This window comes from Saccostrea echinata, unplaced genomic scaffold (assembly GCF_033153115.1).
Source record: "Saccostrea echinata isolate AGI-Se365-2 ecotype Australia unplaced genomic scaffold, CSIRO_AGI_Sech_v1 ptg000023l, whole genome shotgun sequence".
NCBI lineage: Eukaryota > Metazoa > Mollusca > Bivalvia > Ostreida > Ostreidae > Saccostrea > Saccostrea echinata.
In genome coordinates, this window is record NW_026889772.1 from 3,759,122 (window position 1) to 3,831,210 (window position 72,089).

The 72,089-nt window shown below is 32.9% G+C and overlaps 1 protein-coding gene across 1 annotated transcript; it reads left to right on the top strand.

The window, feature by feature from the left end:
- Positions 1-28,888: 28,888 nt before the first annotated feature.
- On the top strand, positions 28,889-31,939 carry LOC133191613 (alpha-1,3-mannosyl-glycoprotein 4-beta-N-acetylglucosaminyltransferase A-like). Its single transcript, XM_061327360.1, has 4 exons — positions 28,889-29,045; positions 29,988-30,070; positions 30,761-30,887; positions 31,254-31,939. The coding sequence occupies exons 1-4, from the start codon at positions 28,889-28,891 to the stop codon at positions 31,937-31,939; spliced, it is 1,053 nt and encodes a 350-aa protein (XP_061183344.1).
- Positions 31,940-72,089: the final 40,150 nt, after the last annotated feature.

Sequence of the window (72,089 nt, forward strand, 5' to 3'; positions counted from 1 at the left end):
ATGACAGGGTAAGTATATTTACGAGTTCCATTTTTATTGAAAAAGCAGCTGTCCCTGATGTCAAAAAGCCTAGACTTCATTATTTCGTGGGGAATGGTTGTATAAAGTGTTGAGAAGTCGTATGTTTTGATGCTATTGATTTTAGTAAATTTTTTTGATTTCAGATTTTCCAAAAGCTCTTTCTGGATTTTAAGTATCCACATCTGATTTACACCACTTCTCAAATATACTGTTGTACAGTACTCCTGAAGTTTCTCCTTCATTACAGTATATATTTTAGTGAGGAGTAAAGAAAGAGGCTTTGTAGAGCATTTACTGGAACCCGCTATGTATCTTTGTTTGTAAGGATTTTTATGAAGTTTAGGAATGTAGTAAAGGTATGGTAATTCAAATTCATTTTGATTGTTTGGAATATTCAAAATATTTAAAACGGACATTTGATTTTGAAGAATATCCTCCTTAGAAAGGGAACTATGGGTGTAAGTTGGATTTCCAATCGTAAAATTAAATCCTAGTTTCTCTAAAATGCAATTCAAATAATGAGCCTTACAAAGACTATGTTGTTACCAGCTTTGTCAGCTGGGACCAGTACGTACTGATCGTATAATCTATCTAATTCCATTTTCACTTCTGAATTCTTAAAGACAGAAAGATAAATAGTTTTCATACAGCCCATCAATCGCTTAATGTGAGATTTCAACATCCATCTGATGCTCTTAACCATTCTGACAAAGTGTCAAGGTCTTCTTTTTCGTGTTTGGTCCATCGCCTGGCGTAATCTTCCACAGAATTCATAATATTTATAAAATTATGACGCCACTTGAAAGAACAGGGTTCCCTAAATATTGGCCCTTTTAAAATAAGGGATTTAAGGTCCTCATTATTAACTATGTTTACATCACCAGTAATGACGTGTCCAACAGGACTATAATTGTAGGATGAAGAAGAACATGAACACGTCAGAGGAATATGAATCAGATGTTCGATATCTAGGCATTGTAGAGATTTTTTGTAATTAAAAAGATTGGAAGCAATAGTCGATGTATATTTATAAGAAATACAAGGTGTTGACTTCAACTTGAAATTTGGTGGAATACAAGACTGGACCATTTTGTGATTAAGAATATTACTAATATTAACTGCATCGATTCCTTTTTTTGGAAATTGAAGTTTAAGGAACAAACGGGCCGTTTGAGCAGTAATATCTTCCGTAAAACGTGGTGTTTTAAAAAGCCTATGATTTGCAATATCCATAATCACAGATCCAAGCCTGTATTTTGGTGTCGAAGAATCCAAACATGATTTCCTTGAACTTTACAAATACATGTAAATCATATAGAACCTTCAAAGAAACAGAGTAAAGAGTAAGGAAGACTGATTCTCTTGAATGCTAAGCTTGCCGACTCATTTGTTTGTTCATGCTTGCTGACTTAATGCAATTACATGTTTGTTATGCTGATTTAATTGAGTCTATTCGATATAGATTATATTGGTAGGAATTGATGCAAAGATAAATTCCAGTTTTTGCGATTTCAGCATATAGAAAATCTAAAGACGTAAAAGGATTTAGTACCGATTTTTATTGTAGATATATTTTCATAGTGTTACATGTGAAAATGCATACAAACATATCAATCTTGATACCGTCTACGAACTCTGTGAAGCTTTGTAGCAAACTGTTTTTAAAATTTTGATAAAATAGGATTTAAAGGTGCATTTGCAATAAAAAAAAAAAGTAGATTAGAAAGTACTATATTCGGTAATGAACAATAATTGCCCCAAAAATCAAACTTTGATGGAAAAGTCTGAAATAATCTTTAGACTTCAAAGCATTCAACAGCTATGACGCCATATGTTAGATAAGACCTCAAGATGATGACGTAAATTAAAAAATTACTTGATTTTAAGAGAGAAAAAAGTGTATTTTAAGTCCATATTTTGATTGAAAGTCATCAAGCGCAGGTTTGTTCCTTCTGGGTTTTTTGTTTGGTTTAGTTTAGTTTAGTTTTGTTTTTTTAAAATGTTTTTGTTTTGTTGTTGTTTTTTGATGTAATGCGAAGAATTAAAATATCCATGAAATATGTGAATACTGTTTTGGAGCAGGCTTGCTCTCTGTTAATTCTATAGTCAAAACTGAACAAAATTAATCCATTTTGTCTACTTTCTTAAAAGTAACGGAAAATCCAAATAGTTTGTAACGTCACAAAACAAGAACTGGCAATAATCTTATTCCGAACTGCAATATTTGTGTTATTTCAGATTTTTCATACAATATATACAATTGTGTACATTTTTAGAGATTCTCAAAATTTGGCTTTATCGGGGCAAAAATATGCTTTTACCGTATGTACTTCTTTAATTATATTGAAGACTGTTAAAAAATTGTAAAACAGGAAAAAATAGATCAACCTATAATTGTCTAAGCCTTGGTAAAAAAAATAGAGCTTTTATTTCTGTACTATTCATTTCTAGATTAGATACACTGATGTTAAGTGATGCTTTTACGATCTCCACTTGCCCCGAACGCTGCTTCATTCCTTTGCTGAAGGCGAAAGCCAAGTGATAGTCAAAGTCTATGTTTTCGTACAAGTCGGTCAATTTGGCAGCATACTGTTATCGATGTAATGGACTGTTTATACTGAGAGTTTAATTTGAACCAGTTCACACGGAGAATGTTAAGGAAATTAGTGTTATTCGAGTTAATGTATCAAATTGATTCGCGTTGAACGCCAATCGAAGCTATAGCTAATTCGAATTAGATTTTGACTTTTAATAGCAAAAATTAAGCCCTATGCCATATGCCGATGGTGATATACCAAGTTAAGTAATTATAAGTATGTCAGTATAGATAGCTATATCATATTGTAGTTAACCATAGTTTACAATTGTATAAACTTTAATACTATAGTTAACTATAATTTTTTTTTGCTAGGTTTATTCCAAAAATTAAGGTAGCTCATTGCCCGGACAGCCTTAAGCAGTCTCTATATCTTTGTTAGAATTTGATAGAAAATAATTTCAGGCATCCATGCCTGCTGTTTTATCCAATTCATGCAATAAATAATGTTTTAAAAACAGAATATGTGTGTAGAACACATAAAAATTAAATGATTTCAAATAAATATATTTCCATGTCTACATTTGGGTTAAAGTGCCCGCAGTTTTGAGATCGTATGATTTTATCGATTTTTTTTTTAAATTGAAATAATGGATGTTTTCACTCAAGTATCATTTTCAATTTTTAATTCTCCCTGTAACTCTTGGCGTATATTAGCAGCCTACAACATGGAGACCCTTTTATTGATCTTTTAGGGAATTTTAACTTCTTGATTTAACTTGATATTTCATTTCAGTATTTTTTTAAGCATTTGAAACAGAAGAAAAACAGAATTTTCCCATACTGCTTGAGAATGTTACTAGGCAATTAAGAGCTTAAACCATGGAAACGAGCTATAAACAAAAGCATCTTTTCCTATAATTTGAAATGTAAACAAAATTCAATTCAAAACAACTTTGAATTAAAAACAAATCACCTTAAAACAATGATTTCTGTTTCATGTTTATATATATTTAATCTATGATCAAAAACGGCAATGTTTTATATACCAGATATTGTTTTCCCTTTCAAACCTTGTGACAATTATATCTTGTGCGCTGCTTTGCGAATATGTAATTTCGGAATTTGTAGAGAGCTTGGTAATCATTTCCTGTAAGGTCATGTGTTTCACAGAATTGATAAAGGAGCTGTTAGGACCTGAGAAATGTAAAATGTGTAACTAATGTCCAGGAAGTACTGATTTGAACATATTTCGATAACTGGAGTCTTATGTTTGCAGATGAGTGGGACTGTATGCGTATTACTGGGCATTCTTTTCCTGCAACAGAGGTCATGTTTGCCTCTGAATGTCGATAATATGGTAATGAGATTCAACTAATTGTTTTTACATGCCATTTCCCTGGAGGAGGTCTGAATCTTTATTCAACAGTTAATTTCTAAAATTGTGAAATTTTCATATCCTTTTTCTTTCATATTCAATACTATCAATGTCAATATCTCTAATCAAAGAAAAAAAAATACGATTTACAGTGTATGGTTGCAAAACCTAGAAAACATCAGAAGAGACAATGACGTAGAATGGATTATTGAATTATTGCAATGCTACTAGGAATTGTTTGTTGTCAGGGGTAACTGGTGTAACCTACATTGTGAAGAAAAATCCATAGAAGAATTTTATACAATTAATTGAAAAATTTAATGCGTGTTTATGAATGCAAAATCCAGTTAAAATTCAAATATGTACCGCTTACATAACAAATATTAAATTGACTTGATTTCCCTGGTCTTCTCCGGGGGAATTTTATTCAAATTTAAAGAATATATGATTTATTTGACAACTTATTGACATAAAAAATCTTTTAAAAAATCTGTCGTCTTGATGTGTCCATTTTCTTCTTAACCAGTTAGAAAATACCCCTCTTCTTAAATTGACCAATTAGAAATAAGATCTTTTTCTAACAGTAAATAGTTTTTTAGTCACATATCATTCTGAAACCTGAATTAAAAGAAGGTAAACGTCTTCTTCTAAATTAACTGAGGTTTAATAAAACGAAGCCCGCTTTACCTTTCAATTTTTGCCTACTTTGATATATTTGTGATAAGATGAGTGATGAGTCATTTTTCTCGGAACTTTCCGATAATAAAACACACGCCCACACACAAATAGCGGGTGCTCCGGTTTCAAGGAATCATGGAATCCATTTAACTACCCGTAATTAAAGGAAAGTAACACACAAGTATTGTCAATTTAAATCGGGGAGCGGGGATTAAAGTGATCCCACGATTCTTGTCCTTATTTGCAGAATTTTCTTATACTTAATTTAATTGATAAAGAAATGATTGTAAAATATCACATTGAAATTAATTGTTTACATATGACGTAATACTGAAAGAAAATCTCAAGTTGGGTAGGTAGGTAAGTAAGTATATTTTTTTCTGACAGCTGCTTTGAAATTACATTCTGAAATTTAATGGAATAATACCTTTACAAATAAGAAAAGTACACAAGAAAGCCATCTGTAAACAGAATATCATACAAATGCCGTTTATAAGCAAACTTTAAGGTAAATTAATTCACAACTATTATTCAAATTGGTTTTGTGAAATATCTCACAGTGTGTAGTAAACATTGATTGAAATCCAATATCTAAAAAGACAAGATTCTCGGATATGCAAAGACCGGACATCCTAGTATATTTTTCAAACCTACTATCAGCTTTCAAATTTTGTCAACCTAGCAATTGTCATAGGAATTGAATGCAAAGAAACAACCAATCTTCAAGGGCCTAATTAAAGAAAAATACACTGGACATCTAAGAAAGCTGTATCATGATTTCAAAACAATTTAGAAAGAGTAGGTAAACAATATTTAATTGAACCAAACCATATCAAAAAATAAAAAAAAAATATACACAATGTCAGAGTCACGAAGTTTAACCGATGAATAAAAGGCATGAAGAAAGGATTCTGAATTCTATTCATCAGGATGAAATACGAAGATATATTTACAACAACTTCCCATATAGTAATCAAAGAAATATAGATGAACTGTTTATTAGATCAAAACGCAAATTAAATTGAAAATACCGTGAAATTGATTGCTGTGTTCACAAGGTGGGCTCCTCGTTTGCTCATACTGCGTAAATTAATTTTAAAACACAGGTTTGTAATTACCATCGAAACATTCTTTATTAGTCATGGTATATTTTATTAGAGAAATGTTGCAAGAGTGTATGATTCTAATAAGCTAAGGGCATAAGGTTGATATGTCGCCGTTGTTTAAAATTAACCTGAACTAACCCTCTGTGACCACATGTTGTGGTGGGTGCCATATTGTTTCCAACAAATTGAAAATCACAGTAAAACAAAATCGGTCGTTCTGATAAAAACGGATTTTGATGAAATTGTATTTTTAAAAAGTTGATAAACATTTTTAAAAAATCGAATAATCCTATTAAAAAACTTTTCAGTCGGCGCTATTTAATTGGGCCGGTCGCGTTAGGAGAAACAAAGGTACTTTTTATTTTGGTTTAAAGCGAGAATTTTTCTTTAATTTTTTTCCTTTTTTCTTTAAATTTGTTGTTTGTTAATAATTTTTTTTCCTAAAAAGTTTTTATTTCAGATTCCTTTTTATTCTCTTAGGCAACAGGCACTTTTATCTGTAATAAAAATTTTACCCCATAGTGTATTATTACACTAAAGAATAAAAGTTTAATTACAGAAATAAGAGTTATAATGTTTTCGTATCTTTTTGCAAAGACAAATTAATCGTTGAAAGTATAAATCAATTCGATGCTTAATAAAATATTATCATATCTATATTCATTATAAATGACCATTGAGGGAAGGTAGCTATTTAAATTAAAGAACTTGATTCCATAGATAAATTAGATGGATTCCATGGTTCCTTTGAAACCAGAGCACCTGCTATTTATGTGTGGGCGTGTGTTTTATTATCGTAAAGTTCCGAGAAAAATGACTCATCATTTACTGTATGTGTACTTAAAAAAGCGGGATTCATATTTTAGCGGCTTTGGCGCAGACAGCGATGCGCTAATTCATGGTTACCATTAATAAATGAATACGGTATGATGTTTTCCATTACTTGTTTCGATCTGCCATTTTATCAGGCTTCGAACATCGAACCCAATTTAGTCTCATCTATTTCACCAGGCAATAGGCATATTTTAATCTATGTAAATATTAGGGATGTCAACGAATAGTCGACTATTCGACCATCAGTCGAATGGACCGACGATCGAATAACGAAACGACATTCGAATAAATAAATTCAATAAAAGAGTGATAAAGAGTTGGAATTCTCATCCTAAAATTGAGAAACCGTCTTCCCTCAGACACAGTCGATAAGATAATTTTCCTCATTAAAAACTGCTGACTTTACATGTAGAAAGTACAGTGATTAGAAACGCTTCACTTCCGCGTGAATTATTGTCAATTAATGTGTTGTTTTCGTAATAAAATTATCTCGCCATACTGCGCTTTCTTTGTAAAACTATTAATTGGACTTGATCTCATACCATGTACCCATTATAGCCGTGACATGTTTGGACACTACGATCATTATTATAAAATTAATATTCTTTTACATATTTTAAGGACATTTTGATAATTGGTACAAAAAATATATTCAAATATTTAACATTATCAAGGTCACCGTATGTGCCCCCCCCCCCCCATCATTTTAATAAGCTTTAAAAAAATATATCACACAGTCATTTTTATGCTTCCTAAAAAACCGACTTTACAGACCAATTTATGAACATGATTGACGGTGAAATCCTACATTTTGGAGAAATTAACGGTCTATGTTAAGTAAATATAAACACGCTATCCACATTTTAAGTCCATGTGAACATCTGTGTGTAACATTTTATGTAACTTTTTAATCAATTTAAAAAACAAGGGGATTTGGGATTAAATATGTGATGTACCAGTGAAGTTTGAAATAAAATTTTAGTTTCCGAAAAAGTTTCGAATATATTCGACTGTCGTTCGAATAATGCAATCGAATATTCGACTAAAGAAAATAAATATTTTGACATCCCTAGTAAATATATATATCTATCTTTAATGTGGGTTTTTTTTTTAAAATTCACTTTCAATTTAATTTAATTTTAATATAAAATGGGTATTGGCATTTGTCACTTGAACCATTCAGTTCTACCGTGTCGACCGCATACTCTATATGTGAACCGCGACAATGTATATACAATGTATATACGTCATAGTAAACGGTAATTAAATGCTCATTAATAAAAGTACGACAGCACAATAGATACCTTAAGTCTCATTATCAGCCAGGTAGACACGATAATTGAATAGCAATTAAATAATACGAGAAAAATTAGAAAAAGTCGTTAATGGTAACCTAACAACCTAACAACCTAACAACAACAACAAAGCTTTATGATAAACGTGGTGACTTCAACTTCCCTTACTTATATAGCAATATACCCTTATCACCTGCATGTGGGGTTTATATCTCTTAGTTGATTCGATATGCAAGAGCATACTCTACGTATGATCAATTTCTAAAACGAAGCAAGCTGTTGACAAACAAGTTGATAAAACAAGGATATCAAAAGTTTAAAGTCATCATTTCGTATGTTTTACGGTCGATACAACGACCTTGTCAGCACATACAACCTATCATTGAGTCAAATGCTGACTGACTTTTTCATACTAATTGTTAGGCCATTATTCATACACTGAACTGTCGACGGATTTTTCCCTTTTTTTTCTTTTTCAGATCATGACAAGGAGCAAACGGCGGGTGTGACTGGTCGGTAGGGGATGCTCACTCCTCCATGGCACCTGATCCCACCTCTAAATTTTAGGTCCGTGTTTGCTCTGCTCCATAAATTTGTATCGTTTCATTGCACTTTCGAGATTAAATGCTGTTCGTTATTTTCATATTTCTTCCATTAATTATTGTATTTTTGTTTGATAGAAATTTCTTCACATAGAGTATCTATTAGGGATTTTGAACATTCTCGGAATGTCAGACACCTGACATCGCACTACGGACAGCGGACTTGCAAACAAAAGACAACGTACGGGGAGCGTATAAAATACGTTTTAACATTTACCTGAGAATTTTCTTTCGTTATCTCTAACATCTATTTAAACGAATAAATTTAAAAAGTTAAATAGGTCAGAAATGTAGAGATTGGTAGAGATTAAAATTAGTTCGTTCTTGGCACATTTTACAAACCATTAAACTACCACATTAATTGATCATAATTAAATAATTAATTATGTGTAACTTTTAATTACAAATTCTTTATTAAAATACATCGATGCAGTAATGTTTATACGTTTATATTAAAAAGTCTGTCTTTCAAAATCAAAGAAACAAGAAACTTCATGAACCCCCAGCAAGGCTTCAAATTCAAAATTTCCCTGTACCCAGTGGAAACCTCAAGCAGGTGGGCTCAGATTCCACATAGGTATTCTGACTAAATTACATCACACTTTGTCCGGCTATTCCAACGAGAATGTAATTGTTTAGTTTTTTATTTTTTATGGGTAACATGTTTACAATTAAAGTTTTAAAATCAGAAGTTATATGTCAAAGCTCAGTGTTTTTAGTTTCTCTCCCTTTTAAAATATCTAGATCTGCGCTTGATATGTGGAGTACGAAATAAGCTGCATGTGATGTTATTCACGTTCAAGACACTGATAATATGTTATTGTCCAAGGCTATTTATTTCCCGAGAAAGTTCTTTTTTCTTTAAATTAAATGTTGTATGTCCACCAACAATTCCTTAAGCAAAATTTATCATATATCTTTTACAGTGACGCCATAGCTTACTTTGACAGATTTTATCTTATTTAAAGATCATGCGCTCATAAAGGTATCTATATCAAGATGCAAGTCCTTTACATTTTCTTAGTTCTTGGTGATTCCTGCTTTCTATTTGTTGTTAGGAAAATGGTGCCACTGGAATTAAAGAATCATACTTTCGAAAAGGGGCAAATAACTATTTTAGGAAAAGTTGAGGAGATCCCCCTCAATACCATGTGCATGTGTACACTTTTATAATAAAGAGTAGTGTTGATCATACAAATCAAAACGAAATGTAATTATCGTCGAGTACAATTAATCAAGACTACAAAATTTATTTATATTATTCACTTTTTGACACGTTCCCTTACGTGAAAAGTCCGCTGTATGAAGTCAACTGCCGGGTGTCTGAGATTCCGAAATTGTTCATTTGCAATGATATGGCTAATTTCAGGGGTCGCATCAAGTTTAATTTACGGAGAGAAAAAGAACGTTGCTCGTGAGAGGGCTTTCTTTGAAATAAATTGTATTTAACATTCCGCTCTTTCCATAAACAGAATTGTAAATTCTCTGCACGAATATTTGATTAATATATCAATGTAATTTTTCATGCTAAATCATGATTTCGATATGTAGAATAACCTAGATTGTGTATGTGGAGAAGTTAATTAAATTGTGGCTTTCTTTCTTACATAAAATATATTTTAAAGGATATACAGCTTTTGACTGACCTATTGAATTTAATTATATATAACTAAATTAATTATGAATTCAAAGATTGACAAGTTGTGACTCTTCCACAAAATAAAACTAGTCTGTCTGACCAGATTCTTTTGACAAAAGTACATGCATATAGAGATCTGAATGTCCATCACAACAGGCCGGAATATGGTATTTGATTGTTAAGAAAACCAACACAAATACCCGCCCTTTCATTAAGCATTTCTTTTTTTACACTTGGACGATCAATGAACTGTGAATATGAATGGGCTAGACTGACCCAACGGTGCTTGTTTTTTGCGTCTTTATGAATAAAAACAAACCATGTCTCACCCCTGGAATTTCCAAATTTACTTTAAGTATTTTAAGCCCTGTTCACAGATTTGGATTTTTTTTTAGATCGCTCATGGTTTGTTATCTTCACCTTTCTCATAAGATATAAAATATGATTACTCACAAGAAGACATTTACATTTCTTGTAGTATGTTAAGTTTCTATTATGAGTGAAACCAGTCTTGACAATGTTATGAGAAAAGGACGAAAAGACATTTACTATGACATTCGTTTTCTTATCATAATAGCTCATCCTTTTTTCAAAGCAATATTTTTGAAATTTTTAAAATGTTAAGAAAGAGGATGTATAATATGAGACAATTATTATTATTATTACTGTGGTTTCATCAATATTCGTTGAGCACCAATTTTCGAGGATTTCGTTGTTGGGCAGATCCACGAACTTAAATGTTCATTGATTTACGAAATATATTATTCATTTATATAGGCAATGCTTTTGTCCACGAAATTACGTATCCTCGAAAACATCTGTTTTACAAAATACACGAAAATTGATGCCAACGAAAATTGATGAAACCACAGTATTTTGTTTTTTGTTTTTTAAATTGTTTTTTTTTTTTCATGTTGTTTTCTTGCCCTAGATGATTTATTTACTTTCGACATTCACCTGAATAAATGGTATTTTTTTAATAATTGCTTGCATTTTTTGTTTTTACCTGAGTGAATAAAAATAGTCAGTTTCAGTCACCCTGGGCAGATCTGTAACCGTGACAAGGGATCATAAATAAATGATCTTTGCTGTTCTAAAGTATGCTGTCCAAAGAAAAGATTAACGTTGACACCAAAGAATTTTTCACTCTCACTTATTAATTCAGATACTTTAATTATATTTCGTTTCGTGTTCCATCTCGTTTAATGAAAAGATACTTAGCCTTAAGCAAATTCACATTTTTGAAGCAATACCAAAATCACGTTTTACTGAGGAAAATGCAGCTAAAACAATCTGTTTTTTCCTTAAACTTCAATATGCCAACAAAGGAATTAAGGGGGTTAATATAAGTAATATTCTTAATCACAAAAGGGCCTAGTCTTGTATTCCACCATATTTCAAGTTAAAGACTACACCTTGTATTTCCTACAAATATACATCGACTATAGCTTCTAAACTTTTTAATTACAAGAAAACTTTACAGGGTCGGGATATCGAATATCTGAAACATAATCCTCCACCGTGTTCATGTTCTTCTTCACCCTATAACTATAGTCCTGCTGGACACGTAATTACTGGTGACGCAAATATAGTTAATAATGAGGACCTTAGATCACTTATTTTAAAAGGTCCTAAATATAGGGAACCCCGATTCTTCAACTGGCGTCGGAATTTCATAAATAGAGGACTACGCCAGGCGATGGGCCAGACATGAAAAAGAAGACCTTGACACTTTGTCAGAATGGATTAAATGTATCAGATGTATGTTAAAATCGCGCATAAAGAGATTGAGGGGCAATATGAGAACCATCTATCTTTCTGTATTCAATAATCCAGAGGTGAAAAAAAGAATTAGATAGATTACTTGATCAGTACGTACTGGTCACTGCTGACAAAGCAGGTAACAACATTGTTTTTGTTTGTAAGGCTCATTATATTAAATGTATTTTAGAGGAACTTGGATTTAATTCTACAAGTGGTAATCCAACTTATACTCAAATTCTTCAAAATCATATGTCTGTTTTGAATATTTTTAATATTCCAAACAACCAAAATGAATTTGAATTACCAAATTTATATTAGATTCCGAAACTTCATAAAAATCCTTACAAACAAAAATACATAGCGGGTTCCAGTAAATGTTCAACCAAGCCTCTATCTTTACTCCTCACTAAGATATTAACAGTAGTGAAGGAGAAACTTCAAGAGTACTGTGCAACAATATATTCGAGAAGTGGTGTAAGTCAGATGTGGATACTTAAAAATTCCAAGGAACTTTTGGAAAATTTGAAATCACAAGATTTTACCAAAATCAACAGCTTAAAAACTTACGACTTTTCAACTTTATGCACAACCATTCCCCACGATAAATTAAAGTCCAGGCTTTTTGATATCATTGACAGCTGCTTTTTCAATAAAAATGGAACTCGTAAATATACTTACCTTGTCATTGGTCATCTGCAAAATTATTTTGTTAAAAACATTCTGATTGTACACACAAGTACTCTGAAGTTGACATTAAAAGGATGCTTGAGTTTCTGACTGACAATATCTATGTTGTTTTTGGAGGCCAGGTCTTCCAACAATCTATTGGAATTCCCATGGATACCAATTGCGCCTCGTTATTAGCAGACCTTTTTTTCTATTCATATGAAGCAGAATTTGTCCAAAACCTTGTACATGAAAAGAAGAAAAGACTTGCTGTGGCCTTCAACTCGACATTTAGATATATCGACGACGTATTGTCAATTAACAATGGTTATTTTCATTCTTATGTCGATACGATATGATAAACGTGATATTTTTAACTTTTCAATCGTCAACTTCCCCTACTTATGCAGCAATATACCTTCGTCACCTGCATATGGGGTATATATCTCTCAGTTGATTCGATACGCAAGAGCATGCTATACGTATGTACAATTTCGAAACGAGGTAAATTATTGACAAACAAGTTGATGAAACAAGAATATCAGCTGTCTTGTTCAAAGTCATCATTTCGTAAGTTCTATGGTCGATACAATGACCTTGTCAGCAAATACAATTTATCATTGAGTCAAATGCTGACTGACGCTTTTCATACTAATTGTTAGGCCATTATTTACACACTGAATTCTCGACGGATTTTTCCGTTATTTCCCGATCATGACAATGAGCACACGGCGGGTGTGACCGGTCGGCAGGGGATGCTCACTCCTCCATGGCACCTGATCCCACCTCTGATGTTTGGAGGTCCGTGTTTGCTCTGCTCCTATTTTGTTTTGTTTGATGGACTTTTGAGCCTGAATACTGTCCGTTATCTTCATATATTTCATCCACGATTTTGTTATTTACTGATTTATATTTGGAAAAAAAAAATACACGACTGAAGTAGTCGTCCTAATCTATATGCATGGGGAATGGGAGCTTGAAGACTTTCGTGGGGTTTTAACAGGATTTTTCCCTTTTTCCCTGGTTGACAAATTCAACACTCAGTTAAATACCTTAAAAGGTGATGGCAGAGTGGTATAATCTAAATAAGAAAAAGAGAAATTAAAGATGCGTTTGATTTATAAGCGATCAGGGGCAGAAGTGATATATATATATATATATATATATATATATATATATATATATATATATATATATATATATATATATATATATATATATATATATATATATATATAAACCAAACTTAGATTTAACAATTTTATGATATTAGGTAATTGTCAAACAAAAAATAAAATTTTAAACAGTTTACATGAATTATTCATTTAGAAAAACAACAACATTTTTTTGTCGAAATATACATTAAAAAAATAACTCACTGAATGCAGAAGGCTGAAAATCAATCTGATTAAACAACATATATACTTTAAAATTTCAGGACAAACTGCCATAGTGGACAAATAAGAATTTGTCAAAAAGCGACATTCGCTTTCGTGCTTAAACAAAGTTGTTAAAATAATAATTGAATCACAAGCCTAAAGCAATTTGTGAACAAAAATTAACTTTAAATTTGCTTGTGAATAATTTTACAAAATAAGATAAAAATATTTTTTTTATTTTCTTAGTTAGTCATTTGAGTAGCATATTTATCATTTATTATTAATCAAGAGTAAGATACTTTAAATTAGAAAATTACTAAATAGACATTTAAAATTAAAATAAAAATTACTTAAATAAAATATGTAAAATTAAAAAGCTGATTACCTATATAATAAAACGAGCAATCAAAGTTGCGTCCGATTTATTAGCGATCAAGAGCAGAAGGTGAACGTTCACAAAACACTATGTCACAAGGTAAAAGCCTTGACCCTGGGAGGTGCAGAGGTCAAGCACTTATTTATATGTATCTAAATACAAAGTTTACATAACAAATTTCATGAGTTACATCACTGCATATAAGGATATTTACTTAGTGCCGCTCGTTTACACGCATCACAGCTGAAAAAGAAACGGACAGCCGTACCAGATTCTATAAATCCACATTATTGTTTATGGTAAGGAAGTTATTGGCAACTGCAGAAATGGTGCATGATTTGCTCTTCGAATGAATCACTTCCACATCTTTACGCCCTCAAGTTGGGACAGAGAATCCTCACATCACTTTCACATTCAATTTCTTGAAAGTCGGAAAAGTTACTTCTGGCTGGGTCCCCTTAGCTGCTCCCTAAGACCATAGTTTTATCTCGAAAGTCCTGCGTGTTGAAGTACTGATTAGGTTTGGACATGTCATGCTGAGATTGATGTCTGCTACAAGTCTTCGTCTGAAAATATAAAAAACAGGAAAAGCAGTATCTATTCTAAATGGGTATGGTGGTTGGGTGTTTTAAATCAATAATACAACAATAAGAAGAGGGAATTTTTTTTCACCGACCCAAGTTGATGCTGGAAGATTAAAAAAGGAAGTTGCAACCAAGGCACCCTCAGGTGTTTATGTTAAGAGGGGCAATAATCAACTAAAATATTTGACAAGAACGATAATCACTAAGAATGAGTACTTAGATTTAGGTAAGGCATTTATGCACTTCCTTCGATAACAGCAGCTAATTCAGAGTGAATTTGCTGGGAATATTATTTCAAGAGTACATGTATATTTCAAATTGATCAAAAGTAATTTATCAGAATAGTTTTGTATTTGAATTTTATAATTTAAAAATATATGAAATGAAATCTAGATACTTATGTACGTCAAAAATATCTATTTTTGCTTCGTGATAATTTAACCAGATTTCAATCTTTTTTTTTTTCAATCAGTCACTTTGAAGGCAAAGAAATCGGCAATGCATTCAATTTTTAAGCACCTTTTTAATACAATCAAGTTTGTGTCTTCATGAATGGTTCTGATCTTGATACGTACGTACAGCTTTTTGTTGTATTAATGTGTAAAGAAAAAAAAATCTTTTTTAGATTGGGATATAAATGGTATTACAGATTCGTTTTTAATTAATAACACGCTAATAGTTGTGTATTTGAAGTGAAAATATTAGTAAAATATACTAATATGTATCTTTGGTATCATCTCTTGTCATATATAAATATCTTTGCCCTTTCTAAAAAAACGGTACGAAAAGATACATTTGTTTCTTATCTTTGACATGTCAATTAAAAAATCATTAGCAAGACATACATGTATTAACATAAGACCAACTCTGGATCGTCCTTTAATTCGCACAGAGCTCTATCTATCTTTCTACAAATTAAAAGACTCAAGTTACTGGAAAAACCCTTCCAAATCAATATTTTCTAGGTATTTTAACAGCTTTAGAAATTTTCAGGTTTTAACTTGATAACACTACCTCTTAATATCTTTTTTTTTCAAATATGTACAAAATGCATGCCTGAACAAGCAATGGCAGCATAAATATCACAACGGACTCCAAATTTTGCATATCTTCAAATGAAATATATGGAGATAACGAACAGTATTCAAGCTCAAAAGTCCATTAAACAATACAAAATAGGAGCAGAGCAAACACGAACCTCCAAACATCAGAGGTGGGATCAGGTGCCATGGAGGAGTGAGCATCCCCTGCCGACCGGTCACACCCGCCGTGTGCTCCTTGTCAAAGTTTCTCCTTAGAATAAGGGTTAAACTGCCTTAAGATTAAAAGAAGGAATCGCATCAGGTAATCATGAACATTTTCCATCTTTTTTTAATATCTTCTTGATTATGCTTTACATACTTAAGTAAAACAAAATACTTTTTCTAGGATGATCGTGTTTATGAAAAAAATGTTGTCATTATTGCGAATGAAATTTACATAGCTTTTTAACTCGCAATTCTTTATCACCTGTCTAATCAGTGGTTTAAAACTTCGATATTCAAGGTATCACACCGGTAATTGACCAATCAAAATGAACTTAGTCAATTGTAGTTCCATACATAATAAAGAAATATTTTTTTATTGTGAGAAATTTTATATTTTCCCTTATTCTATTTTTACATTTTTGATATCTGTGCTTAGGATATTTTATGTACTTTGTAAAATAATAAAGGTTTTTGACAGGAACTATTTCTTTTGGGGCATAGGAGGCCACTTCCTGGGGTGCACACAGGATGTTTATAAACACATTGAATACACGTGGTTTTGAGGGTATTCCTGTTTGCGGATGGAAAAAATCAGAAAATGCCGTGTACGTACCCTATTTTTTTGTGTCAGCTGATGTGACTGGTAACGTTTAATACTTTCTGCTAAATATTTTTTCATGAATTCGAATACCTGATTTTTAATGATTTTTTTTAATTCTATATAGAATTATATAGTGAAAACAATTACCGGTGTGATACCTTGAAGGTGATTGTGTAAAATCATCTACATCCATATTAAAGGCAGTTTTAATTTTAAAAAGGCATATTTCAACAAAATATGTCATTTTATAAACTTTCTGTGTGAAAGCACAAATTTTCAAAGTTAGAAGTAGGGTTGACATTAATTTATACAGATTTCTATGTAAAATACTAATAATATGTCATGTTTTACCCTCAAAACTCCAAATTATGACTTTAAAGTAGAATTATGCATCTGACACGTAGAAAGAAGTTAGCAAATGTTGTGTTTTTTTTTTTATTTTAGATGACTTTAAACTCTGTGCACCACCTGACCGCACTCAATTATAGTGTCTACAGACTTTGCCGTAGAAGTACTTTAGGCTGATTTTTTCAAGAAAAGACTAATTCTGGGTTTGCGAATGAGTTTTCAACAAAAGCGACAACTGCGATAAAATGTGAGGAAGTAAAACATGTTTTCACAAAGTGTTCAATTTTACAGAGACTGGATTTACTTTCATTTTATTCACCTTAAGTGATTCATTTATTACTGGAGTGGAGGAATAGAAATAATGAAATGAGTTAAATATGTCTAATGAAAGTAATGCACAAATAAAATTTATTAAGAATTTTTCAAAAATAAGAAGCTTATGACCAAAAAATGCATAAATACTGTCAGGGCATGAGAGTGAATACTTATTCCTAGTGCTAACCATGTAGCACACATATTGTACAGAATGTCATTTAGCACCATGTTATGCCTGTTATGGTTCTCTAGACTTTTTTCATGCTTTCGCAGCTGACATTCATGATTTTTCAGTTTGCCGGAGAATTTTTTTTGTCATTTTACCACTTTTATGTAGGTGTTGGCCCTCTCTTTTAAATTAAGACTCAGTCAGGATGCTTATTTTAGCATGATTTGTTAAGCGCATTAATAGACTGAAATATTAATAAATTACAGATTAAAGTGATGAAGAAATTTGACATATTTACACAATCAAAATATCAGAATAACCATAATTCAGCTAATAAAGAGCCCTTTTGTTCTTTTGTCACTTCCTATAAATTTTATCAGCAGTTTTTGTACACCCACCCACCTCCAAGAATCATGATGGATGGCCTGATGTTAGTCTCTTTATTGCATTTTTTCACATTTAAAAGTGCTAAAATCCATAAAAATGTTAAAGATTTACATTTAACACTTCCTGCTAAATATTTTTTTTCATGAATTCGAATATCTGATTTTTAATGATTATTTATTCTATATAGAATTATATAGTGAAAACAATTACCGGTGTGATACCTTAATTGCATAGGAGCATTTTAAACAAATTGATTTAGGAAAGTTAAAAATGTTTAATTCTACCTCGGCTCTATTAAAAAACTGAAATTGAATACACAAATATGTGAAGAAGCTTTATTTGAAAAAGAAAAAAACCAAAACCAAAAAAAAAACCAAAAAAAAAACCAACCCCCCCCCCCAAAAAAAAAAAAAAATCAAAAACAAAAACAAAACAAAACAAAAATGATTACAGGGTTTCAATGAATGGCACAATTGGCAAAATCCCCTAAACAGAAAAAATTTGGAAAATTGACAGTACGATGGTACAATGTATACTAGTATTTAGAAAATGCAATTAATTTTACCTTCTTAAGTTGAAAAATATTGTATCAGTTGCACCAAACGTTAGGTCGTTTGCAAGCCTTATTAAATCATTCGCATGATTTATCATTTCGTTTAAACGAGATGTCTAGTTCGTTTGACTTATATATCCTTCACATGTATCCTCGTATTTCTTTTGAACTACTTTATTAACTTATTTGCACAAGTATTGTCTAGTTTGCTCGAAACATATCATTTCTTTGATCTATATGCACTACATGAAATTTTATTATAGCAATGTCATGCCTTATATAAAAAAATAAATAACAAAGAGAGTTTTAAACTTCAGTTTTTAAAACTTTCAACTACCAACATTTACAAAGTCTACATATCATTCGCATGAAGCTCCATGCTTGTGATTGACACCTTTCAGCATCAGTGAGAGTCACTTCTTTCGGATCAGACCTTAAAAACCCATGTCCTGTGTCACGGTAGGCGTTGGCACGATAAAGAACCCTCACTGCTCAATGGCCTTGAGTACCAAGTGTCGGTCTAAATTTGAAGCCCTTTAACGGTTCATGTACATAGTTACGTCTCCATCTGAGTAAAAAATTCTCCAATGGGACATACAAAAACATACAATCAATCAATCAATCTTTTGTAAATGTTACATAATATAAAATTTAAGACATTACCACACTGTACAATCCTTTTATTCACAAATTGTAAATTTTTGTGGTACTTTCTCATTATGGCAGTATCTTTAAAATCTTTTTAATCGTCAACTTCCCTTATTTATGCAGCAATATACCTTCGTCACCTGCATACGGGGTTTATATCTCTCAGTTGATTCGATACGCAAGAGCATGTTCTAGGTATGTACAATTTCTAAAATGAGTTAAATTATTGACAAATAAGTTGATGAAACAAGCATATCAACTGTCTCGTTTAAAGTCATCATTTCGTAAGTTCTATGGTCGGTACAATGACCTTGTCAGCAAATACAATTTTTCATTGAGTCAAATGCTGACTGACGTTTTTCATACTAATTATTAGGCCATTATTTACACACTGAATTGTTGACGGATTTTTCCCTTATTTCCCGATCATGACAAGGAGCACACGGCGGGTGTGACCGGTCGGCAGGGGATGCTCACTCCTCCATGGCACCTGATCACACCTCTGATGTTTGGAGGTCCGTGTTTGCTCTGCTCCTATTTTGTATTGTTTAATGGACTTTTGAGCTTGAATACTGTTCGTTATCTCCATATATTTCATTAAATCACCAATTTTTTTTTTATAATAAGAAATAAATTTCCGGGGGATATCTCTTTTCCTCCGATCATATATTAATTGACAGCGTTTATGCTGTTACCTATGACTGAACAACACAGGCCATTGATACTGTAAACGGCTAAATCACAAGAAAGAGCTAGATGTGTCGTAGCGCCACGAATGCCCCCGCAGAGAGCCAATATTTCAAATACCATATTTAGTTGTAAATTTTTTAGCACAAAAGACCTTTTTCCTTGATCTGAACTCACGGTTATGCACAAAATGTGCATTTATAACTAAGATAATAAATAAGCCTAGAAACTGCAAATTGCACATCTGTAGATTATGATTGGAAATTGTTAATTTTTTAACTGTCAAGGGGATAACTGTGAAAAATCATCAGACCAGGACCGAATTCAAACTTGACCTGCACATGCAATTTCAACCTTATACATATATCCCTACAAAAGTTAGAGAGCGGAAACTTAAAAGTTTAATTCTTATTTTTTCTAAGTTCAAGAGGGATAACTCTGTCAAAAATCATCGGACACGACGAAATTCCAAGATGACCTGCGTATTTCTATGACGTATCCTTATGTCAAATTTGAGTCGAAGGTGTGCAACTCTTGCCGAGATAATGATAGGAAAGTCAGTGATGACGGAATGATAGAATGACGGAAAAGAGTAACACTATATTCTCCAGCCATTTCATGGCGGGGACATAAAAACCTGAAACATAAAAATACATGTGTCTCTAGAAATAACATTGCCTTTTGATAGCAAAAGTAAATTAATGTCCAAAGATTTTGGGATAAATCTGATAATTCACTGATGTGTACTTGTACAAACAGCGTGTCACTCTTTTTGAAGCCTTTGTCCGAACAAACAATTATTATAAATCTTGAATGAATCTATTTCATTTCACTGTTCAAATGTCTTAAATTTAACAGTGTATTTGGATTGGGTTTGTCATCTCGTTTAATAACAGGATTTTAAACAGTCTTCATTGGCCAATTTTCGCTTATTCTGAACTTCGGAAACATTAAAAAAAATGCGCTGCTCCTTTGAATACAATACATCTGAAGAAGACTCCAAGTAAATCAACCTGTTAAATCTAACATGGGCCCACTTAATACAACTAAATTCGTTTCATGAATTAAATGGTTCTTAACAAATATATGTACATTATAGAATATCAATCACAATCATTCTTTTCTTTAGATGTTTTTGTTTATTATTTCCAATCACAATTACAGGTATATATGGAGAACGAAATCCATGCAGGGTGCTACACCTTTCAATCAAAATCACTCGATATTGTGAACTTAGTCTGGTGCCACGGCAGCATTTCCCAAGTGATTTAAAATAATCTTTCGGCCAATTCTAATTTTTTTGCGTTGAATAATAATATTTTGGAACAAAGTTGGAATTGAGGCTGGAGCTGCATGCTGTGAATTTATCACACCTGCAGTCTTAATTGACGATCCCTTCTTACATGTATATTAAGTATTGAAACAGAGAGCATGGTATGCGGAACAAGTTTCGATTGAAACTTTTACTTTTCCTTTAAGATAAAATGATTAATAAAATAGTTTATGCATCTGATAGATACATATACTGAAACGCAAAAGAAACGGAACATCCTATTTTAGGGGGATTATTATATTATTACATTATATATAGGATATAATTTTGTATCTAACAAGTAAGGACATTTTCATCTTTGTAAATATTGGTAATTTAACGGTTGAATGATTTTCATATCATTACCGGAAGTTAACTTTGAGTCATCTTATCAGATATCAGAAATTGCATGTTTAACAAAACATTTGGCAATAATATGGGGTTTTAAGGGTTTGTATCTGTTTATCATAAGTAATGCAGCAATATTCCGAAAAATAAATTCACGTTTCTTTTCCGTAAGCGATGCCAAGGCTTTCTGAAAATGACTTAAGTACGCATTTCCATTGCTCAAGCTGGCAAATCTCAAATTAAAGGTGATGGAGAGTTGCAGATGCAAAAATGTACTATATCACGCCTCAAGAGGCTCTTACGTATCATTACATGTAGCATGAATGAGAGTCCTTGCACCGGAAGTCCAAGGGTCACTACACTGCAGGAGGATAAAACGTACGCTCAACTAGGACCTCGGGTCACCCGCAAATAGTTTGTCATTTTGATAGTAATAAAATATTATATGCACTCTTTAGACATTAAAGGCACAAATGTAAATTCATCTGTATCAATACGGTGACCACAGGTCACCTTATGTTTTGATTGAATTTTATTTTATTTTGAAATAAACAATTTTCTGTCTTTCTCAAATAGAATCATATATTAATAACTTGATATAGATCTACTTTCAAATAGATTAGCAGGGACGTAAAGGTAATATTTTTAATATTTAAACACGACAACTAGTTGAGGTCATAAGACTTGGTTTCGGAGCCCCCCCCCCCCCCCCATTTCACAAATGTTTTACTGCTGAACTTTTCAAACAATTATTATCAGCTGTTTGAGCAGCTGATGTATTTGTTGTTGTGTTAGAAATTGCACATAGGGAAATGAAACTTTTTTCTTTACTCGTTCAGTAATATTATCAGTCATCTACGAAACTAGACTCTGCTTTACTAAAAGCAATTCAAAAATAAAATAAAGGCAACAAGTATAAAAATAAGCTTCTGAACATTTAATCATGTGAAGAAAAAATAACTTCTTCTACTCTTTAATTCTTCCTATCTTACATAAATAAAGATTAAAAAAGTTCATTTTATATCTTAACACAAATTAGATTATTTTAAAACATAACAAAGATAACTCTGGCTCATATAGAAAAAAGAAAACCCACAGACTTTCAGAACTTTAAATGAGTTAAATTTTAGTTTTAATATCCTGGACTTGTTTTGAAACAAACTGATATTCAACTACAAACATGTACTGAACAATGAAAAACAAACTTAAGGTGATACTAAACAGGTATCGATCTCAAAAATCCTGTTAACAAGACAAATTTGTGAACAGGGCATAAAACAGAGATCCCTAAATTATGGTCTGAAATGGGATCAGACGCATAGAAGCGAGCATCCCTTGATGACTGGTTAGTGACTCACATCAATTTTGTTGTCATCAGCCTGCTTTGGCTTAAATTGATCGTTTTATACTCATAGCAACTTCTTGCAAATGGAATGATATAATATAAAATGTGTCATATCAATGCGGAGACCAGAGGTCATCTAGTACGGTAAATCAATAAGGAGACAAGAGTGTCCCAAATAGTCACTAGATACAACCATCATTTTGGAGACCAGAGGTAAGCTTATGTTGCATATCAAAACGGAGACCGGAGGTAATCCTATATTGTACATCAATCGGGAGACCAGAGATCACCTTATATTGTATATCAATAGGGAGACCAGAGGTCACCTTATATTGTACATCAATCGGGAGACCAGAGATCACCGTGTATTGTACATCAACAGGGAGACCAGAGGTCACCTTATATGGTAATTCAATAGGAAGTCCGGAGGTCACCTTATATTGTACATCATTAGGGAGACCAGAGGTCACCCTATTGTACATCAATAGGGAGACCAGAGGTCACATTATATAGTAAACCAGTAGGGACCAGTAGGGAGACCGGAGGTCACCTTATATTGTACATCAATCGGGAGACCAGAGGTCACCATATATTGTACATCAACAGGGAGACCGGAGGTCACCTTATATTGTACATCAATAGTGAGACAGAGGTCACCATAAATTCTACATCAATAGGGAGACCGGAGGTCAACGTATATTGTACATCATTAGGGAGACCAGAGATCATCTTATAAAGTACATCATTAGGGAGACCAGATGTAACCTTATATGGTACATGAATCGGAAGACCAGAGGTCACCTTATATTGTAAATCAATAGGGAGACAAGAAGTCACCTTTTACCTTACATCATTAGGGAGACAAGAGGTCACCTTATATAGTACATCAATAGGAAGACCAGAGGTTATCGTATATTTTACATCAACAGGGAGACCAGATGTCACCTTATATGGTACATAAATAGGGAGACCAGGGGACTCCCTGATTGTTTTCTATTTAGAGTACCTCTGGTCTCCCTATTGAAGTACAATGTATGATAAATATAATATGCATTTTCCCTAATAATGATCTACATAGGATGTCCTCTGATCTCCGTATTTAGTGAGACTTCTGATCTTTGTTTTCATATATAATTACCGACACAAAAGGTCCCCTTAGATTTTGCATCATAAGGGAGACAAGAGGTCATAAATACGGAGACCAGAGGTCCCCTTATATCGTACATCATAAGGGAGACCAAAGGTCTCATAAAATTGTGTATATTGTTCATCATTAGGGAGACCAGAGGTCTCCCAGTGATGTTCAAAATAAGGGGACCTCGGGTACCCCTAATCATATACACAACCTTATGTGACCTCTGGTCTACCAAATGATGTATAATATATGGGGACCTCTGGTTTGCGTATTCAGACAACAACTTAATGTGACCTATGGTCTCCATTATGATGTACAATCTAAGGTGACCTCTGATCTCCGCAATTATATAAACTTTATATAATCTATGGTTTCCCTAATAATGTATTCATATACAACTTCACGTGAACTCTGGTCTCCCTATTTATGTTTTATATAAGAGGACCTCTGGTCTCAGCATTTATATACACTTTATGTAACCTCTGGTCTCTCTAATGATGTACAACTCAAGGTGACCTCTGGTATCCCTTCATGATGATGTACAAGATAAGGTGCCCTCTGGTCTCCCTATTGATGTAAAATATAAGGTGACCCCCGGTCTCCCTAATGATGTACAATATAAGGTGACCTCTGGACTCCCTAATAATGTACAATATACACTGCATGATGATGTTCAACATAAGGAGACCTCTCGTATCCCTATTGATGTTCAATATAAAGTATCCTCTGGTCTCCCTAATGATGTACAATATAAGCTGACGTCTGGTCTCCTTAATGATGTACTATATAAGGTGATCTCTGGTCTCCCTGCTTGATGATGTAGAACATAATGGGACCTCTGGTCTCCGTATTTATAATAATTTTTATGTGAATTATGGATTCCCTAATGATTTAAAAATAAGGGGACCTCAGGTCTCCGTATTCATATACAACTTTATGTGATCTCTGGGCTCCGTATTCAGATAAACTTTATGTGATCTCTGATCTCCCCAAAAATGTACAACATAAGGGGCCTCTGGTCTCCGTATTCATAAATATTTTATGTGAAGTATGGTCTCCCCAATGATTTACAAAATAAGGGGACCTCTGGTCTCTGTATTCATATAAACTTTGTTACCTCTGGTCTCCACATAAAGAATATGGAAACCTGAGTTTGCCTTATATTGTACATTAATTAGAGATATCATGCGGAGAATGCGGAGACAAGAGATAATCTTATATTGTACATAATTAGGAAGACCCTAGGTCACTAAAAGTTGTAAAGAGACAATAGTTTAAAAAGTGTGACAATAGTTTAAAAAGTGTGGTATGTGAAGAATTATTTTTCAAATCCACTCCACACAAAAATTGAGACCCTGATTTTTTTGACAAACAAAAAATAAAATAAATAAATAAATAAAAAAAAACAACAATAAAACACACAATTTCTCTAAATCCTCTAAATTAATTTAATCGAAATGGGGATGAGTATAAGACTTGCTTTTTCTTCATATACAGTATATGTTTCCCAGAAGCAATTCACAATGGGTCCATATTTTTAAATTTTATTTTTTGGAAAATGTAGTTTTGATTCGTTTATGAATTTGATAAGTGTAAATTCCAGGAAAAGGGGGGAGTGAACTCCAACCCCCGATACTGCTTTACAGGGGGTAAATCTACTCTGTAAGATCAATAATAACCAGTGGTTTACTAAAGCGTTAAACTGATAAGGTCACCTATTGAGGTATGACGTATCAGAAGGAAGACCAAAGGACACCTAATATAATTGATTACCAAATAATTATACCATCATCTTAAAGAAAAGATGAAAAAGTGAAAAGTCCAAGCGGGGTAGGGGGGACAGGACCTACCCCCTCCCCATTCCTTTGAGATCTGCGTATGCAGAGAAAGGAGGTCGCCTACTCTTATACATGTATATTAATAAGGGGACCAGAGGTTAGGTACTGTGTTAAATTGATACTGTTGCCTTACGTGGGATAATAATATCATAAGGGAGTCCACAGGTCACCCAACGTAATCCATTACTATATATCTTATAATATTGCAATCAATGTTGCTTGGTTTCCCCTCCTAATTGTATCTTTCCTAAAATCAGATGGTTGTTCTTGTGAAAAAAATACAATTTCTATTTGTAATTTTACATTGTAGAGGCTTTACAATAGTACGATTTATTCTATTCCCACTTTGCGATTGTAATGCACTACACTTTGTAGCGGAGTAAACTGATTTGATAGTTGTGAATAAACTGGTGACCTAAGGTCCTAGTTGAGCATACGTTTTATCCTTCATCGAAGCACACCTGTTCTGAAAGGCGCTAAATTCATAATAACGAAATTAACAATTATGAAGAAAGAAAATTAGAGAATGTAAATACAAGCATTGAATTCTTATTTTTGGTTTTATTAAATAAATTAAAAATAACCCCGACATATATACACTGTACATACCGGTACACATGTATTTATTTTACATATCACGAGGCCCTGGAATCTAATTTTTAGGATGTCATTGAATTTTTTTTCCCAAGCCGCAAGCTATTGAAATCCAATGAAATATAAAGGAAGGTTTATGATTCATTCCTAAAGTCATAGAGTTAGAAGTCCATAATAATTTTCAAAAATCAAATAGTCTTAACGATAAGCCTATAGGATATTAACTTTTCTGATGCGCTTCAGAACCAAGTCATTCTCATAAGGTCTTTGATATTGATCTTTGATACGTTCCATTTCACAAATTGCCATTCAAACATGAAAAACATGACAGTAAACGGTGATCGATCGTTTTAAAAAAAAAAAACCAAACGATTATACAATTCCGTGAAGCGAGCATAAAACACGGACCACTGGAAATTCCAGAGGTTGGTTGAGGTGCCTAGGAACTAGAGTAAGCATCCCCTGTTGCCCGGTAACACCCGCCAGGATCCCTATGTATTGATCAGGTAGACGGAACTTTCCGCAGTCAAATTTAGTATAAAAACAAGGGCCTAACAATTGGTATGAAACAAGTAAGCCTACATACGACCCAGTGATAGGTTATATTTGCTATCAAGGTAATTACAACGACCATAAAATTTACAAAATGCTGATTTTAGACGAGTTTGTTGAAATCCATGTAATTTCAAATTAGTAGCCTGCCTCGGTTAAAAATTGATCGTACTTGGAGCATTTTTTAGAGTATCGAATAAGTTGGGAGATGTAAACGCAGGTGATAGCGGAATACTACTCGGATAAATAAGGAAAGTTGACGATGGAAAAGTTGAAGTCATCTCGTTTGTCATACAATTAGTTGTTAGTTAGCCCTTATGTCTATAGTCAGTAAAAATCCAAATTTGAAACAGTCGTGGCAGACTCTGTGGTGTCCTTTATCTCCAGATCACTGTGATATGATATCCAATCGACATATGATTGAAAGTAACTATTGTTTATTGATAATACACTGTACATCGTCGATATATCTTAATGTCAAATTGAAGGCCACAGCAAGTGTTTTCTTCTTCTCATGTAGGAGTTTTTGAATAAATTCTGCTTCATAGGACTTTGAAAAAAGGTCGGCTAATAAAGGAACACAATTAGTGCCCATCGAAATTCCTACAGTTTGTTGAAAGGCCTGGCCTCCGAAGACTACATATATATATTGTCAATGAGGAACTCCAGCATCCTTTTAATATCATGAGGGACATGAGCTACAACGCTTCGCGTCTGCGTATTTATCATAAAGAGCTATCACTCTTCATGAGAAATGCCGGTATGAAGCATCATAGTTAATCATGTCGTCATGAATATCCAAAAGTGAAATTCATTTCTTAAAGTTTGGCCAATATCCCTTGCTTTGTCCGTGCCTTGACCACTTTTCGGCACTATATATATTTGATAAAAGAGCAGGATTGCTTTAGTCACGGGTTTCTGTGTCCATGTCTCTGAATACTGTGTCTTTAAGCCAGCCGAATTGTTTCTTACGGGTTTTATCATTTTGCAATGCATTTTGCATGCAAAAGCATCCTCTACGTATGAACAATTTCTAAAAAAGCAAGCTATTGACAAACAAGTTGACGAAACAAGGATATGAACGTTCTCGTTTGAAATCATCTTTTCGCAAATTTTTCGGTCAATACAATTACCTTGTCAGCACATACAACCTATCATTGAGTCAAATGCTGACTGACGTTTTTCATATTAATTGTTGGGCTATTACTCATACACTGAACTGTCTACGGATTTTTCCGATTTGTGTTTCCCGATTATGACAAGGAGCACTTACTATGAAATAATATATATATATATATATATATATATATATATATATATATATATATATATATATATATATATATATATATATATATATATATATATATATATATATATATATATATATATAAAACTAACTTTTATATTATTATATATATTCTGATGTGCTGTATTGACTAAGGTTATAATGACTGAATAAATGACTTATTAGGATGAAGTCACACAATACTCATGTGCAGCGATGGCATTGATCTGCCTTGAAACATTTACATATACTTATTTGACTAAAACAGTTTTACTCAATATGCTTTTCGGGGCAATTGATGGCTGCACATCACATTTCTTTGTATAGACTGTTCCAAGTAAACTATATATTTATACAACGAATAAAAATCAACGAAGTCATAGTTCAGAATTTAATGCTCTGCTAGACCTCTGGATAAAAGGCTGTTAATTAGTATTTCTTTGAGAGGCTGAACATCGACATCTTTCCCAGTATATTTCCAAACAATCCATATCACAAATATTTGGTCTAAGAGTATTTATTTTATCAACGTCTCTTGAATACAACTTAAGATTGATTTCTTAGTCGAACACTATTTTGTTTAGACTTCGATGTCAATTAAACAAACTTTGACACATTGTTTGCCATAAAATAAGACAAAGGATTTCCAAATCATTTTTGATCATGTCAAGCAGACTGGAATGCAAGCAGAAAATGCCCCGCAGATTCTGGATAAAGCAACCACTTTTGTTGATACCAGTGTTTGTGATATTCCACTGTATTGTTTTGTTAATGGTCATAGGATGTACTCAGCATTACTGCCCCAATCATTGGATCAAAGGTATGATGATCAAATTATACAGGGCTGTATATCACAGTCTTTTGTGAATGTTATGACGTCAGTGAATACTAGGTGATTCATTTGTGAGGGACAAAATTTGAGAAAGAATATCAAAATATCATTCAAAATGTAAGCAATAGAATTTTTTTTCTTGTTTACATTTTCTTGTCGATTTTATAATTAAGGAGTAAATATTCTAATGAATGTTTGAAGAATGGCACACTTGTATACTTTGAAGAATGGGCATTTGGGAAAAGTACGTAACCTTTGAGTACATTTCAGATTTACCATAACTCACATCTTGATTACTAATTTCATAAATGCAATTTCATTGCTACTAGATGCAACAGTGTTCATAATCATTTTTATATAAACATGTAATTTTTTTCTGTTTTTTTCGATCATGACAAGGAGCACACGGCAGGTGTGACCGGTCGGCAGGGGATGCTCACTCCTCCATGGCACCTGATCTCACCTCTAAATGTTGATGTCCGTGTTTGCTCTGCTCCAAATTTGTATCGTTTTATTGGACTTTCGAGATTGAATACTGTTCGTTATCTTCATATTTCATTCTTTGTATCATCAACTTTTTTAAAAGGGTAATGGCATTATTAAAAAACAAACAAACAAAAGACCTGTTTTAACTTTTAAAATTATCTTGGTCTGAAACCTCAAGATGCTGGATTGCATCATAACAATTTGTAAAAACAAGAATAATTTTCACAATGTTTATTGCAAAAACGATTTTTTTTCAGCAAATTTTGGAATGTCAAGTTGATTTAAGAAGGACAATTGTCCAATTCCATTAATTTGGATACCCCCCCCCTTCTGACCAATTAATATACTTTGTAATTTTCAAGACCCATCAAATGTTTTTAAAAACACATATATTTATCAGTGAACTTGAAATAATTACATTTTTAAAAAAAAAATCTATTATAGGGAATGGCTACAAGGACAAACACAATGAAGTTGCCGTCATGGAAATGAGAGGTTTAAATAAAGGGAAAAAACCAGCTGAAAAAGTCAGGGAGGTCTTGTACAATCTTAATTTTAATCTGTTATTAAGGATTTTCCTTGATGTTTTGATCATTTTTCTTTAACAAGCCATATACTGGAGATCTTCAGTGAAGATTTTAGCAGTCTTTACCACTAGAGTGCATTGTTAATACTAGCTAGAATTGGAATTTGAGCGAGATGTTAATCAATCTTCATTGTTTTACTCAGTGTAGTTGGTAATTAATTTTTTTTGCAAGTGTTTGAGCAATCTATATTGGTATACTGAATACAGTGGATGTTTTCCATTATACCGGTAATATGCTTTCATTGTTTGACTTCGGACTCATTAAAAATGTCTTTGGCTTTTAACCCTTAAGACCCCTGTCTTATTATTAAAAAGGCCGTATATATTTTATAAATTGGGACAAATAACTAATGCTAGAATAAGCTGAGATAAAAAGTATTCAAAATTGACGTGTTTACCTTATATCTGACATATTAAGAAAATTTAAAATGAATTTGTGTTTCATATTGAAGAAATTGATTTGTTTAATCATAATTTAATTTTGCTTAGTGTGATATATTATTTACAATAATCGGGTCTTTTCTTTTCATAAACATGTACATTATTATAAGGATCCGTATGTCGCTTGAGGCTTATAAGCTTGTAATATGATCTTCGTAGAAAGTCACCCAGGTTTTATGGTCTTCTATAGGTAAAAAGGAAGCAGTACTGGCCTACAGAGTCTAGTAGAACAATGACATATGATGAAAAGATAGAAGAATATCTGTCAGCAAGGCGTGGCAAGGCTCTTCTGTATGGAGTGTTCAGACAGTACAAAGGTAATACATCATATTAATAAAATAGTCAAAATAACAAGAAAAAAATGTGTAAATATAAATTTAATCTTCATACCATATCCTATTTCTTTCATATTGGGTTAATTCAATTGTCCTTTCTGATAGATTAATTCTATCTAATAAACTCTACATCAGGGCACGTGTTTTATTGCAGAGTTTTTGTAAATATTTAAATCTCGCTGAAAGAACAAATATCAAAAGCTCTACATGACTATCGCGAGAAAACTCTGTATGACTATCGTGAAGTTTAGCTAAAATACATAAACGATTGGTAATAATTATGCTGAAATGCTTTAGACTTTTTTATTTGAAATAATTTGCATGACTGTAATTTAAAGCAATTTTCAGGATATCTAACAATTGCAATTCCTGCAAAAAAGAGATCAGACGAGTCTATCAGATTTGTAGAACAGACACTTGATTCCCTGATAGAAAACACCTATTGGAAAGATTTCCAGAAAATTGTCGTAGTTGTATTTCTTCTGAGTGATGATACAGCGTGGTGTCAAACAGTAGGGAGAATGTTGTATGAAAAGTATAAAGAAAAAATAGACAGCGGTTTTGTCCAGGTTGCCTACAGAGGCAGGAATGTACTCTCAAAACTCTTACCGTTGCAAGAGAATGAAAGTAGCCAAGAGAAACAAAGACGGGAAGAAAACCTTTCTTTTTTAAACATTGTGACTTACGGGAAAAATTTCTCCTCCTATCTTCTTCTACTGGATGAGGACGTTCTGTGTGAAAAGGACTATTTCATAAAAATCCTTGGATTCATACATCAACAGACAAAGCCTAATCGAATTTGGTTTGTTTTAAATTTCAGCCGCAGCAGCTTAATGGGACAACTTGTAAGAACCTCTGATTTGATGAAAGTAATTAAGCTTTTAATTATTTTAAGGTATGATCTTTCTTATGGATCCTTGATAGAGTTTATGACAGATCTAAAAGGTCAACAGAAGCGATACCGAATGCAACTGTTTCGGTATTTTAACTTCGACATGGAATCTTTCTTACCTAAAAAATTTACACGTCCTTAATGAGGCAGTTATTGTTGGAAACCAATACAATTGTTACAAAAGTGCACGTGTAGCAGACAGCATGTAATCAGAGAGTGGACAAAGATAATCTTTTTTGTTTCCAGCTCTAATATTGTGGTAAATGACTTAAAAATCTTTCCAGGAGTGGTGAAAAAATGGTAGGCGTGCGAATCAAATTATAGCGAATATTTGAGTATATTTGTTCAATACATTTCTTCCATTATCTAAATAAGCATTAAGCTATTTCGATTTGTAAATATATAATATTTGAGTTTCCCTTTAACAGATTTTTCAATATCGTGTGCATGTTTACATTTGTAAGCGTGAAAATTACATTGAATTTATAATTTTACTAAAAAAAAATTGCTTATTTGCTTCCTTTAATTATTCAGTCAGATTATAAAAACCCATTTTAACTCACTGTTTATTGTTAATATTCTCTCTGTATTAGTGGAAAAGATTTTTTAATAATGTAACGTTTATGGGATTTTTTTTATTGATTTATTAATTATATACATAAAAGTGTTGTTTTGTATTTCTGGTTACTATAGATTCCTAATTATATGCAAGGAATTTATTATCGCGTAATTTCATGAGAAGCAACAATCGCGAAATAAAATACTCGCTTTTATTTTCATATAGCTGAAAAGCAAGTATAAACTCTGGATGAAACGTCAAATCGCGGATTTAAGTTCTCTCGATTTGACGTCTAATAGTTATTATGCTTAATTAAATACGGGCGTAAAATAAGGAATCTACAGAAAATACTTGAAACAGATGTATGGTTATTTGATAAGTCATTTTAGAAATTTGTGGAAATCTCAAGCAACATGTATTTCCAAATAGCAAGTTGATGAACATATCAGAGTCTAGCTATTGAATGCTAATCTCAGGTTGATACTGATGATCGCATTGTACAATGTAAAAGTGACGGAAGACAAAATACATTTGAATGAAAAGACGTAAAACAAGGCATTTGGCAGACATTTCAAATAAAAGAAGTATTGAAGAAATAAAAATAAAGAGAGAAATCAATAAAGCATATTCACAAATGCATTTTTAACGAAAAAGATTAAGATAGCGAACTATGAACAATCTCATAAATACTGTAAACCATACGAAACGTAAACCAGGGCAATAGGACACGGACCTCTAGAAACACCAGAGGTGGAATCAGGTGCCAAAAATGAGACACGGACCCCTAGAAACATCACGGCTGGGACCAGGTGCCAAAAATATGACACCGACTCCTAGAAACACCACAGCTGGGACCAGGTGCAAAGAATATGACACGGACCCCTAGAAACACCACAGCTGGGATCTGGCTTCGGGGCCACAAACATATAAAAATCTCAGCTCAAATCTCAAACTTAATTCTTAGATTTCTGCCTCAGGTGAGATTTTCCTAAAACACCGTGCAACCAACATTTCTGAGATTCGTCTCACGTAAGCTGAGATTTGAGAAAAATCTTAGACTTATTCTTGTTGTTATATGTGACCTTTTTTCTTATAATGCACGAAGTTGTTGAATCAATGATTGAATTTAACTTTCAGTTAGCTGTTTATGCAATATTTTGGTGTATGATTACGAAATATACACATTCTCCACATTCTTCGTCTTTTTTTTTTTTTTTTTTTTTGCTTTTTTGAGCTATTCACGCAAAGGATTCCATTACGATCTTTGCGATAATAAACATTCACCGAGTCCCCGTAAAATAATCCCTACAGAAAAATAATACAAAAAATATCCAAACTTTATAGTCTTGGCTCGTCTGTCGACATAAACACACAAAAATATACACCGAGGCGTCACTTCCGCCATTGTGACGTTACGTGCCGAAAGATTATAAAAAGTAAATAGGCGGATCAAGACTAGATCTATAGATCTATTTGCAAGCCGATCACGTTTTTCTTTCTTTAATTTTGTTTTGTAAAACATCATATATATCTATAACATTTTATTATCCATAGAAAAAATTTTAGGTAACGGGACTTTTGTCCCTATTTAGAATTTTAAAAAAATCATTTTAAGCGATCAAAGGAAATAATATTGTGAACAATTTACGTCGTTACACAGGAAACCCAAAATCAATCTCATATACTCTTATCAAATGACGATTAACTGATTGATTCCTATTATCATTTGCTAAATAAAAGTTTCACGGCGTGATCATTTAATATTTGAAAATAAGGAACATACTTTTTCCTTTTTTTTCCAAAATGTAACTGGTCGTATTAAAAAAAATACTGTAAGTTCTTGCCGTGATTTATACATGTACTTTAGAATGGTCATAAGTCAGGCTTATTCATATAAATAATATGTATAGTCAAGGATTTTTGAGTGCGATGCATTGTGAGTGTAAAGTAGATCCCAATTCTCAATTAAGAATTTTATAGATTTAGTTAAGAATCAAACTGGACAGACTGTTATCATCAGTGATTAATAAATTGTGATTTGTAAACTATTTCGAATGCATAGCAATCTTTGTACACAGAATTTTAAGCAGCATTCAATTAAAATTTTCGTATAATTTACACCGGCGAATAGGTACGTATATTTTACAAGTAAAAATAACTACTGCAGAAATAACAAAGAAGAGCCCGTGGAGGTTTGAAACTTATCTAGTCATATTTCCTTTTCTGATAAACAGGTACATTGTGAATTAATAAATTTGGCTGACCATAAATAGCATACTAAAATATGAATTTAATTTTTTTTTTTAAATTAATTCCTGTATGAAAGAAGATGTAGACGTTATGTATAACGTGCTACAAAAATGCTTTTATTCATAATTTTTCCTTGTTTTCTTTTTTTTCTGCTGGTAAAGTTTCAAATGCATTGTTTCAAGGCGTGGAAATATTTTAAGATTTTTTTAACATGTGCGCAAGAACCCCCCCCCCCCTTCTTAAATACGGTATCTTGTTTTTGGAGAAATTAACATACTTTCTGTGATTACATGTTAATTTCGTGTATTTATGTTTAAAAGTATGCACTGTCAAAACATTTGCAACCATTTTACCATATTATAATTCTGTGAGATTTTATTTGAGACTACTATGTACCAATCTCAAGATTTTCTGTGAAATCTCAAATTCTTTTCTCAGCTGATTCGGAAAAAAGTTGGTGGCACGCATGTTTCAGAAAATTCTCAGATTTGAGAAAAATCTCAAATTTAAGAAAAAAACTCAAAGATAGGTTTGAGTTTGAGAAAATATGTATATGGTGGCACAGTTTGGTGACAAAAACTCAAATTTTCTGAGAATTCTCAGATTTGAGAAAATCTCAGCGATGGTGGCCCCGAAGCCTGGTGCTTAAAATATGACACGTACCCCTAGAAACACCACAGATGGGACCAGGTGCCAAAAATATGACAGGGACCCTTAATTACACCACAGGTGGGACCAGGTGTAAAATATGTGTTAAAGAGTTTTCCATTTTAAGAAAATTTTTCTGTTGTGATAAGTGTTACGAAGAGGGAAATCAGATTGACTCATTCTGAAAGATGTCTTTAGTTTATGGGTTATCGAAGGTATCGCAGAACCTCTTTGACTTTTGTGGCCCATAACTCATAACGTTTTAATTATTAATTAACAATATTCGGTTACAGAATAAAAAGACATTCGGGAAAAAGCTTCATGTTTGATAAGAGGATTAAAAGCCAAAGATATCAATCTGATCATTTATTTATAGGAAGTCAGAAGATCATAGGAAGAGATAAATACATTACAGTAAAAGGATAAACTATCCCTTTCTTTTTTAAACTAACTTTTATGTTTCTCATTAAGAGAAGCTTCGTGGAATATAAACGGTTGATTACAGTGTCAATCTCTTCAATCCAGTGAACAAAGAACAAAACTAATCGTGAACAGGGCAAAAACACAGACCCCTGGAAACACCAGAGATCAAATTCCTAGGAGGAGTAAGAATCTCCTTTTGAACGATCAAACCTTGAACCCTATGTAATGGTGAGGTATACGGAGTCCTCCGCAGACAAATCCGGTACAAAAGCAATGACCTAACAACTGGTATGAAAATTTTGCAACATGTCTTTAACGAAAAAAGAATAGACAGAATAAAATAAGATTGAGCAAATTAAAGTACTTTTCAGTGTTTGCTTATTGGGATATCAGACAACAGATAGACTCAGAAGAGTTTTTCATTTAATATTTATGCCTTATTGATTTGAATTTTTAAGAGGAATAAGAAATACTTTAGTGTACTCACGTAAAGTGCTTAATGAATCATTGACCATGAAAACTAGAAGTTAACGTCTTTATAACTAGAATCAAAAATGAGTGCATGACAATTTAGGGGATTAATCCCATACTCTTTTTGAGAAAACCATTAGATTTTTGATTGGATTGGAAGAAATTATATTTAAGATAACCTTATATACTTCGTCGAAATGTTGATAAAAGTTTCATATCACAAACTTTTCTAGCGTAAGAACAGAGTACCACTTCATAAATGATTAGGCAGGAATAATAAATAGTGGAGCGGTAAATTATAGATGTGCATTTTCACCCACAAAGGTGACCATTGGAAATACCATATATACAGTCATGTATTCTTTGGATATTGTGCAAACATATCAAAAAGACATACAAAAGCAATAACAAGATATTGAAGAGCTCACATTTTATATTAAATGAACTTGAGAATTGTCTGTAAAACTACTGTATTATTATTTCGTATTTAAATGAACTCATTATCCCCAAAATTTTACATAGACAAAAGACCTTTTGGCGTTATCGGAATGTAGCACCATGTGTATTTCTATTATTATTTTATTTACAATAATATGTATAAGGAATTCATGAACTGGAGCACAAAGAATTGCCAGAAAGCATTAAGATATGAATTTTATTAAAAGAGCACGTCCACAGTATAAGGCCGAAAATCAAAGACAATGTGATTAAAGTTTTAAAATTGGAAAATGGCCATCGAAGAAATAACTGTTTAAAAATCAGTACATGTACTGCAAATAAGATATTGTTTATTTCAATACATTTTAATTTCATTCAGTTTATTCATTAGATAGATATTACTTTTTTAACTTTATAAAAAATTATTTCATTACATTTTGATCATTAAAAGTCATTTTATCTATCAAAAGCAAAGTATTAAGAAAAATAAAGCAAATCAATTGATAAAACTTACACCTGAAATTTCATAGTTTAAAGTAAAAATCTAGTTTGAGATTTATTGTAAAAATGCGAACCAATTGTACAAACATTACAATAGAATTCTAAGCTTATTTACAAAGCTTACAGAAGAAATATAAACTAATTCTATATAATTTCCTTCATCCCCTTAAATAAGAAATCGTAAACCATATCTACAAAATTTTAAGTAAAATTTTAGACTAATTGCATCAAGTTTATAGCAGAAATCTAGACTAGGCATTAAACTTGCAAAGACAGAAACCGCCTAGCATCACAGTGTGTATATTTGTATCTCACACAACTGCAAAAAATTATTTAGAATTTGAACTTTAACAAATCGTGCACTAGTTCCTTCTGCGCAAGCTATGTCGATAACTTGTCTTGTTAGTCCAGGGCCTTTGAAGGATCCACAAGTCTTGTAATGCACTCCGTCCACGGAAGCTAAAATGGAGGCATTTTGAAATCTTTCTCCTGTGTATAAAGACAAAACTATGTAGTTATTGAAAAGCTATGCCTTCCGATGCTTATAGTCTACTTTGTATTGTATATCGTTTAAATCAAACAGAATCAATGTGCAATAATTATTGAGGATAAGTTTCAGTGGTTATTTAGTAATGAAATGTGGAGATAACGAACAGTATTCGAGCTCGAAAGACCATTAAACATTACAAAATAGGAGCAGAGCAAACACGGACCTGTAAGACATCAGAGGTGCCATGGAAAAGTGAGAATCCACTGCCGACCGGTCACACCTGTCGTGTGCTCCATGTCATTATCGGGAAATAACGGAAAAATCCGCCGACAATTCAGTGTGTAAATAATGGCCTAATAATCCGAATGAAAAAAAGTCAGTCAGCATTTGACTTAATGAAAGATTGTATTTGCTGACAAGGTCATTGTATCGACCATAGAACTTACGAAATGATGACTTTAAACGAGAATGCTGATATTCTTGCTTCATGAACTTGTTCGTCAATAACTTACGTCGTTTTAGAAATTGTTCATACGTTGGCGTATCGAATCAACTGAGAGATACAAACCCCGTATGCAGGTGATAAGGGTATATTGTTGCATAGGTAAGGGAAGTTGACTATAGAAAAGTTAAAGTCAACAGTTTATCATAAAGCTTTGTTATTAGATTACCATTAACGTCTTTTTCTAATAAAATATCCAAATATGAAACAGATGTGTCAGACTCTGTGGTATCTTTTATCTCAGGATCACCGTGATATATATTGTCAACATAAGAATGGGAATTGTTCACTGACAATACGTCTTCGATTTATCTAAATATCGAGTTGAAGGCGACAGCAAGTGTTTTCTTTTCACGTATAAGATTTTTGAATTAGTTCTGCTTACAAAAATAGGTCTGCTAATAACGGGGCGCAATCGGTACCCATGGGTATTCCAATGGATTGTTGAGCGACCTGGTCTCCAAAAACCACATAGATATTGTCAATCAGAAACCCGAGCATCTTTTTATTGTCAACTTCAGAGTACTTGTGTGCACAATCAGTTTTTTAACAAAATAATTTTGCAAATGACCAATGACAAGGTAAGTAAATCCATGGACTTTAATTTGTCGTGGAGAATAGTTGTATATACAGTTGAAAAGTAAGTTTTTATGTGTTTGATTTTGGTAATTTTTTTTTTATTTCAAATATTCCAAACGTTCCGTGGAATTTTTTAGTATCCACAGCTGATTTACACCACTTCTCGAATATATTAAACAGTACTCTTGAAGTTTCTCTTTCACTACTCTTAATATCTAAGTGAGGAATAATGAAAAAGGCTTGGTAGATCATTTACTGGAACCCTCTCTACATCTTTGTTTGTAAGCATTCTTATGAAATTTTGGAATTCAAAATAGATATGATAAATTAAAAAGATAAAACGATAAAAAGATTAAACGATAAATTAAAGTCCAGGCTTTTTGATATCATTGACAGCTGCTTTTTCAATAAAAATGGAACTCGTAAATATACTTACCTTGTCATTGGTCATCTGCAAAATTATTTTGTTAAAAAACATTCTGATTGTACACACAAGTACTCTGAAGTTGACATAAAAAAGATGCTTGAGTTTCTGATTGACAATATCTATGTGGTTTTTAGAGACCAGGTCTTCAAACAATCTATTCGAATTCCCATGGGTACCAATTGTGCCCTGTTAATAGCAGACCTTTTTTGTATTCATATGAAGCAGAACTAGCTCAAAATCTTGTATGTGAAAAGAAGAAAACACTTGCTGTGGCCTTTAACTCGACATTTAGATATATCGACGACGTATTGTCAATTAACAATGGCTATTTTCATTTCAATCTAATTAAAATTAGATCTTTGGTCCGTTCCAACTAGATCGCTACACTTTGTGTAGCGATCTAGTTTGAGCGGATCAAAGATCTAATTTTAATTAGATTGTTTTCATTCTTATATCGATACGATATATCCTGGTGAACTTGAGATAAAAGATACCACAGAGTCTGACACATCTGTTTCATATTTGGATATTTTACTTGAAAAAGACGTTAATGGTAATCTAACAACCAAGCTTTATGATAAACGTGATAATTTAACTTTTCAATCGTCAATATCCCTTACTTCTTACTTATGCAGCAATATACCTTCATCACCTGCATACGGGGTATATATCTCTCAGTTGATTCGATACGCAAGAGCATGCTCTATGTATGTACAATTTCTAAAACGAGTTATATTATTGACAAATAAGTTGATGAAACAAGAATATTTCTTGTATCGTTTAAAGTCATCATTTCGTAAGTTCTATGGTCGATACAATGACCTTGTCAGCAAATACAATTTATCATTGAGTCAAATGCTGACTGACTTTTTTCATACTAATTGTTAGGCCATTATTTACACACTGAATTGTCGACGGATTTTTCCCGTTTTTCCCCCGATAATGACAAGGAGCACGGGGCGTGTGACCGGTCGGCAGGGGATGCTCACTCCTCCATGGCACCTGATCCCACCTCTGATGATTGGAGGTTCGTGTTTGCTCTGCTCCTATTTTGTATTGATTAATGGACTTTTGAGCTTGAATACTGTTCGTTATCTCCATATATTTCATGGTAATTCAAATTCCTTTTGGTTGATGGTAACGTTAAAAATATTCAAAACTGACATATGATTTTGAAGAATTTCCTCTTTAGAAACGGAGGTATGGGTATAAGTTGGAATACAACTTGTAGATTTAAATTCCAGTTCCTCTAAAATACAATTTATATAATGAGCCTTAGTAACAAAGACAATGTTGTTACCCGCTTTGTCAGCAGGGACCAGTACGTACTGATCTTGTAATCTATCTAATTCTTTTTTCACTTCTGAATTATTGAATACCGAAGGATAGATGGTTTTCATACAGCCCCGACCCTCAATCGTTTAATGCCAGATTTTAACATATATCTGATTAAATAAACAATTAATGAGTATTGTCTCATAAATAGATATCTGACCAACTTTTAAAGTATATACTTAGAATTTGTCTGTGCTAGAAAAAAAGTTTTGTGCCATGAAAGAATTGATTGATGATAAATATTATTGTTTGTGTATTTAATTTTTTTTTTTTTTGACCTTGGTGTATTGCTAAAATATTTTGATATGACAAACAAATACATGTAACTTTATTAAATTGGGATGATTTTTGTAAGCATTTGTTCACCATGCAAAAGAAACAGTTTGCTTAAAGTATTTTTGTCCCGCAGGGGGATATCCAGAAGCCCTCTAAAAGACGGATTGTGCCTTCGGCACTCATAACTTCCCCTGATTGCAAAATACTAGATCTGCCCCTTGATGTAAAAAGTGGATAAAATGAAAGAAAACATAAAAGATATGATTTACATCAGAAAAAAACCTAAAACAAAAGATTAACATCAGAAGAAAACATAAATGATATCAGAAGAAACATAAAAGATATGATGAAATATGAAAATAACAAACAGTATTCAATCTCAAAAGTCCAATGAAACGATACAAATTTGAAGCAGAGCAAACACGGACCTGAAAGTTTAGAAGTGTGATCAGGTGCCATGGAGGAGTGAGTATACCCTACCGACCGGTCACACCCGCCGTGTGCTCCTTGTCATTATCGGGGAAAAAACGGGAAAAATCCGTAGACAGTTCAGTGTATAAATAATGGCCTAACAATTAGTATGAAAAACGTCAGTCAGCGTTTGACTCAATGATAGGTTGTATGTGCTGACAAGGTCATTGTATCGACCGTATAACTTGCGAAAACATGACTCCAAGCGGGACTGTTAATATCCTTGTTTCAACAACTTGTTTGTCAAAAGCTTGCCCCGTTTTAGAAATTGTTTATACGTAGAGCATGCTTTTGCGTATGGAGTCAACTGAGAGAATAAACCCCATATGCAGGTGATGAAGGGTAAATTGCTTCATAAGTAAGGGAAGTTGACGATTGAAAAGTTGAAGTCATCACGTTTATCATAAAGCTTTGTTGTTAGATTACTATTAATGTTTTTCTAGTAAAATATCTAAATATGAAACAGATGTGTCAGACTCTGTGGTATCATTTATTTCAAGCTTACTGGGACACATTGAGTCGACATATGAATGAAAGTAACTATTGTTAATAATACGTCGTCGATATATCGAAATGTCGAGTTGAAGGCCACAGCAAGTGTTTTCTTCTTCTCATGTAGAAGATTTTGAATAAACTCTTCTTCATATGAATGCAACAACAGGTCGGCTAATAAGGGGGCGCAAATGGTATCCATGTGAATTCCAACAGATTGTTGGAAGACTTGATCTCCAAAAACTACATATATATTTTCAATCAGAAATTCAAGCATCTTTTTAATATCAACTTCAGAGTAATTGTGTGTACAATCAGAGTGCTTTTTAACAAAAAAATTTTTGTAAATGACCATTGAGATGGTAAGTATATTTACGAGTTCCATTTTTATTGAAAAAACAGCTGTCTATGACGTCAAAAAGCCTGGACTTTAATTTATCGTGGCTAATTGTTGTATAAAGTGTTGAAAAGTCGTAAGTTTTTAAGCTGTTGATTTTGGTAAAATTTTGTGATTTCAAATTTTCCAAAAGTTCTTTGGAGATTTTTAAGTATCCACATCTGATTTACAGCACTTCTCGAATATACTGTTGTACAGTACTCCTGAAGTTTCTCCTTCATAATAGTAAATATTTTATTGAGTAGAAAAGAAAGAGGCTTGGTAGAAATTTACTGGAACCCGATATGTATCTTTGTTTATAAGGATTTTTATGAAGTTTTTTTTTTTTTTTTTTTTTGTTTTTTTTTTTTTTTGTTTTTGTTTGTTGTTGTTGTTGTTTTTTTTTTTTTTACATCAGAAGAAAACATAAAAATCATAATTTGAATCAGAAGAAAGCATAAAAGATATGATTTACACCAGAAGAAAACACAAAAGTAATGATTTACGTTAGAAAAAAAAAAACATAAAAGATAATTTACATCAGAATGTATATTGTTACCGGAGTTATCCATTCTGTTGAAAATTCTGACGAAGGATAAATTGTAAATGATTCCTAAATCAATCTGCAAATATGGCGTATGCTCCAACTGGGATGCGAAACAACGGTGTCCCTCTGCGACTGAGGAAGAAAGAATTCCATCCACGGCTAGAGTAGGAGGATCAATAGAGTCAAACATTGACGAAGATGTTACTGTCTTTCCCAAAGCCGAGTTTCCTTTTGATGAACGTTCTAAATATAAAGAAAAAAACTTTGGGATATTTATTCCCAACACAGGCTTTCCATTGTTTCTAATGTAAAAGTGAAAAGAATCATGCTTTAAACATTTGTTAAAAAGGTAATCAGTGAAGTAGTAATAATAAATAAAGTCACCATTGAATTATAATGTAGTTTAAGCATTACCAAGGCATTTAATTCTAAGTGAAGATTTACGAGTACAGGAAAATGTAATACTTGTTAGGAAGAAGCAATTTTGGAGAATATATATGGACAAAGAAACAATAATCAAAGGGGTCTTTGAATAAATCAGTAAAAACTGCTACGTTTACCTGTCATGATTAGAGCGATTTTCCCCCCATTAAGAACATACGCAACGTAGTTTTGAACTTTATCATCTTTTTTCCCCTGTATATTTAAAGAGTTCCAATAATTGAAGAACTTTTGTGGGATTTTATGATGCCTAATTATACTGCATACCTCCTCTGAATCACAATTAGAGGAAATACAAACTAGAACTATATAAACATTTGAAAAATTCTTTAAACAACACAAGGATTTTCATCATTTTGCATGTGTTCACAGCTCATGGTAATGTATGCTGATTTTTTGTCTAATAATATATGACGGTACAATAATTTTAAATCAAGAATTAAGAATCTTGGAAATTATTAGTGGGAAAGGTACATTGTAAAGTACTTGTGTATGTACGTTGCGTATATCCTTAACATGAATATTGTCCTGTACGTTAATATTACTATAAATCGTAAATGAAGTCAAGAGTAGCCGATTCCAAGCATTGTAAGTATATACGAGAGTTGTCCGATAAAATCGAGGATATTTTAAAAAGATACCAAAAATCAGCACATTATCTACAAGCATAAGAAAAAAGTAAGGAAAACTATTACGGAATTACAGAATACGGAATGACGGACGGAAAGGGATAACACTATATCCCGACCATTACATGATGGGGACAAAAAGCGAATTTTTCCAGGAGATGTGGTTTTAAAAAAAAGACCAAATATCGAAATCATGAAATTGTCATACTAACCGTATCGAGTCCATTCGCTGTGTTCTGGCACTGATCTGTTTGAATATAGAACTACACAGCCCCAGCGACACAACCTCTTTGACTGACTGTAAAAGAAAGACACTATGTTTTCCTCCTTAAACAGGCTTACACAATGGAGCAAGCTGTTCACGAATGCAGTTTTACAATCTGAGGTAAAATAAGAATCAGAATAAGGTTTTTTATTGAACTGTTGTATAATTCCTGTAACGATACAAGTTGTGAAAATAACGAGTTTAAGGAAAAACATGACTGTTAACGTGAGGAATCCGTGGTTATTCAGTTGAAACTAAACTGAAACGTTTCTTCATTTACATTTTATTCCAAAAATCAATGAAAGGATTTTCAGGTTAGGTAATGATCGACTTGGAACAATAGAATTCAAAATCAAAAAGTAAATACATGTTACAAAAAAGCATATCGGTCCATGTACAGCATAATAGTTCAAATTTCTAAAATTAAACTCCAATAATCCCATACCCCATAAAATAGGATTTTGGAGTTCGGATGGTTTTTTTTTTTTTTTTTTTTTTTTTTGCTTGCCAAAGTTTTCGAGGATCTTTTTCTTCCTCAAAAAACGACGAGATCAGCTCCCACAAACTATGTCCATCCTACAGAAATTTTGACAACATGAATGGAGGAAAATTATATCTAAAAGAAATTCTACTTAAAGACTTTAAGAACAATTTAAATAAAATAGTTTTAATGTCCCTCCGCAGTGTCTTGATCTGATAATACTGGTACATTTAATGTTTTTGAAGTGTTTTTCTGTAGACATCAGGGAAAAACAAGCCTTAATGGTCATCTGAGTGTCATAAGTTTTCAAGGGTATGACAACTGTAGCACCAACATGATCTGGAACTCCGGTCACATTTAACAGTTTGGTGGGACTCTTTAATCAATGCCATCATTAATATATTTATTCAGCATTTCTCCCAGAATTTCGTGTGTAAAAAGATAAAGTATACTATATAATATATAACCAACTGAGCCTTACACTGCAACCTGAGTTATGAGCCATGGGGCCAAGAATTTTACGACTTGGGTAGAAGGCTCAGTGTTAAATACACTATCGTCAAAGTTTGTCTGCTAGGTGTCCAAGAATAAAGAAGAAGAGTTTGAAATGTGTGTATTTTTAATACATGTGAATGTTATTCCTACTCTTGTGTCTAAACTCAGGGAAAGAAATCTACAATTTTGGCAGAAGGTAGATTAAAGTAAGTTGTAATCTTATAATCAGTTTGCCCTCTAAATCTCCTGTAGGAAAGAATTTTTTCAGAGAGGAAATATTTCTGTAACAAACGTAACACCATCCTGTGACCAGGACCCAAGAACCATGAATTTTAAAAGTTTGGTAATGAAATATATGAAGATAACAAACAGTATTCAAGCTCAAAAATCCATTAAAAATTACAAAATAGGAGCAGAGCAAACACGGACCTCCAAAACATCAGAGGTGGGATCAGGTGCCATGGAGGAGTGAGCATCCCCTGCCGACCGGACACACCCGGGATCGGGAGATAAGGGGGAAATCCTTCGAAAATTCAGTGTGTAAATAATGGCCTAACAATTAATATGAAAAAACGTCAGTCAGCATTTGACTTAATGAAAGATTGTATTTGCTAACAAGGTCATTGTATCGACCATAGAACTTACGAAATGATGACTTTAAACAAGACAGCTGATATTCTTGTTCCATGAGCTTGTTTATCAATAACGTGCCTCGTTTTAGAAATTGTTCATAGGTAGAGCATGCTCTGGCGTATCGAATCAACTGAGAGGTATAAACCCCGTATGCAGCTGATAATGGTATATTACTGCATCAGTAAGGGAAGTTGACGATTGAAAAGTTGAAGTAATCGTGTTTATCATAAAGCTTTGTTGTTAGATTACCATTAACGTCTTTTTCTAATAAAATATCCAAATATGAAACAGATGTGTCAGACCCTGTGGTATCTTTTATCTCAAGATCAGCGGGATATATCGTGTCAACATAAGAATGGGAATAACCATTGTTCATTGACAATAGGTCGTCGATATATCTAAATATCGATTGAAGGCCACAACAAGTGTTTTCTTCTTTTCACATGAAAGATTTTGAACAAATTTTGCTTCATATGAACACAAAAATAGGTCTGCTAATAATGGGGCGCAATTGGTACCCATAGAAATTCCAATAGATTGTTGGAAGACCTGGTCTCCAAAAACCACATAGATATTGTTAATCAGAAACTCGAGCATCATTTTAATGTCAACTTCAGAGTACTTGTGTGTACAATTGGATTGTTTTTTAACAAAGTAATTTTGCAAATGACCAATGACGAGGTAAGTAAAGGACAAGGTTCATTTGATATAATATTTGGCCCTGAGAATTTCTAAAAATTAAAGTTTATGCTGAATCAAAACTTTACGTTGAAATTAAAGGTTGGATATATGCTTGTTAAAAAAATAAACCCAAACTTTGAGAATGTGTCCCCTGTATACGGTTTATTAGTGGTCAAATCATGCACGGAATGCGTATTTCCGGAAAAATCGTTAAAAATCAGGGACTTAAAAGCATTTTTCGATAGGTCCGCATCATATCACCAGTTTGAAATTTTCACAAATGAAACATCGGTATGAAAGTAATTTATATGCAAAAAATTACGATGGTGATATTGTGCGGACCATGTTTATTTTCAAAATATGTGTTCATTTTACAGCATGCAATACATGTACATTAGACGGTCATTTGCTAGATATAAACAATATTGAGAATATACCTCGCCACCATCGCTAAAAAATCCTTTAATATCAAGCATAAAATCATAACATCAATATTATGAAGATCTGGTATGTATTAATTCTTTACATGTTGTTCGAATTCAGATACATTGGGCCTATATTAGTCTATATGTTTTGCATCTTACTTCCGCGCCCTCTAAGTAAGCGACATTGGTCAGAGTTAGACTATAATCTTAACGTTAGGTGGTTAAAGAAAGTAGCAGTTCAGAGAAAAAAAAATGCAGTATTTACACTTGTCGTATTTATAAGTGTTATTTTACATTCAGTTTATAACCCAGTGCCTGTGTCCATAATCATGTCAAGCTGAACATTAAAACAATTTATACGTCATTTTTGAAAATTGACGTCACAATGGTTTTTCTGATCTATTTGGCCTGTTCGGAAAATATAAAATGGACTATTTACATGTACATGGACATTAATATTTTGAGCTATTATAGTGAAAATTAGAGGCTAACTTTCTAAGATAGAAGACAATTTGGCAAAATATCACAATAGATTTAACAATGCGCCTATCAGTGTAAAATATGTGAAATGTAGATCAGTTCCGAACATTATCTAGATTGTCATAAATCTTTTATCAATGACTTCAGTTACCTTTTTTGAAGAGTTCCATAAAAATTACCCTTAAAGCAATATACATCACATAATTGTATTTTGGTCACATCATTTCTCGAGATGGTCAAAAAGGGGTAATATATAGCATTTTATATAATTAATAAAATTAAATAAAGGTTAGGTGTAATGTAAAATAATAATAATGTAAAAAAGAAGTAAACAAATAGCTTGAAGGGGGGGGGGTTATAAAATACTACATGAGTGACGATATCGGATGAAAGGGGGTCAGGTCCAATTGCTCCTCTTATACTCTTAACATTACTATATATAGATTGACAGACCTATGGAAACTGCATATAGCATGAAAACATAATGTTAGCAGTAATTATAACGAATGGCAGAGGATAAAAAAATGTTTTCTTTTGATTGTCAAGAATCAGGTAGTTTACTTGTGCTCCTTCTGTATTAATATCCAAAAAAGTATTGCCTTTTTGCGCGCACATGCAAAACTGAAATTCTGATTTGTTTACTAAAACAAATATTAATCTTTGCTAAGGAATGATACATGTAAGTATATATCCACAGATCTCTGTGGATAAGTGAAATATTCTCGAACAGTAATGCAGTGATCGTAGAAAATATAGCTGATTTTATTCTTGTTAATTGTTTCAACTGAACGGTAAAATTGAAATAAAATATAAATAAGATGTCATAGAACATAGAAAATGATTAATGAATGCACATACAATGTATTAGCATCGGATTTATTGTGAAATGGATTCCTCGGTGCTGGATTTTGTAGAAAATGTCGTTCTCACAGGTTATTGAAATAATGACTTCCTGGATATCAATTTCAACAATCTAGTACGTATTCAAAGGCGGGTCCAGCCCCCCCCCCCCCCCCTCGTTGGGGTTTTTTTTTTTTTTGCTTGTGTGCATTTTCTTTGTTTAACCTGTTTATACTCTCAAATTATCCATACGTAAAGTTCAGGCACGTAGTTTCAGTGCTGATTCCGATTCGAAAAATGTTTCATGTCGAAAAAAAAAAGTGAACCTGCCCCCTGCATGGGTAAATGGTAAATTTTTACTTGAAATTTCATTACCACGATGAACATAATGATACTTTTTCCAGGTCAACCCCTTTTTTTTCCTTTTTTATTATTTGTCATCTTGAAAATATACAATTAATTATCAATAATTATTTACTAAGTAATTACTAATTACTTATGCTTTAATTTCTACTCCTACTAACGTGATATAGGAACTATAAATATTTCATGTAATCAAAGTTCTCTTTGAATAGACCCCCCCCCCCCCACAGAACATACAAAAAGTATCAACTGTACTGCCTGCTTCCTTTCCCCCGAATTACAAAATAAAATTAATATTGCTTTCTGTTTGTTATGAAGAAAGGGCCATCTATTTTCAAGAGTTCAGGTTCACAATATTAAATTGACGTATTCTTAATATTATATTAGTATACAGTTAAAGTATAATTATCATTGAGGGAGTTAGCAAGTTCCAGTTCCCCAAGGCCAGGACTATTTCCCGAGGTGAAGCAGAGGGAAATAGTCCTGGTCGAAATGATATACTTTTAGTCCGGGTCCAGATGATATACCTTTAACTGTTTTTTATACCGATACAAACGTAAAATGTAGAGGATTCAGATAGCGTGATTTCAAAGCAGGGATTAGCTCACTGAACTAACACATGGACATTAGTCCATTCACATATCATACATGTACCAATGTAAAAGTAAAATCTAGAGGATTACGGATAACCGTGAATTAGCATTCGAAGCAAGGATTAGCTCACTTGACTAACACACGGGGATTAGTCCATTCTTAACGATTTCTAGGGAATTAGTCACATCTAACGATCTAATGTTATATAGGGAAAAAAGCAGTAGAGGTTTAATAAACCAAGATAAAGTAATTGAATACAGTATTTACATATTGATTACCAATTTAGGTAAACAACAGTGATTTCTGTTCACTAATACTTGATTGTCTTTGAACAATTTTCCTGGGAAATAAGGCATGCAGGCACTTTATCCTGGAAATGAACTAGATTTACTCATAATGTACACCTTTATATGATAAATGGTTCTCAAAGTCTAAAAAATGTTTTCCCAAGGTGTTAAGAGCTTCCTTAAAACACACGCTTGCATAGGTTGTCGTTACAAAGGTATATCGATTACTTAGAGGAAGAAGTAAAGGATCCGCAGGGGGGGGGGTATCCGGACCCCACCCCGATCAATACCCACCACTTGTATAAAATTCATATAGCAAAATACCAAAAATATGAAGGGGGAAGGGTCAAGTAAACTTTGTAAAGTTGGTAAGACATGTAGGAAGGTAAAGTGACATCCCCCCTTTCAAAATAGGTTTTTCAGGTTTAGGTTAGTTTTCTTTTCTTCAAATAAGGTTTTGTCCTTTGGGTCGATCTAGTTGTTTTTTTTTTTTTTTTTTTTTTTTTGAGTTGGTGTGGAACACCTTTTTCTGGGAAAAATTACAGGAAAATTCCTCAATTGCGCTGTTAAATTTTTCCGCGATTCCACATTGCTTTTCCGCGAAAAATCCTTCTTTACCGTGAAGAACTATATTTTTTTTTCTTTTCCGCGAAAATCTTCTATTAACCAGGTAGTACATTTTGCTCCTTGTCTACCAGGGGATGAATTATTGTAAAAGTCTCTAAAACATCGTTAATAGACCAAGTAGATTGTAGGTCATCTACGCAATAACCTATACATCTTCACAATGTCAAGGTTTTGTGAAATCGTTCCTATTTATAAAGGTAGTGAATAGAAACAATATCACAAAGCCTTGACAATGTGAAGATGTATAAGTTAATACGTATAAAATGCCGTTGAAACATGCTGTCTGTTCAATAACCCATAGATCCTAATATATTCATGTGTCGGAACAAGCTGCAATTTTGAAGAAAAAAAAGGTAAATTAATTGCTGATAACTTTGATGTTGGAATATTTCCGAACTGCTGAAAGAAAAGAATAAACGAAGGTTCACATCCTTTCCTTTTTTAAGGATGGGCTCTACCTCTGGACAGCGCAAATAAAATATTATAATAGGTAGACACAGGTAAACTCATGTAAATCAAACCACAGAAAAGCAGTGTCAAGTAGGGAGTTTTTGTTTTTGAAAATATAATGCAGATAAGCAGGAGGACCGAAATCTTGCGAGCCTTACTGATATATTATTACACACAAAATCATTTCCTTGAATACATGCAATCAAAATCCAAGAAAAAGTTTAACGGTCCTTTATGTCTTTTTTTACAAAGCTTGGCAATTACGGATCGTCAAGTTAAAAAAATAAAACCAACACTTTGCTTGTGCCAATGCGGGGCTCGGAAAGTCAGAAATTCGCTTAGAATGTACTGTACATGTACACCCCTTTTTTCCCTTATGATTCAAAAATTTTCAAAGCCAACCATACCAATTGATTTAAAGATTTGTCTTTAATTATGAAAATTAATTTAGTAAGCATGGAACTAGTATGTTATCACATGTATACCAATACATCGAAATGTACGTTTATATGAAAATGAGATTTAATACACGTACATAGTAAAATATACATGTAAGCTGGATTTATTTTAAAACATGACGCCCCATTCTTGTTCATGACGTCGCAAAAAACAACGTCAAAATATCACAACGTTACCGTAAACTATGCTACTTTTACGTTTATATAAAACATAAATAAAGCTTTGTACATGCATATATTGATAATTTCATGAAAATATACACTCTCTCAAAGAGTTTTAAGGAATATTATTTCATTTTGACACGAGGCCAAATTTTGTACCAAACGCACCTTGTCCTTTATGAGTTCCATTTTTATACAGTTAAGGTGCCAAATGGAAATATCGGCGAATTTTTTAGATAGAAAAAACATTCTTTACAAGGATGGGCGTTTCTTTTTAGGACTTTACTATTATCGGACAAATGTAATGTGTAAATTGAAAACTACATGTTGAGGACAATTAGATTTCTTATTTGGAGTTGTCACATGATGTGGCAGTCATGTGATTTTAGCAAATATACCTGAAGTATTGAGGTCATCTATAAATTCTAATATTGCAAGGGCATAACCAAGTTAAAAATCTAAGTTTAACATATAATTATTTTCAACACTCTTTGTAGTTTGTGAAAAGTGCTGCTAACCTACATAGATTCTACTATCTAATTGCTAAAATTACATTTGTTAGACCGTATGTTGAATATTTTGCTGGTCAAGTACATTAAATATAGATATAATTAATTCATTTGCAAGATTTCAACAGGTTCGCAGCACTTTTCAAATATCGTCATACTTCTTGAGTTTATGTGTAAAAGCTTGTCATAATTCATTGAGGGTATGCCCTTGCAATATATCGATTTATTACGACCCTTCTATTACCCTTCAATGAATCTGCATACAAATATACGACAGTATCGCTTGTCTAGGGAATGTACGGGAAGTATATGAATAAAATCATAAAAAAGACATCGCATCCAAGTTAATGGCCTCTTATATATCTACAATTTATATTTTATTTAATTACAAAATACATTTTTCATTGTATAAATATAACTTGATCCGCCTCTCACTGCATACAAACAGCGTCAAATTTTACGATATGACGTCACGTTGACAAGTGCATTGCCATCAGTGAATTGTTTATATATTGCTGTGTGGGATTGAACCAACGACAATAATGCATGCAGTAGTTAGTATTGATGTAGTTTAAAGCTATTCAACAGTTTAAAATAGCAAATCATTTCATTTTGTGGTAATTTGAAGAACTTATATTTTTGTGTGATGTCATAGTAAGCATTTCCCGTATAAATTAGGCCCCGCCTCCTTACTGCAGCCTTAACTGTGCTGCGAAATAAAAATAAAGAGGGAGAAATCAATAAAGCGTATTCACAAATGCATTTTTAACGAATAAGATTAAGATAAGAACTGTGACAAATCTCATAAATACTGTAAATAATACGAAACGTAAACTAGAACAATAAGACACGGACTCCTTGAAACACCACAGGTGGAATCAGGTGCCAAAAATATGACAGGGACCCCTAGAAACGCCACAGGTGGGATATGATGCCAAAAATATGACAGGGACCCCTAGAAACACCAAAGGTGGAATCAGGCCCCAAGACCATAAAATGAGAACAGAAGTCAAAATTTCAAATCAATATAACTTTTAAACTAATTTTTATAATGAAACAAAATTTTCATCATATTTTTTAACTTGTAAATAATATAAACCTGCAAATTTTTAAGCACATATGTTAAATAAAACTCAAGATATTCAAAATCAAAATTATGACTTAATTCTGTTCTCAGTTTATGGTATTGAGGCCAGGTGCCAAAAATGTGTTAAAGAGTTTAGCTTTTAATAAAATCTTTCTGTAGAGATAAGTGTTACGAAGAGGGAAATCAGATTGATTAATTTTAAAAGATGTCTTTAGTTTATGGGTTATCGTAGGCATCGCAGAACCTCTTTGACTTTTCCGGCCCATAACTAATAATGTTTTAATTATCAATTGAACAGAAATTCGGTTTGAGAATAAAAAGACATTCGTAAGAAAGCATCATGTTTAATAAGAGGATTCAAAGCCAAAGATATCAATCTGATCTTTTATTTATGGGAAGTCGATCAGAAGATCATAAGAAGAGATACATACATTACAGTAAAAGGATAAACTACCCCTTTCTTTTTTAAACTAACTTTTATGTTTCCCATTAAGAGAAGGTCTGTGGAATATAAAAGGTGGATTACAGTGTCAATCTCCTCAATTCAGTGAACAACAACAAAACTAATCGTGAACAGGGCAAAAACACAGACCCCTGGAAACACCAGAGATCAAATTCCTAAGCGGAGTAATCATCTCTTTTTGACTGGTCACACCCACCTTGAACCCTATGTATTTGTAAGGTATACGGAGTACTCCGCAGACAAATCCAGTACAAAAGCAATGACCTAACAAATGGTATGAAAATTGTCAGTCAAAATATGATAGTTTGTTTACATAGATAGATTGTTTTCATAACCACTTGTTAAAAGTCATCAACTGAATACAGTTTCACGTACAATATACCTGGTATATGTTTTCGTTTTATTATTTTTTTTAATTAGTGTTTTCCTCTTAGATAACAAATGTTTTATTGAGATAGTGAAAAAAGTCATAGAATATTAAAAAAATTGAGCTACATGTGTATTTTAACACTATCTAACTCTTGCATGGAATTAGGCATTTAAAGTGAAATCTGACATTGTAAAATGATTGTCAGTCATGCAGAGGATATATATATATATATATATATATATATATATATATATATATATATATATATATATATATATATATATATATATATATATATATATATATATATATATATATATATGTATGTATGTATGTATGTATTTGGGGCAGAGTAAACACGGACCTCAGAATTTAAAGGTGGGATCAGGTGTCATTGAGGAATGAGCATCCCCTGCCGACCGGTCACACCCGCCGTGTGCTCCTTGTTATGATCGGGAAACAAAAACCGGAAAAATCCGCAGATAGTTCAGTGTATAAATAATGACCTAACAATTAGTATGAAAAAGGTCAGTCAGCATTTGACTCAATGATGGGTTGTATGTGCTGACAAGGTCATTGTATCGACCGTAAAACTTGCAAAAAGATTACTTCAAACGAGACTGCTCATAGCCTTGTTTCGTCAACTTGTTTCTCAAAAGCTTACCTCGTTTTAGAAATTGTTCATACGTGCTCTTGCGTATCGAAGATATAAACTCCATTTGTAGGTGATAAGAGTATATTGCTACAAAAGTAAGGGAAGTTGACGATTGAAAAGTTGAAGTCATCACGTTTATCATAAGCTTTGCTGTTAGATTACCATTAACGTCTTTTTCTAATAAAATATCCAAATTCGAAACAGATGTGTCAGAATCTGTAGTATCTTTTATTTCAAGCTCACTGGGATATATCGAGTCAACATATGAATGAAAGTAACTATTGTTAATTGACAATACGTCCACGATATATCTAAATGTCGAGTTGAAGGCCACAGCAAACGATGGCAAACGTGTCCAATGGCAAACATGATTCGAAGCGATATCGTCAATATCGACACTATAAGGAAAATTTCATAAAATGATAGTATTCAAGTAACTCACGTATTGAAAAGCAACCGTATTGTCTCGATATCGTGATAGAAAGGAAAACTTCGAAAACAGAAAGTAATTTAATATACACAGAAGTATGAAAAAATAATGTAGCAAACTATATAAAAAAGTAACCTGTCAATATCGTAACTACATTGTGTCTTGGACATAACTCGAAATCTGTAAATACATCTTGCATTGTACTTTGAGCAGTGGCCTAAGATTCATAAATAAATTATTGATTGATTGGTTATCATCAGGTCGCTTAGAAACCCGTGTCGACAGCATAGAGGACTGTAAAGATTGGCTCGTTAGTGTAAGCTGCATGACTTCATCAAGGAAATAGAGGAGGCGTACACAAAACAGAGCTCTTATGGTGAGATCCAAAGTCTGTCTCAAAAATATCCTTCTCTAGCCATCATCAATTTTTTTCATTGGAAAGTCTTATACAGTCATACAATTGAGCAGGATTATAAATTGCGGAATTTTACATGTTATGTTCTATAAAAAATTAAGATATCAATTCTAATTGCAAAATTTCTTAAACGGAAAAGAATAGACAGAATAAAATAAGATTGATCAGAAGTACTTTTCAGTGTGTGGTTATTGGGTTATCAGACAACAGATAAACTCAGAAGATATTTATAATTAATATTTATGCCTTATTGATTTGAATTTTTAAGAGGAATAAGAAATACGATAGTGTACTCACGTAAAGTGCTTAATGAATCATTGACCATAAAAACTAAACGTTAACGACTGACTTAAAAACTAGAATCTAAGATGGGTACATGACAATTAAGGGGATTAATCCTATATTCTTTTGAAAACACTTTGTTAACCTTTAGATTTGTGATTTGATTGGAAGAAATTATATTTAAAATAACCTTTTATACTTCGTCGATATTTTGATAAAAGTTTCTTTTCACGAACTGTTCTAGTGTATGAACACAGTTTCTATTAGAAATAATTGGGGAGGAATAATAAATAGTGGTAAATTATAGATGTGCATTTTCACCAACAAAGGTGACCACTGGAAATTCCATATATAGAGTCATGTATTCTTTGCATATTGTGCAAACATATCAAAAAGTTATTGCAAAAGACGACCATGCACGATTTCTTTTGATCAATAATTTCAAAGACATAGAAAAGCAATAACAAGATAACACATAATAATAACACATATTATATAAAAGTGAACTTGAGAATTGGCTGTAAAAATACTGCATTATTATTTCGTATTTACATGAACTCATTTTTGCCTAAATTTAACATAGACAAACGACCATTTGGCGATATCGGAATGTAACACCTGTGTATTTCTATTATTACGTCTATGTACAATAATATTTATAAGGAATTTATGAACTAGAGCACAAATAATTGCCAAAAAGTATTGAGATATGAATCTTACTAAGAGAGCACGTCCACAGTATAAAGCCGAAAATCAGAGACAGTGTGATTAGAGTTTTAAAATTGGACAATGGCCATTGAAAAAAAAAATGTTTTAAAATCAATACTTTGCAAATAAGATATTGTTTATTTCAATGAAATATAAAGATAACAAACAGTATTCGATCGCAAAAGTCCAGTGAAACTTGGAGCAGAGCAAACACAGACCTCAAAATTTAGAGTTGTGATCAGGTGCCATGGAGGAGTGAGCATAACCTGCCGACCGGTCACACCCGTCGGGTGTTCCTTGTCATGATCGAAAAAAAACCCGGAAAAATCCATAGACAGTTCAGTGTATAAATAATGGACTAACAATTAGTATGAAAAACGTCAGTCAGCATTTGACTCAATGATAGGTTGTATGTGCTGACAAGGTCATTGTATCGACCGTAAAACTTTCAAAATGATGACAAACGAGACTGTTGATATCCCTGGTTCATGAACTTGATATATTTTAATTTCATTCAGTTTATTCATTAAATAGAAATTACCTTTTTAACTTTATAAAAATTAAATTTCATTAAAATTTCGATCGTTAAAAGATAGTTTATCTATCGAATAGAAAAGTATGAAGAAAAATGAAGCAAATCAGTTGATAAAATTTACATCTGAAATTTCATAGTTTATAGTAAAAATCGAGTTTATGACATTGTAAAAATGTAGCTAATTGTACAAAGTTTACAGTAGAATTCTAAACTAATTTAATAAAGTTTAAGGGGTAGACGGACCTTGAGCAGAAAAAAATACTTATCATTCAATTTTTTTTTATATTCTTTATATTTCTAATTAAAGTATGTCCCACATATCTTAAAGCAGTTATTTCGCTAGGTTTCTTACCTTATTTTAGAGATATGATTTACAAATACTATGCCCTACAGTATCTAAGAAGAGTTTTTGTTCTCAATGTTTCTGAGCCTATTACTCTGTTCATAATGGGAGTTTCTTCCATCACACTGCATCTGGATAGGGAAAATTACGTACTTTTTAAGACAACTTAAACAACGAAAAACTTTATTTGCCAAAAAATTCTATCATTCAGTATTTTTTTTTTTAAATTTACGTTGAAATGCAAGTCTTTCATATTATTGATTAACTGTAAAAATTTCGAATGGTGAAGCTGATCATGACCTCAATATTGCACAGGACATCGTTCAAGAAGACATAAGCATGACGCCACACGTAAGCTAAATAAGTGAAAAAGATGTACCTACATAAGATTTCCTTTATCAACCATGCAAAAATAATTTTTATGTTCCCTGTTTCTCAAAATATTTCATCACATACTGATTATGATCTTTTTTTTTTTTTTTTTTACATATTAGTAGCCATTCTCTGTAACCACTTAAACTTTTGTGGCACGCATAGTCACAGATTTTTTTCAAAGAGCTAGGCCCACGAAGGGTCAAAAACGGCCTCATCTAAAAAGTTAATGAAATCTTGATAACAGATAGTGTAGACTTCAAGCTTTATGGAACTGATTTTCTTTTTTTATATATCTATTTTACTTTTTCTTTAAGAGAGTTTGCAGCATGGCATTGTTTTACTAGAAAATTGCGAAAGGAACGTCATGATTTGTATAACGTGACGTAACGTCATAGGGTAATTAAATCATCATGTGATTGTAAAAACATAAATGACTTGATACTGGGTAATTGACCACAAGGAAGGACATTATCAGTTTAATAATAGAATACCAAGTATATGACCAGTCATATTTTGTGCGATCTTAACAATGCAAGGCCCGTAACAAAGTTTTTGAAAGTAAGCGTGGGGGTGGGGGGATAGGGGGCAACCTCCACAAAAAATTAACATGCTGAAACCATAAACTGCACCTACAGGGGCCGGTAACATACTATGTTTGATTTAACATATTCACTAAATATGCCAAAAAGGAATATTTCTTTCTTTGTATATTTATATATATATAGTGATTATGTGATTACGGCCCCTGTGACTGCACCTACTAAAAAATCCTATTAGTTGGGGGGGGGGGGGGTCTCTCTAACTTTCCTTTAATACAGGAATTCGCCAGTGTTCGACCTTTTTAGCAATAGGGAGTATTTTAATAAAAAAAAATATATACCAAAGTTAAGCAAAAGACTATTGTCAGAAAAAAGTGACTCCCCCCTGTTACGGACAACTATAAAAAAGATAACATGTGATTTATTTCAAAATTACAAGTCGTCTAAGAGAGTGCGCTTGCAACCCCTTAATAAAAATCATTATTCATCGGTTTAAAGTAATTTAGCAAGCTCTTGTTTATGTAATATTTGAAAATTGACCCCTAAACTGCACAAATATCCACGAAACCGATGCCCATTTTAAAAAAGACTGGTTGAATTCAAATTGTATGGAATTTTGATAGCAGAAATATGTTCCTGTAAGCAGTTTTGTTGAAACCTCCGCTATATTGTTTATCATTATAATGCATATCCTGCATATTGCAAGAAAATAGTCTCTCAATCATTTTCTACTACATGAAACACCATCGTCGACAGATACAATTAGGTCAATTATCATTTAGCCATCTTAGTCAACATGTTCCTTCTGAATATTCACGTAAAAAATCTGGGACGTGATAATCATCATCAAGGGTGATGTCCCAAGTCACATCGTTCGAAAATTACTAAATGTAAAAAAAAAAAAATTAAAAGATCGCTGAAAGTTTCCAGATATTCTAAGTACATTAATTTTCTACAAATTAAACTAGAAATTCATTATAGTGGACTGCTATGACAAAGACATTACTTTTACAAGGGAACAGCACACCTGTGAGTATGAGTATTTCTTGAGGTTGAAAAATCAATAACTTGTAAGAATTTCACACACGCTTTTGTACCGAAATGTCTCTCTTTGTGTGTAAAGAGGCCTTTACTAGTGAATACAATAGTGGCAACCTCAAGCGAGTACACAAATATGTGACATATATAGATGAATATGATGAAAACAAATTTAGACATATTCATGCATCTTATTGGCAGACAAAGGCTTAAACGTCTATTAAATAGAAAAAAACAAAAACAAACAAACAAACAGACAAAAAAAAAAAAAAAAAAAAAAAAAACCCACCGACTTAATCTGAAAGTATAGCTTTTAATTTAACTGCAAATGACTGATGAAAGAAAGACGAGGACAATCCCCCGCTCTGGGACAAAATATAATTTTCAATATTCACGGAAAAGTTATACTTTTCTAAAATTATGCCGTCAGTTATGTCATCGTTAACACATTTGATTCATTTACAAGAATAGTATATCCGAACCAGGGTGTTTTATGTCCAATTTACGCCAATTTACACTAAAAGATATACACTCACTTCTCACCTGCTGTAGATCGATCTTCTTGAAGGTAGATATATCATGGTATGCAAACATGGTTTATGCAAAAACCATGATTTTAATTCGGGATAAAGATGTAGAATTTTACTTGTTACAATTATGCGAGCGTATTTCACTGAGCAATGCCAAACAATAACAATAGCGAACATGACGTATAAACTTTGAATATACTCCCAGTATCGGTACACAACTTCAAAAGTAATGGTTTTCGGAAAAGTAATGTAGCTCTTATTTGGTAGTTTTTTTTTTTAATGCATTCGTTTCTTTTGCTCCTACATGATAGAGAGGTTATATACATGTATGCAACATATATACGTATTAAAGTAGAAGTTAATGAAATAAGAATAATTTTATGTACGATCTATTGATGTATGTTTGGGTCTCGTTCTGGAATAAATGAAGAAAGCACTCAACACGTGGTTCTGCATTTCAATGACTCTTATACCCACAGTCTGATTATGAAACATGGTGTCAGAAGTGTGTAAAATGCTTGATTGACTGACCATTCTACGAAAGCGAACGGTAAGACAATCTGAGACAATTTCCATTGTGCATACTTACATTATTTGTGAGTCGCTTCGAGGAAATTCGAACTGTTCACAATGCCTCGCGAAGACGAGGGACAAAACAATGTTATTTTGAACTCTAATCCCATTATACTGAACATTCCTTTCTCCAGAGCATTGGATATGAAGGGAGATATGTCTAATAATTGGAAAAACTTTAAGACAGTGTGGAAAAATTATGAAGTAGCTACTGGACTATACGAGAAGGACGATAAGTTGCGGTGCGCGACATTTCCAATGTGTAAGGGGTCAGATGCACTCCATGTGTTTGATGGGTTAAAATTCCAAAATGCTGAGGATAAGGAGAAAATTGAAGAAGTAATAAAAGCAATGGAAGAGTTTTGTGTAGGACAGACCAATGAAATATTTGAACGTTACACTTTTAATAAGCGAGACCAAGAACCAAATGAGACCATTGATGCGTACGTAGCCGTGTTGAGAACTGTAGCTAAAACATGCAAGTATGAAGCGCTTGAGGATGAAATGATTCGAGACCGGATTGTCCTAGGTGTACGAGATAATAGCACACGCAAGAAACTCTTATAGGAAAAGAAGTTGGACTTGCAGAGATGCATAGATATTTGCAGAGCAAATGAGAAAACAGCATCACAATTAAGAAACATTGAAGATGTGCAGTTTGTGAAAAGTAATCCACATAAAGGGAAACTTCCAAGTAAGAAAGAAAAAGGACATAAAGTTCAAGGAGCATCAGGGAGTAAAGTGAAATACGAGACTGATGAATTTCCGCTATGCAATTATTGTGGAAATAAACATGCACCAAGGAAGGAGAAATGTCCAGCTTATGGAGCTATGTGCAAGAACTGTGGAAAATCGAACCATTTTGCCAAAATGTATCAAGCCAAAAAGGTCAGGAGTCGACAAAAGCATGTTCATGAAGTGCACACAAGCCAAGGCTTTGACACAGATGACTCCTCAGATGAAGAATTTGTTTTGACAGTAGGGCACGTGAATGAAACAGGATCTCGGAAAATAACAGCGGTGATGAACATAAATAAAAAACTTGCCGAATTTAAACTTGACAATGGATCAACTGTTAATATCCTACCAAGTCACATTTACACCAAACTTTGTGATGACCCAACAGGACACAAGTTGAGAAAATCAAATGTGACACTTATTATGTTCAACAAAAGTGAAACAAAGACTCTTGGAAAAGTGCGTTTGATTATAAGAAATTCGAGAAATCAGAAAAAGTACAACTTAGAGTTTGAGATTGTTGAGGGCAAACAGCTTCATGCAATTCTAGGGATCAAAGCTATCCAAGCAATGGACCTCATCACAGTAAACTATATGCAGTTCCTTTCCAAACATGAGATACAAGAAGAAGTAGTAGCAGAAATTGTAGACATTCAAAAGGAGATGGAGACCAAATTCAAATCGTTGTTTGAAGGACAAGGCAAACTGGATGGAAAATTAACATTGGAAGTAGACCAAAATGTCAAACCGGTAAAAATGCCGGCAAGAAAAGTACCAATCGCTATCAAAGACAAACTGAAACATGAACTAGATAGACTAGAACAGTTACAGATCATCAAATCAGTTAATACTCCCACTGACTGGATCTCAAGTCTTATCGTTGCACCCAAATCGAATGGAAGGATTCGGCTATGCATTGATCCCAGACCATTGAATCAAGCTCTGAAAAGAAACCATTACCCTACTCCACTAATTGAGGACATACTTCCAGATTCAGGCAAGGCACGTATCTTTTCTGTAGTTGACGCACGAGACGGATTCTGGCATGTAGTTAAGGATGAGCAGAGCAGTTATCTTACCACATTCTCAACGCCGTGGGGAAGATACAGATGGTTGAGAATGCCAGTCGGGATATCGCCTGCTCCCGAAGAGTTCCAGAGACGCATGGAAGAAGCGTTGGAAGGACTTGATGGCATCAAACCTATTCATGATGACATATTGATCTATGGATGTGGAGACAATGAGAAGGAAGCTCATGAAGACCATGATCGCAAGTTGGAAGCCTTGCTCTAGATATGTTTAGAGAGAAACATTAAACTGAACAAGGAGAAGATGAAACTGAAAGCAGACTCAGTCACTTACTTAGGATTTGTCATTTCTAAAAATGGCCTGTGCATAGATCCCAAGAAAGTGAAAGCAATACAAGAGATACCTACTCCTCAGGACAGACAGGGAGTACAGAGACTTCTAGGGATGACAAACTTTGTTCAACGGTTTGCGCCACAGCTTTCTGAAATAATGGCACCTTTAAGAAGTCTTCTTAAATCTGACACACATTTCAGATGGGATGAAGATGTCCATGGTAAAGCATTCAAGGACGTGAAAACAGTTTTGTCTAATACTCCTGTGTTGAGATTCTTTGATGAGCATAAGGAGCTAGTTTCGCAGTGTGATGCATCTGAATCAGGCCTTGGAGCTTGCCTACTTCAAGAGGGACTCCCAATAATGTATGCATCAAGATCACTAACGTAGACTGTATGCAATTATGCTCAGATTGAAATGGAGCTACTCGCGGTTGTCTTTGGAATGGAAAGATTTGAGAATTATACTTACGGTAGACACATTGTTGTAGAGTCGGATCATAAGCCACTTGAGATTATACACAAGAAGAATTTACACAGTGCACCAAAGAGACTACAAAGGATGTTGTTGAGACTTAAAAATTTGACTATGAAGTACTCTACAAAAGAGGTACTGAAATGTACTTTGCAGATACTTTATCCAGAGCATATCATAAAGCTCAGCCAGACGACCTAGAAGAAAGGGACCCGGTGGAAGTACACAATGTAGATTATAAGGAGTATCTACCAGTGTCTGAGCAACGTATTGCGGAAATCAGGAAGGCAACAGAAAGAGATGAAACAATGGAAAGGCTAAAAGGAGTGATTAAGACTGGATGGCCTGAGACGAGGGCAGAAGTTCATACAGACATTCAGACAAATTTTCCATTTCGTGAGGAACTTGTTGTTCAAAATGGACTCATTTATAAAAGGAGAGCGGATTGTAGTTCCCACAGAAATACGCAGTAATCTTCTTGAAAGGATCCACAACTCTCACATAGGGATTCAAAGATGCCTACGAAGAGCTAAAGAGAGCCTGTACTGGCCATATATGGCTAAAGACATAGAACTGTTTATAAGTAAATGTGAAGCTTGCAACATGTATGCAAATGATCAAGTGTATAATTCGTGTGATTTTAAATTTGTTTCATCCATAAGTCAAGTTTTCGTTTATATTTGCAAGACCGCATAACAGATTAACACTTTTGCTAAGAAACAACCATAGTCACGGAATTCCAAATCGACCTTGGCAAGTCATTGCATGTGACTTGAGTGCCAGAGCAAAGACTACTTGATTGCAGTAGACTGCTAGTCCGACTACTTCGAGGTTGACCGCCTACACAGTAAAACTGGTAGTACCACAATCAGCAAATTGAAAGCTCACCTTGCAAGGCATGGGATACCCGACACTCTAGTTTCAGAAGAAAGCTATTGTTCAAGGACAAGTAGACATTCGTTCGTACAATATCAGGACAGAAGATGGACGAGAATACTGCCGAAACAGACGACATTTAAGGACAAGCAAAGAAACTTTTGCTAGAGAGTTGTCTCCTATGCCAAAATTAGAGATAAACTCCGAGCCTTATCGAAACAATGGCTCGTCAAACCTGAAAAACCAATAACAACTAACCATGATCCTTTACCGAAGTTTCCTGTGAAACCAATTCGACATGTTAATGGACCAAATATAACTCTTGACAAACCCAAGCTAATTCAAGCTGATCAATCCGTTGTTATTTCCAGGAGTGGTAGAGTTGTGAAAACACCAAAGCGCCTCCAAGAATGAAGTGTTTGATTTTGTTAGGTCACACAGATTGTGTCTAAGGGCATAATAACCCTTTTCTGTGTGTTACTAGGTGAAGCCTGGTTCATGTATATATGTTTACTTAGTTTTAGGTTGTGATCTATGTTCAATTACTAGTCATTTTAAATATCTAAGACAATCATTGTTAATTTCATGTATGAAATGAGTGCGAGCTTATTCGAAATCACACCATTGACTTTATTGAACTGAAAGGACTTTAGTGACTTTATGGATTTGATTCTTTTGGAATATTGTATAAATCTCAGTTAAGAAAGGGGGATGTAACATATATATGTGTTAAAGTACAAGTTAATGAAATAAGAACAATTTTATGTACGATCTATTGACGTATGCTTGGGTCTTGTTCTGGAATAAATTAAGAAAGCACTCAGCACGTGGTTCTGCATTTCAATGATTCTTATACCCATAGTCTGATTATGAAACAATATATGCATAACTTCAAAGGAAGGTTCCAATATGTACAGAAGACGCTTGTTTACCTAGGCTAGTGTTGGATTCAACTAATTACAGTAAAACCTGTTTCCCATAATAAAACAATTAAGTAGTGGACCTATACTCCTACTAAAGTGTTAGCAAACAACTTAAGATCGTAGTATTATAATTTATATGAAAAATGTTTAATTTTTTAACAAAATCTATAATCGTATCAATTACAATGGGCAAAAGGGTTGAAAATGAGGAAATTCGGATTTTTGTAGAATGTTCTTTTTTAGGTATTAACACACATCTGCCCTACAAAATTTTTTTAACAAATATAGAAACATCTTGATGTTATTTTTAAACTAAACCCTAAATAAATTTGGGGCAGGCCTGTGCTCTATATAAAAATTGATCATTTCATCCCAAAAATGTGATAAATTTAAGCAAATTCCTGTATCTCATGTAGTTTGGGGATGTAGATCTCAGGTATACAAGTACAGAACTCCCAAGATTTTTTCCACTTTGATAAACTACAATACCTAAACTATCTTTTAAGCAAAAAATATTTGACCAAAAATTGATTAAGTTGTTGTTTTTTCTATAAAAATGCTATTTTTGGGAATGTTATTTAATGAATTACGGCAACTTCAATACATGTTACTCACATAAATAAGAAATATGACATCTAATTTTAAAAGATATTCAAAAACATTGTTGGTATTCTACATGTATCTATAAATATGAGAAATATATGATTAAAATAACTGACATTCATTTAAACTTTGAATTATCTCCCTTTGATAATTGTGAGCTCTTTAGTGTGAGAGATAAAAAAATCATTGGACAAAACTGACTAGAAGTTGTTTACATTGTCATCATATATCCTGGATTTCAAGTAAAATCAAGTGTCTTGGATACAAATTTAATCCTCTTTGTTTATCTCTTCCATGCAAAAGAGTAATTTTCATATGTGAAATGTACAAGACCATATGGTAAAGGAAATCTGCTCTGTACACTTTCATGACTAAAGTCTAATCATCAAGGAGTTTCAAAATGGATAAAAGATAAGCTTGAGATATCAAAATTATATTGATTTGGTTGTAAGAAGAAGCATGGATTTTGGAAATTAATATTCTATTCTTGAAAATAAATAATCTGTCTTCGACTGGCAGGAAAATAATCTTTCCTTGATAAGTGCTTACCCCCCCCCCCCCTCCTCCATGAAATAGAGTTTCGGGTTTTACCCGTTTTGTTTTGGATAGTCAGACTTTTTTCACTGCAGAAGAAAATAAATAATCAGTCCTGGATCATCTTGGAAATAAATTATATGTCCTTCACTACTATGAAAATAAATAATCTGACTCAGAAAAATCCCCCCCCCCTTCCCAATCAGGTGTTCGTCCCCTAACCCATAGTCAACACAGTCAAATAATGCATATATATTCATAATTTTTACACAGTGAATGTTTTCAGTAGATAGATTTTGATATAAATATAAAATAATGCCCTTTACACCCCATCCCAAATTTAAAGAACGAAAAATCATGTTTCATTTCTATTTAAATGTTGCAAAAAAGCTACACGTAGGAAAAAATCCACAACTAACAACTTTATTTTTAGTGGGGGATGTAACAGAAGACTTTCAATCTTTTGAATTCCTCCTACAATTCGCCTTTATATGTATCACAAAAAAGAAAGAAAAGTTATGTGTGCATATTTCAGATTTTGACTTTTTATTCAATGCTTTTGAAGACAATGTTATGATGTACATATACTGATCCAGGAATTTTCTGTAAGGGAAAGGTCCTTTCCCAATTAAAAAAAAAATAAAAAATTGTTAAGCCAACAAAAAGAAATAATTTGTTTGATTGCTGTCGACCCTTAAAAATTGCCCTTAAGAAATAATTTTTTATCACTTTAAGTTTTCTTGCTTTTTTTTTTTTTTTTTGGAAGGGGGGGACGGGTGGCAGGAAAATACAGAATTTCCAAATCAAAATTATTAAAGTTAAAGTTAAGGTTGTTCATTTCTCAGACTCTAAGATGCATTTAGATTTCAAACCTCATAGCATTAAATATTAAATATGTCTAGCTGTTTTGTATAAATAATGAAAACATATACATGTATGAATTTCTGACAAGCTCCCCCCCCCTTCCGACAAAAGAAAAAAAAAAACAAACAAACAAACAAAAATGATAAAATTAAACAAACACAAAAAAATCTATACCTCAGGGTTGATCACTTGTAAATGAATGACTTTCTTTCATATTTATAAATATCTCTTCTTACCAATTTACAAGGGATCCATGTTTTTCTTACATTGTTATACATATGAATGATTCTTACAAACCTATGTGTGGTAAGTGCATTTACATGGTTCCTTGAAGGGGTGGGATAAGTCCTGGTGATTGGTTACTTTATTATATTAAATTATTCATTTCAAAAAATGAAAACCATAGGGGGAAGGCAGGGAAAGATTATTTATTTTCAACATTTTTAAGGACTTAAATTTAGAAATTACATGTATGTTTACATTACACACCATAAGTGTTCGATTCCATCAAGCTAACCAACCAACTCAAACTTTGCAATCGACACAAGTTCAAGAAAGCACAACAATAGATTATCCGAACAGGTTCAGCAGAATTTTACAACAGATTATTATGATAAAATTTTGAAAATAGCGGATCTATTACGTACATCCAGGCATATTTGGGTCGAAAATATTAATTATCATTGTCTCTAAATTTTCAAGTTTTTTCAGAACAATTTTACAAAGTAAAATGGATTTAGGCTTTTTTGTCAATTTCTCTGAAGAAAAATAAAACATATTTGACTGCCACTGGAAAGGTGTGGAGTGTTGGGTAGGGTCAGAAAATGTACCTTTTTAAACAAGGACCTAGTCTACAAAACCAAAAGAGTGATTTTACATGCATGTAGCAAAATTCTCTACGCACAAGTCATCCAATATGGTTAGTGTGTAAGCTTTTGATATTTTAACTTGGCTACCTTTTTATCAATAAATGACCTCAAAACCCATTTTTCATACCATTTTTACATTATGCATCAAGCTTAAGGTGAGAATGTATTACCAGTTTCAGTAAAATACATGAATATAAATTGGAATACCACATTCACAATATCCAAGTAAAAATGCTATACTTAAATTGCAAAATTGTATATTTTATTGTGACCTTGAACTTTGACCTTTTGTCAGTATTTATCAATTCACATGATGCTAATTATTGTTCACAAGAATTGTAATTTTGTTAATTTTTAAAACACAAGTATAGTTATGACACAGAAGAAATTTTGCTTAGTTTCCTAAGATTTCCATTTAAATCGAACCACTTTGACCTTGACCTTTGACCTTTTGTCATGAAAATAGACTTTCTCTTTGTTTTTTGCTATTTACTGTACCACATATCTTAATTTGGTTTAAATCCATTTTAAAATATTCAGGTAATTATATGGAAACTGATTGTAGATACCTATTGCCCTTTCCTGGAATTCTTTAAAAAAGCATCAATTTGTAACCATGGTAATGAAAACAGTATATGAGTACCAAATGTTTCTTTGCAATTTATATTATAACTATATATAGACTTTCACACCAATGTATTTATTTTTTCCCAAATGTGCGCAAAATTTTATACCAGGCTTTTCAAAAGAGCCTCAAATCTACTATTCCCCCCCCCCCCCAGCAAATTCCTACTTAAAACAGAGCATACTTTTTCTATGAGGAAAAAATATCCAAATACTAGAGATTATCTATATTACTATAAAAATAATGTATTTTGTTTAAAAAGATAAATTTATGTAAATATCTTGTTCTATTATAGACTTTTACTTGGTCAAAAAAGGCAATTTTTTCATAAAGATTTAGCGTTTTCTACGCCATGAAAAATGTATGCTGGTTGCTATGGTAACCATTGACCAGAGCAACCATTTTATCAAGAAGTTTAGTTCCATACATCAATATAGGAATGTGTGCCAAGTTTCATAAAAATCCAAGACCTAGCGTGCCACACTCCCTATATAAAAGTTTAAATGCTTACAGAGAATGGCTATTAATAATACCGCTCCTGTATTCACCGAGTATGGTCTTGCTGTAGTAACAAATCGTGTATGACGTCACCGACTTGTTGTACGCGCATTTAAGGGAAACCGAGGAGTGGATCAATTTTTTAATAATTTATTAATTTTACAAGAATGTTAAAACATTTTTTATATATAAGATGGTAATTAAAGTAAAACAAATTGTCAAAAAATTATACAAGAACTGATGGTTTACATGTTTTGCACTTATAAAAACGGAGACTATGAAGTAGATAAACAGAGTAATGGACCATGTGTCCTTCATCCAACAACTAAACCATATATACAAAATTTTAAGTAAAATTGTAGACTAATTGCAACAAGTTTATAGCAAACATCTAGACTTGGAAAGAAAGAAACCGCCTAGCATCACAGTGTGTATACCTGTACCTCACACAACTGCAAAAAATTATTTAGAATTTGAACTTTAACAAATCGTGCACTAGTTTCTTCTGCACAAGCTATGTCGATAACTTGTCGTGTAAGTCCAGGACCTTTGAAGGATCCACAAGTCTTGAACTGCACTCCGTCCACGGAGGCTAAAATGGAGGCGTTTTGAAATCTTTCTCCTGTATATAAAAACAAAACTATGCAGTTATTGAAAAGCTATGCCTTCCGATGCTTATAGTCTACTGTCGTTTAAATCAAACAGAATCAATGTGCAATAATTATTGCGTTTGAGGATAAGTTTAAGTGGTCATTTAATTAATAAACAATTAGCGAGTATTACCTCACAATAGATATCTGACCATCTATAAAAGTATAAAGTAAGAATTTGTCTGTGCTAGAAAAAAATTATTGTCATGAAAGAATTGATTGATGAGAGATATAACTGTTTGTGTATTTAAATACTGGTATTCTTTGTTGGATCTTGATGCACTGCTAAAATATTTTGATATGACAAACAAATACATGTAACTGTATCAAATTGCGATGATTTTGTATGCATTTGTTCATCATGCAGAAGGAACAGATATCCTGAGCCCCTCTAAAAGACGGATGAGCTTTCGGCACTCATTACTTACCCTGATTGCAAAATACTAGATCTGCCCCTTAATGTAAATACTTGATAAATGGAAGAAAACATAAAAGATACGATTTACATCAGAAGAAAACATAAAAAAAAATGATTTACATTCAGAATGTAATATTGTTACCGGTTTTATCCATTCTGTTGAAAATTCTTACAAAGGACAAATTGTAAATGATTCCTAAATCAATCTGCAAAAATGGCGTGTGCTCCAACTGGGATACAAAACAAAGGTGTCCATCTGTAACAGATATAAATCCATCTACGGCTTGACTAGGAGGGTGAATAGAGTCAAATATTGACGAAGATGTTACTGTCTTTCCCAAAGCCAGGTTTCCTTTTGTTGAACGTTCTAATATTAAAAGAATAAACTTTAGTATATTTTCCCCACCATTATAGGGGTTTCCTGTGCTTCTAGTGAAAAAGTGAAAAGAATTATGTTTTGTGCATTTCTTAAAAAGGTCATCAGTGAAGTAGTGATGTTAAATGTAAAGTTTTGCATATGTTCAAGAAAATGTAAGTAAAATCCGTAGATACCGTTACTTTTTCCATTATTCCGTTATTGTAAGTTATTACTGGACTTTTGCGAGAAGCGCTGACTTTTACGGTTGATGAGGTACTCTTACGTTAGGGCAACTTTTTGAAAAGTTATCAAAAAGATAATAATGAGCCATTTCAATACATATTTAACGTTGTCAATAAAGGGAACGGCAACCACCCTATCCTCAATCATCTCCCTCTCCACTTTGACCAACTCCTGACACATTTTCTTAGAAATGTTTATAAAGATAACAAACAGTGTTCAAGCTCAGAAGTCCATTTAACATTTGATGTTTCGGAGGTCCGTGTTTGCTCTGCTCCTATTTTGTTAAGTCCATTTAACATAACGAAATAGGAGCAGAGCAAACACGGACCTCCAAAACATCAAAGGTGGGATCAGGTGCCATGGAGGAGTGAGCATCCCCTGCCGACCGGTCACACCCACAGTGTGCTCCTTGTCATGATCGGGAAATAACAGAAAAATCTGTCGACAATTCAATGTGTAAATAATTGCCTAATAATTAGTATGAAAAACGTCAGTCAGCATTTGACTCAATGATAAATTGTATTTGCTGACAAGGTCATTGTATCGACCATAGAACTTACGAAATGATGACCTTAAACGAGACTGCTGAAATTCTTGTTTCATCAACTTGTTTGTCAATAATTTACCTCGTTTTAGAAATTGTACATACGTAGAGCATGCTCTTGCGTATCGAATCAACTGAGAAATATAAACCCCGTATGCAGGTGATGAAGGTATATAGCTGCATAAATAAGGGAAGCTGACGATTGAAAAGTTAAAGTCATCACATTTATCATAAAGCTTGGTTGTTAGATTACCATTAACGTCTTTTTCAAGTAAAATATCCAAATATGAAACAGATGTGTCAGACTTTGTGGTATCTTTTATCTCAAGCTCACCGGGATATATCGTATCGACATGAGAATGGAAATAACCATTGTTAATTGACAATACGTCCTCGATATATCTAAATGTCGAGTTGAAGGCCACAGTAAGTGTTTTCTTCTTTTCACGTATCAGATTTTGGACAAATTCTGTTTCTTATGAATACAAGAAAAGGTCTGCTAATAGCGGGGCGCAATTGGTATCCATGGAAATTCCAATAGATTGTTGGAAGACCTGGTCTCCAAAAACTATATAGATATTGTCAATCAAAAACTCAAGCATCTTTTTAATGTCAACTTCAGAGTACTTGTGTGTACAATCAGAATGTTTTTTAACAGAATAATTTGGCAAATGACCAATGACAAGGTAAGTAAATTTACGAGTTCCTTTTTTATTGAAAAGGCAGCTGTCAATGATATCAAAAAGCCTGGACTTTAATTTATCTTGGGGAATGGTTGTGTATAAAGTTGAAAAGTCGTGCGTTTTTAAGCTGTTGATTTTGGTAAAATCTTGTGATTTCAAATTTTCCAAAAGTTCCTTGGAATTTTTAAGTATCCACATCTGATTTACACCACTTCTCAAATATATTGTTGCACAGTACTCTTGAAGTTTCTCCTTCACTACTGTTAATATCTTAGTGAGGAGTAAAGAAAGAGGTTTGGTTGAATATTTACTGGAACCCGCTATGTATCTTTGTTTGTAAGGATTTTTATGAATTTTCGGAATCCAATATAGATATGGTAATTCAAATTCATTTGGTTGTTTGGAATATTAAAAATATTCAAAACTGACATATGATTTTGAAGAATTTCTTCCTATGAAAGTAAATTGGATTATTTCTTCCTTATTTGATTCCTTCTGAAAGGAGGTACGAACTCTCACGAATAAGGTATTTCTGCCTCCCATCATTTTTTGTGTTGATTGCATACCGGCAAATCATGTTAGATTCCCTAACACCACACCTATAAACTAATATTATGGGTTTTTTTTTTATCTATTATCAATTCCATATCTCCGTTTATAATGCAGGTTTAAAAGTCAAAGTAAGCCGTCGACTGCAAAAGTCCAGTTATATATTGTAAACGAAGTCAAGAGTAACTGATTCCAAGTACTGTAAGTATATGCAAGGTTGTCCGGTAAAAGTGTGGACATTTCGTCTGGAGTGAAACATAATTGCTACTCTTTATATATATAATTCATCAATACACATAGCAAATTTTAAATACATACATGCGTAGATAATCAAAATATTGCATTTTATGTTTATGTTAGTATCAAGGGGCATACTTAAACCATGTCATTATCTAAAAGCATAGCAAAAAAAGTCCGGAAAACAGTGAATTACTTTAAAAAAATCTAAGTTTAAGAGCCATATCTTTCGTAAAAATGGACCAATTAACAGGAAACTCAAATGTGATCTATAAGTTATCAAAAACAGACGACAC

What these genes read in the sequence shown, in the direction of transcription:
- LOC133191613 (XM_061327360.1), top strand. Translation starts at nt 28,889, where the DNA reads ATGTCAAGCAGACTGGAATGCAAGCAGAAAATGCCCCGCAGATTCTGG. An exon ending in CCCCAATCATTGGATCAAAG is followed by an intron (nt 29,046 to 29,987) that starts GTATGATGATCA and finishes AATCTATTATAG; the next exon opens with GGAATGGCTACAAGGACAAA. An exon ending in AGTGTTCAGACAGTACAAAG is followed by an intron (nt 30,888 to 31,253) that starts GTAATACATCAT and finishes AGCAATTTTCAG; the next exon opens with GATATCTAACAATTGCAATT.